This window comes from Nerophis lumbriciformis, linkage group LG31 (genome assembly GCF_033978685.3).
Source record: "Nerophis lumbriciformis linkage group LG31, RoL_Nlum_v2.1, whole genome shotgun sequence".
NCBI classification, from domain to species: Eukaryota; Metazoa; Chordata; class Actinopteri; order Syngnathiformes; family Syngnathidae; genus Nerophis; species Nerophis lumbriciformis.
Genome location: NC_084578.2, coordinates 28,588,210 through 28,660,298, shown reverse-complemented (window position 1 = coordinate 28,660,298; position 72,089 = coordinate 28,588,210).

Here is a 72,089-nt window from a genome sequence, read left to right as displayed (position 1 = left end):
CCGTGACGTCAAGCGCTGACATCATCATACCGAGACGTTTTCAGCAGGATATTTCGGCGCAAAATTTTAAATTGCACTTTAGTAAGCTAACCCGGCCGTATTGGCATGTGTTGCAATGTTAAGATTTCATTATTGATATATAAACTATCAGACTGCGTGGTCTGTAGTAGTGGGTTTCAGTAGGCCTTTAAGCCTCAACCAGGATATGATTAATCATCATTCATAATTAACGCAATAATTTATTTTTATTAATCACATGCGTTAAAATACCAATGATTGTCACACACACACTAGGTGTGGTGAAATTATCCTCTGCATTTGACCCATCACCCTTGTTCACCCACTAGGTGGTGAGGGGAGCAGTGAGCAGCAGTGGTGGCCGCGCCCGGGAATCATTTTTGATGATTTAACCCCCAATTCCAACCCTTGAGGCTGGGTGTCAATCAGGGTGGTAATGGGCCCCATTTTTATAGTCTTTGGTATGACTCGGCCAGGGTTTGAACTCACAACCTACCGAGCTCAGGGTGGACACTCTAACCACAACGCCACTGAGTGACTCTTTGCATCTTGGCATTATTTTTGACCCAACTCTGTCGTTTGGGCTGCACATTAAGTGTGTTACTAAAACAGCATTCTTTCATCTCCAAAAAAAAGGTAAAATCCGCCCCATTTTGTCCACCAGGGACGCGAAGATTATTATACATGCGTTCGTTACATTTAATCTCGATTACTGTGATATATTATTTCCAGGTCTCCCCGTGATTAAAATATTACAGTTGGTACAAAATGCGACTGCGAGACTCTTGACTTGGATAAGAAAGTCTGGTCCTATTCGCCTATACGGGCCCAACTGCACTGGCTCCCGGTACACTTAAGATGTTATGGTTTTATTACTTACATACAAAATACTAAATTATCTAGCACCCTCTTATCTTGCTGACTGTATTGTACCTTATGTTCTGTCCAGAAATCTGCATTCCAGGAACGGCAGATTATCAGTGATTCGCAGAGCCCAAAAAAGTCTGCCGGCTCTATAGCATTTTCTATTGAGACTCGAGTACTCTGGAATGCCCGACCAGCAACAGTTATAGATGCTATCTCTGTAAATCTCAGGGCATTCAATCGTACTGTTTGGTTTGTTTTAGAAGACAATTCGCCTCTCATCCAAGTAGGCTTCATCAGACTAGATCTGACCAATCTAAGTCTAAGACTAGATCTGACCAATCTAAGTCTAAGACTAGATCTGACCAATCTAAGTCTAACACTAGATCTGACCAATCTAAGTCTATGAGCATGAAATGATGAAGCCTACTCGGATGAAAGCGAAACGTCTTATAAGACAAACCAAACAGTCCAGTTGCGATCGATTGAATGCCCTGAGATTAAAATGACCTGGCTGAATGAGAACATTCATAGACATACTACAGTAAAAATCCCACCTCAAAACTCATTGATATAATAGTCCCCTTTTAAAACAGTTGACCTGCCGCTTTTCTTTTCTGCTCTGCCCCCCTCTCCTCAACAGAGAAGTTACTAGGTGGCGTCTCCACATTGTTGACTTGTCTACACGGAAGATGACCTCCTACGACCCTCTGTTGGCTTCCCGATAGACTGGGCTCTAACTGTACTCACTTTGCATCAATTGCAGCCTGTCACCCAGGAAGAGGGTACCCATATCTGCAGCCCCTTCCTGTGATTTCTTTTTCCAATCTCTGGCTTTTGGAGTTTTTCTTTGTTTAGATCAGGGGTTATTGTTGTGGTTTGAAAAGCCCTTTGAAGCACTTTCGATCAAGGGCTATACAAATAAACTTTGATGGGTTAGTGTGTCTGCCTCGCAATACGAAGGTGCTGAGTAGTCTGGGGTTCAATCCCAGGCTCGGGATCTTTCTGTGTGGAGTTTGCATGTTCTTCCCGTGACTGCGTGGCTTCCCTCCGGGTACTCCGGCTTCCTCCCACCTCCAAAGACATGCACCTGGGGATAAGTTGATTGGCAACACTAAATTGGCCCTAGTGTGTGAATGTGAGTGTGAATGTTGTCTGTCTATCTGTGTTGGCCCTGCGATGAGGTGGCGACTTGTCCAGGGTGTACCCCGCCTTCCGCCCGATTGTAGCTGAGATAGGCTCCAGCGCCCCCCGCGACCCCGAAGGGAATAAGCGGTAGAAAATGGATGGATGGATGATTGAGCTTCCTCAAAAAGATGATGACGTATTTAGAAAGATGCACAAAGGTATATAACAAACAAAGTTTACCAGGCGGACTTAAGCTGAAGTGATTGTTAAATCTATTTCCATACAACTTTGTCTCTGTTTTGTTCTTGTTGTTGTTAGTGCACATTTGTTTTTGTTCACTGAAATACAGACGATGATGTCACTGACAATTACCTGCAAAATAATTTGTCGGTGACAAATCTTATTGTCAATTTTGGTCTACAGTTTCGACGAATCGTTCCATCCCTCGTGTTGTTTGTTTATAATTGATTTGGTTGTAGTTTGAATTGATTTATTTGAGCTTTAAGCATAGTTTCCTCCAGTTACGTGGATGTACTGTATAGCATGTGTATCTTGATACACAACCATGCTGCCCCCTGTACTGGGATCGGGCAGTTTTAAAAAAAGCTTACGTACAAAAAATAGTGTGTGGAAGCTACTGTTTGGACTGTGACATACACTTACGGTTTCAAGGACGTGACTGAACACGCATCTTATTGTTGTTTTACAAACCTCAGGTTTAGGGTTTTATTATAGAATGGTTACCCCTGATTGTGGCGGTCCGCTCCCTGTATGATCAGTGTCAGAGCTTGGTTCGCATTGCCGGCAGTAAGTCGGACACGTTTCCGGTGAGGGTTGGACTCCGCCAAGGCTGCCCTTTGTCACCGATTCTGTTCATAACTTTTATGGACAGAATTTCTAGGCGCAGTCAAGGCGTTGAGGGGATCCGGTTTGGTGGCTGCAGGATTAGGTCTCTGCTTTTTGCAGATGATTTGGTCCTGATGGCTTCATCTGGCCAGGATCTTCAGCTCTCACTGGATCGGTTCGCAGCTGAGTGTGAAGCGACTGGGATGAGAATCAGCACCTCCAAGTCCGAGTCCATGGTTCTCGCCCGGAAAAGGGTGGAGTGCCATCTCCGGGTTGGGGAGGAGATCTTGCCCCAAGTGGAGGAGTTCAAGTACCTCGGAGTCTTGTTCACGAGTGAGGGAAGAGTGGATCGTGAGATCGACAGGCGGATCGGTGCGGCGTCTTCAGTAATGCGGACGCTGTATCGATCCGTTGTGGTGAAGAAGGAGCTGAGCCGGAAGGCAAAGCTCTCAATTTACCGGTCGATCTACGTTCCCATCCTCACCTATGGTCATGAGCTTTGGGTTATGACCGAAAGGACAAGATCACGGGTACAAGCGGCCGAAATGAGTTTCCTCCGCCGGGTGGCGGGGCTCTCCCTTAGAGATAGGGTGAGAAGCTCTGTCATCCGGGGGGAGCTCAAAGTAAAGCCGCTGCTCCTCCGCATCGAGAGGAGCCAGATGAGGTGGTTCGGGCATCTGGTCAGGATGCCACCCGAGCGCCTCCCTAAGGAGGTGTTTAGGGCATGTCCGACCGGTAGGAGGCCACGAGGAAGACCCAGGACACGTTGGGAAGACTATGTCTCCCGGCTGGCCTGGGAACGCCTCGGGATCCCCCGGGAGGAGCTGGACGAAGTGGCTGGGGAGAGGGAAGTCTGGGCTTCCCTGCTTAGGCTGCTGCCCCCGCGACCCGACCTCGGATAAGCGGAAGAAGATGGATGGATGGATGGATGGTTACCCCCGCTTTTTCAAAAGATTACACACAATTTTGCATTTCACGTTGTGAAGCCAAAACAACACATACTGTATTTTATCCTCATCGACATCATGGTCTTCAAACACACGAATTGTACATCCATAAGAGAGAAGACAATTGTTGGCCAGTTGTTACCTGCCTTGAGCAACGACCGTGCTGCTGGCCGGCTGACATAACCATCCCGGGGGGATCGTGAGATATGTGATGTTTTCATGCCCAGCAGATGTTCACACTAACGCTTCAAACAGACATATCATTCAGTTTGACTGCAGCAAGTCAGTAGCACAGAGTTAGTCCAAAATAATAAAGAGTTTGATGACATGACAAACATCTGCAGAGGTACATGGCGCCTGTCTGGTAACCGATATGAACCGCCAATTTGTGTGACGGCAACGCAGCTGGGGGTAACTCGTGGAGGAGACCTCCACATATGTAAGTGATTCAGTTGAATCAAGTGGAATCATTACAACCAAATAGTATTTAAAGAAGAAAAACCTTCAAGCAGGGTGGTTAACTACATCTCATTTAGATTAGAAAGACACACAATCTTCTAATTTCCTTGTTATTCAAGTTGTGTCTGCTTTAAACCATACAAAGCCATGGTGACACACGTGCCAGCAACACTTTAAATGTGCTTGATTGGAACTCATCAAGTCCCTAAGTGACAAATATAATTGTCCCTTGTTCTGCCAAAAGTCGGTCAACTTGACAGTCGCAGCGGCGTTCATTAGTAGAGCTGGGTATCATGGCCAATTTCCCAAATCGATAGGATTTTGTTTCTTAAGATTTAGAATAATTTAATCGTGATTTGATTCAATTCAATCTGCACTTAAATATTGAAAATGTCTCAAATCTACATACAAACACCGTTTCCATATGAGTTGGAAAATTGTGTTGGATGTAAATATAAACGGAATACAATGATTTGCAAATCCTTTTCAACCCATATTTAATTGAATGCACTACAAAGACAAGATATTTGATGTTCAAACTCATAAACTTTATTTTTTTTTTGCAAATAATAATTAACTTAGAATTTCATGGCTGTAACAGCCAAAGTAGTTGGGAAAGGGCATGTTCACCACTGTGTTACATGGCCTTTCCTTTTAACAACACTCAGTAAACATTTGGGAACTGAGGAAACACATTTTTTAAGCTTCTCGGGTGGAATTCTTTCCCATTCTCGCTTGATGTACAGCTTAAGTTGTTCAACAGTCCGGGGGTCTCCGTTGTGGTATTTTAGGCTTCAAAATGCGCCACACATTTTCAATGGGACACAGGTCTAAAATACAGGCAGGCCAGTCTAGTACCCGCACTCTTTTACTATGAAGCCACGTTGATGTAACACGTGGCTTGGCATTGTCTTGCTGAAATAAGCAGGGGCGTCCATGGTAACGTTGCTTGAATGGCAACATACTGTATGTTGCTCCAAAACCTGCATGTACCTTTCAGCATTAATGGCGCCTTCACAGATGTGTAAGTTACCCATGTCTTGGGCACTAATACACCCCCATACATCACAGATGCTGGTTTTTCAACTTTGCGCCAATAACAATCCGGATGGTTCTTTTCCTCTTTGGTCCGGAGGACACGACGTCCACAGTTTCCAAAAACAATTTGAAATGTGGACTCGTCAGACCACAGAACACTTTTCTACTTTGTATCAGTCCATCTTAGATGAGCTCCGGCCTAGCGAAGCTGACGGCGTTTCTGGGTGTTGCTGATAAATGGTTTTCGCCTTGCATAGGAGAGTTTTAACTTGCACTTACAGATGAAGCGACCAACTGTAGTTACTAACAGTGGGTTTCTGAAGTGTTCCTGAGCCCATGTGGTGATATTCTTTACACACTGATGTCGCTTGTTGATGCAGTACAGCCTGAGAGATCGAAGGTCACGGGCTTAGCTGCTTACGTGCAGTGATTTCTCCAGCTTCTCTGAACCCTTTGATGATGTTACGGGCCGTAGATTGTGAAATCCCTAGATTCCTTGCAATAGCTGGTTGAGAAAGTTTTTTTTTAAACTGTTCAACAATTTGCTCACGCATTTGTTGACAAAGAGATGACCCTCGCCCCATCCTTGTTTGTGAATGACTGAGCATTTCATGGAATCTACTTTTATACCCAATCATGGCACCCACCAGTTCCCAATTTGCCTGTTCACTTGTGGGATGTTCCAAATAAGTGTTTGATGAGCATTCCTCAACTTTATCAGTATTTATTGCCACCTTTCCCAACTTCTTTGTCACGTGTTGCTGGCATCAAATTCTAAAGTTAATGATTATTTGCAAAAAAAAATGTTCATCAGTTTGAACATCAAATATGTTGTCTTTGTAGCATATTCAACTGAATATGGGTTGAAAAGGATTTGCAAATCATTGTATTCAGTTTATATTTACATCTAACACAATTTCCCAACTCATATGGAAACGGGGTTTGTACATACATGCAGATACAAATGAACCTTGTTTTTTCTCTTAACCAAAAACAACATCGGACAGGTTAAACTTTCTTAAAAATCTCCAAAGGGCAATAAAAAAAAATAAAAGTATACGTGTACTTGTATTGAAACATTCCCTTACAACAAATTGCAGGAAGGCAGTGATTCTCAAACCGTGGTACGGGCACAACTGCTGGTACGCAGGCTGTATCTCGTGGTTGACCAAGTAATCACTTAATTAAATACCATAACATATCAGTTTTATTTTCCTATATTCAGACACAGTGTTACTGTTCAAAATGTGTGTAGTTACAATATATTTGCTAAATAAAACCTCTGCTTTATTTTTCATTAATACTTAGGCCTACTACAATACTGTACTTTAACGTTGGTGATTATAGTGGTACTTGGAGAGCCACGTGTTTTCCAAGGTGGTACTTGTTGAAAAAAGTTTGAGAACCACTGCATAAAGGTATTGTTTGTTCAAGTGCTAAATGATGCTAGTAAATATGTAAGCTATTCTTCTTGGACTCACATTTAGCAGTCAAACATGATGAAACGCACAGGTATCTTCTTATGTAGGCCAGAAGTGTGTTTGTTTTTATGGTGCAGTTGCCAACAGTAGGCATGTGTACAGTGACGCAATTAATCTGATTAAAAACCTAACCGGAATAAAAATGTTTCATGTAAACACTCCTTTCCAAATTTTTTGACCTAATCACACGCGTTAGGACCTACATTTCCTTCCGATCAAGACGGATGGTCATGCCGATAGTCATTCAGATTGGAGCACATGTAAACACTTCTTCTAAAGTTTGGGTCGAAATTATACTTATTGCGTATGTCTGTTACGTCAGCTATACGTCCGCGTACTCTACGTCTGCATTTACGGAAGCAGGTGGAAGCCATGGCAGACGGCTTAAAGCAGAACTGGTCTGTATCTAACACAAATGTTTGCCATCCTTCCATCTGCTTTCATCCAGTGGCTACTTGTCTTTGGTGGTGGAGGGGTGACTAATTGTAATGTTCTCGGAATTAAGCGATTGTCTTGCTGCTATCTCCCCCCATTCAACATCTGCAGAAGTACTGTTGAGTTTGTTGCTCTAAACCAAGACTAAAAATACAAAAGTATAGTTGAGAGTGTTGTTTCTTAACTATAGGTCAAGCCCATTGTTAGGCTATTAGACCGCCAAAAAATATCTGCAGCCCATACAGACCACAGCTGTATTCAGTTATGATAGACTTTTTGACCACTAGTGGCAGTAATGACAATCTCAAACAAACAGGAGAAGTCAGGAGCTAAAGACGTTTCTTAAGCGCAAAAATTATGACTAAAGTGGTGAAGCTTTATTTGTATTCGCACTCAAATTGTATTGACAGTGTACTTAGGAATCATATATTATTCATTAATAATTCATTAGAATGTATTCATTTTAGCACTGCATAATTGTATGTACATTTATGTTTCATAAGTTTTTATGAATCCCTTTTGCTTTTTATTTGATTACCGTATTTTCCGCACTATAAGGCGCACCTAAAAACCACAAATTTTCTCAAAAGCTGACAGTGCGCCTTATAACCCGGTGCGCTTTATATATGGATAAATATTAAGATTCATTTTCATAAAGTTTAGGTCTCGCAACTACGGTAAACAGCCGCCATCTTTTTTCCCCGTAGAAGAAGCGCGCGGTGCATGCTGGGATATGTGACGTTTCATTTCCATTTGTGTGTTTATGTAAAGACCCCAAAATGGCTCCTATTAAGTGTGTTGTCTGTCTAATTATAAATAATGCAGACGAGGCGTGTTAACTGAGTTCTCAACGTTTACTCACAGCGTGCTCATAACCACATTCTAACTCCCAGCATACAACAACGCTTCTCAGGGCTACCGCGCATGCTCGTAACTATCGTTGCATGCTGGGTAGTGTAGTTGTTATATTTGCTAGCTCATAACAGCACATTGAGAGACACGCTTACGCGCTTAATTCAATACTCGCCGTCATTCCGGGTGGATTGACAAAAGACCTCCAGCCGCTAGATATTGGTGTCAACAGGGCATTCGAAGCTAGACTGCTAACTGCGTGGGAACAATGGAAGACAGAAGGCGAACACACCTTCACTAAGACGAGGAGGCAGCGCCAGACGACGCCAACATCTGCCAGTGGATCGTAAATTTGCCCAACTTTTCACTTCGGACACCGAAGACGAAGGATTTACGAATGAAGAATAACTTCAGAAAGTGAGCGCTATATTTATTTTGTGTGTTGTGACATTAACGTTCGAGCAACATTATGTTGCTATTGCTCTGCACTATTTTGAATTTTACTATGTTTGTGATTGCACATTTGCGTACATTTTGGGAGTGAACAGAGTTGTTAGAACGCTGGTTTTTAATATATTATTAAAGTTTGACTGACCTATCTGACTGTTTTTTTGACATTCCCTTTAGCGCAGCGTAGGCGCGGCTTATAGTCCGGGGCGGCTTATTGGTGGACAAAGTTATGAAATATGCCATTCATTGAAGGTGCGGCTAATAATCCGGTGCGCCTTATAGTGCGGAAAATACGGTAGTATTTATTTTTGTAATCAGCCTGACCTAAGCTTTGATAATAATCTTTGTAATTAACACATTCTTTCATATCGTTTAACAAGGTTGTAAACTGTAAGTAGGTTCAATATCATTATTAAATACAAATAAAATCAAGAGTAAGATTACCAATTCAGTGTTAATACTTGAATTTGGCCCGAGCCCCTCTGTAACGGAAAAGTTGGGCCCCGAGGTCAAAAAGGTTTAGAACCCCTGGTTTGTCTATCAAAATAGTCGTTATTTGCAGCCCCTACTGTAATATATTTTATACATTAAAGTTACTAAAACTAGCATATCCTATGTATTTTTGTCCTAAATGAAGTCTGGTTTATGTTTTGTATGTATTAAAGTGCAGTAGTTGTCTTATATTTTATTAATATGTAGTGGTGATCGATAAAGATATTCACCAAGCCGGACTTCAGGCTTTGGAGAAGCACTGATAACAACATGGCAGCTAACCTTGGCGCTATCCTCACCACAACAATCAAGTTGACCAACTACAGGTAAAAGCCAGTAAATTAGAATATTTTGAAAAACTTGATTTATTTCAGTAATTGCATTCAAAAGGTGTAACTTGTACATTATATTTATTCATTGCACACAGACTGATGCATTCAAATGTTTATTTCATTTAATTTTGATGATTTGAAGTGGCAACAAATGAAAATCCAAAATTCCGTGTGTCACAAAATTAGAATATTACTTAAGGCTAATACAAAAAAGGGATTTTTAGAAATGTTGGCCAACTGAAAAGTATGAAAATGAAAAATATGAGCATGTACAATACTCAATACTTGGTTGGAGCTCCTTTTGCCTCAATTACTGCGTTAATGCGGCGTGGCATGGAGTCGATGAGTTTCTGGCACTGCTCAGGTGTTATGAGAGCCCAGGTTGCTCTGATAGTGGCCTTCAACTCTTCTGCGTTTTTGGGTCTGGCATTCTGCATCTTCCTTTTCACAATACCCCACAGATTTTCTATGGGGCTAAGGTCAGGGGAGTTGGCGGGCCAATTTAGAACAGAAATACCATGGTCCGTAAACCAGGCACGGGTAGATTTTGCGCTGTGTGCAGGCGCCAAGTCCTGTTGGAACTTGAAATCTCCATCTCCATAGAGCAGGTCAGCAGCAGGAAGCATGAAGTGCTCTAAAACTTGCTGGTAGACGGCTGCGTTGACCCTGGATCTCAGGAAACAGAGTGGACCGACACCAGCAGATGACATGGCACCCCAAACCATCACCCAACCATGCAAATTTTGCATTTCCTTTGGAAATCGAGGTCCCAGAGTCTGGAGGAAGACAGGAGAGGCACAGGATCCACGTTGCCTGAAGTCTAGTGTAAAATTTCCACCATCAGTGATGGTTTGGGGTGCCATGTCATCTGCTGGTGTCGGTCCACTCTGTTTCCTGAGATCCAGGGTCAACGCAGCCGTCTACCAGCAAGTTTTAGAGCACTTCATGCTTCCTGCTGCTGACCTGCTCTATGGAGATGGAGATTTCAAGTTCCAACAGGACTTGGCGCCTGCACACAGCGCAAAATCTACCCGTGCCTGGTTTACGGACCATGTTATTTCTGTTCTAAATTGACCCGCCAACTCCCCTGACCTTAGCCCCATAGAAAATCTGTGGGGTATTGTGAAAAGGAATATGCAGAATGCCAGACCCAAAAACGCAGAAGAGTTGAAGGCCACTACCAGAGCAACCTGGGCTCTCATAACACCTGAGCAGTGCCAGAAACTCATCGACTCCATGCCACGCCGCATTAACGCAGTAATTGAGGCAAAAGGAGCTCCAACCAAGTATTGAGTATTGTACATGCTCATATTTTTCATTTTCATACTTTTCAGTTGGCCAACATTTCTAAAAATCCCTGTTTTGTATTAGCCTTAAGTAATATTCTAATTTTGTGACACACGGAATTTTGGATTTTCATTTGTTGCCACTTCAAATCATCAAAATTAAATGAAATAAACATTTGAATGCATCAGTCTGTGTGCAATGAATAAATATAATGTACAAGTTACACCTTTTGAATGCAATTACTGAAATAAATCAAGTTTTTCAAAATATTCTAATTTACTGGCTTTTACCTGTATTGGCAAAACAATGTTTTGATGCACTTCTTCTCCAACTGCTACCTCATCAATAACACATCTCCACTTTAGTGAGCCTTTATGAGAGCAATGTCAAAATACAGCAAAGGGACATAGCAGGACTCGGCGTGCCATCTAATTCTAAGGACTGCTGTCAGCTATCAGCAGCTGTCCGGGCAATGCTAAGTGGAGCTGAACTCTGTTGATGCACTTCATCTTTGACATCATCAGCTTTACATGACATTGGTGAGTCTTGGCGATGTGATGAAGTATTTCTACGTCATAGCTGTGTTTTAGTGGCCTGGTGACAGCCACAGCAGTGATGCTCCTCCGGGATCCTCAGGGATTCTAAAGAGTACTGTAACCTGGACATGGCTAAAGTGCATCTGACAGTGGAGGCTCCTCTATGGGGTCTTGGGACACTAGGAGGTTAACCCATTTACTACTGTTACCCCAGGTGGCCCTTGGCAAAGGCCTAGTACCTGACTGCCCCCTAGCCAGGGATACGGTGAAGACCTCAACGGCGGAGCAGGCGGAAGATGGTAGATTTAAGAACTACCACAACGGTTGCAATGGCGGAAGAAGGCTGCAGCAGAAAAGGGTCCCCATTCGTCTTGGACTCCATGCCACTGGACCCTGACCCGATTCGGTCAAGGATCGTGTGGTGACTGTCTGTGTACCAGTCTCCCCCTGTTAAACAAAGTCATGCACAGGCATCCTCCATAACGGGATACACCCCTACCAGGAGGATCGTCATACTCGTTCGAGTGACCGCCGATGACGACAGTTGAACACACTCAAAACTACTATATTGGGTGAACCAAGTGACTAGTAAAGGTGACTATATGGGTGTTATTTTATGTTTGGAGGGCTTTAATTATATTTAAAATACATATATTTAGAAGGTCTTTAACAAGTTTTTATGTAGTAACTGGGAAAATATTAGATGTATTAATAGTAATCCGATTTTGCAGATTTGTGTTTGCTACAGTCAGGCCTGGAACCAATTAACTGCGATAAACAAAGGAGGACTGTACATGTTACAGAAGGAAGGGGGTTCATATTGCCCTATCTGTGGCGGTTTACCTGACACATGAAACGTTACAAATTCGGGTGTTGTACTATCCACTTTCATTGCCGAATGACAGAAAAGTGATGAATATATTAAAGGGAATTTTGCCTATCGTTCACAATCAATATGAGGTATGGATTTTTTTTATTGCATCCTAAATTTTAGGTAAATGTTAATAAAAGTTTGCTTACAGCGGAACTAATGGGAACTCCACTATTTTGCCCATAAAATTCACTATTTCACCAATAACATCCAATATACCCCAATAAAATCAAAATACACTCCATTTACAATTTGTGACTTGAATATTAACCAAGTAATACTGATATTGTTATTATCAGCGCTAACACAGATACATTATTTATAGCGGTGCCGTAATCACTCCTGTGTGTGCCTATGTTTACATAATCTTGTGGTCTGCTGCTTCCTTGCTTCCTTGCTCCTTGTAAGTTTATTGTAGATCATATGGTAATGGTAAATGGTAAATGAGTCGTACTTGTATAGCGCTTTTCTACCTTTTTAAGGAACTCAAAGCGCTTTGACACTATTTCCCACATTCACCCAATATAATCATGCATCTCACCTGGACAGAACAAGTCTGAGTAGGTGTTCCGACAAGTTGGTACACTTTGACAGCCATTTAGAACCCGAATCTGGCGAGGACAACACGAAAAGACGCTCGTTTCTTTGTGAGGATTATGAGACATTCTTCAACTAAAATGGAATATATGACAATCCCAGCAGTCTGCATCCGATGACAGCAGACATTGTACATAAGTGATGTTTTAAAATGTTTGTTGGCTCCCATAAAGCAGTGAGTACAAATCAGTGATGAAGAAAAAAAAGCAAACCTTTTGATGCATTTTTTAAATTAATGCGCTGCGTAAGCGTAAAATGATCAAACTTCGTAAGTATTTAATGTGTATAATAAATGTGCCTGTTACTACATTGCATATATACTTACAACATGTATATAGAGAGACTCAGAGATGGTCCACATGAACTCAGGGATGTCCTGAATTTCAAACATGACATTGTAAATTCCACATTCAAGGCTCAAATGTTATATGTAGCGGGTGTGAAACTGTGGGACAATGTAAGCAGATAAATTAAGCTGTCTTCTCGCCTAAGAGTGTTCAACCTTGCGGTAAAAAATGTGTTGTTGGGAAACCTTTAAAAACACGACTAGTTTGGTCTATCTCAACTGTGGGACACAGGTGCAAAATAACTCACTGTGGAACAAGGGACATAACATATCAGACAAGGCTTCAGAAGACGAAAGATACCCAGGCAAGATGGAGCTAATCTCATGGTCGCTCAATGCTGTTATATCCATATTGCTGTATGTATACTGACTTGTCATTATCATCCATTATCATATGTTATATACTTGTTCTGAAATTGTCATGTATCCACATACTTGCCAACTCTCCTGGATTTTCCGGGAGACTCCCGAAATTCAGTGCCTCCCCCGAAAACCTCCCGGGACAAATTTTCTCCCGAAATTCAGGCGGAGCTGGAGGCCACGCCCCCTCCAGCTCCATGCGGACCTGAGTGACGTGTTGACAGCCTGTTCACACGTCAGCTTTCCCACAATATAAACAGCTAATGATCGAGTGCGAGTTCTTGGTTTCTTATGTGGGTTTATTGTTAGGCAGTTTCATTAACGTCCTCCAAGCGCGGTAACAACACACAACAACAGCAGTCAAGTTTTCATCTACCGTAAAGTAGTTTGTCTGCTGTAAACAGCAATGTTGTGACACTTTTAAACAGGACAATACTGCCATCTACTGTACATGCATATGTGACCCACCCATAATGTGTCACATTTTTGTGTTGATTTATTTATTTTATTTTGTGGTTTGAATTCGTTTTTGGAGCTGTCATTACACATTTAGCAGTATTCACATTGGTCAGTAGGGGGCAGTAGGGCGTTTCTTCCCAATTGAATGCTATCACCTGCAGACCGGAAGTGTCTTGTCATTCTGATGAGCGCGACCAGTCTGTGAACAATTGAAACGTCCTGTGTGCTTTTTCCTCCTGTATAACAGGTTAGTTTTGGTGAATCAACTCACTGAATAATATCTATGTGATCTTCATAAGTTTAAGTACACATTCTGATGGTGGAGCCTAACTCTAAAGTGTTTGTGAGTTGTAGATTGTATTTGTGAATGAATCCAGTGCACAACTGCAGTAATCAATACAAAAAGGCGACGTGAGTACGCAATGTTTATATAGGAACTTCTGATCCTAATTCAGACTCCCAAATTAGAGCTCCCGTTTTCTTATTGATTTTATAATGTATATTTGTATAATGTGTGTGTTCTGAAATAGTGACAGAGAATAGAACAAGGATGGACAATTCAACCCTTAACTCAACAATGAGTAGATGAGTGTTATGTGTGTGTATATGTGTAAATAAATGAACACTGAAATTCAAGTATTTCTTTTATTTATTTATTTATATATATATATATATATATATATACACAGTATATATATATATATATATATATATATATATACATATATGTATATATATATATATACAGTATATATATATATATATATATATACATATATATACATATATATATATATATATATATATATATATATATGTAATAAAATATATATATATATATAGCTAGAATTCACTGAAAGTTAAGTATTTCTTATATATATATATCTTAACCACGCTCCCAACCACGCCCCCCGCCTCACCCCCGACCTCCCGAAATCGGAGGTCTCAAGGTTGGCAAGTATGTGTATCCATCAAATCTGCTGTTGAAACTGGGTGCCATTGCATGTCTGTCAAATTGCAAAGAGTGATGGAGTGTTGCTTTATATGTCTATCTGCCGCAATAAATCAATTCATTCATAGAACTTTAATGGAAGTGTTTGGGTGTTTTTTTTAAGGGCTTTTTAGTCAAAATTGTGCGGCTCCCATAGGCTCCATTGTAAGTAGACTTTTGATTACATGTATCTAATATTTAGAATGCAAAAACATAACATCCGTTCACAATGATTGTGAACGAGAAGATTTAAAAACAAAAGTGCAGTTCCCCTTTAAAATGTGTTTTGTGGCAATCTCGTCTTCAAGCAGTGTCTGAGTGCACTATGTTAGCATCCCCAATCATTTTTCTTGAAGCACAAATGGTGCTGGGTTAATTTGGGTTAAAATATGAGGATTTGTCAAATGATATGCATGCAAAAGCACAGATATTAAAGTAAATACACAAATAAATGTGTATATTTGCAGAAACGGAAGTAATGTATTGATCTTTCAATGGTAAATCAAGTCTTTATACATTATTAAAGACATGCCAATGCTACGCAAGGAAGTCAGTAATAAATAACCAAAGAAAAGCAAGCAGATGAAGACAAGCTGCTAGACCTCAAGAATTTAAGTAAGACACACAAGCAGGCATGTATGTGTATTCCTGCCATATCTTACTGCAAAGTTGTGCTGCATAATTATGATACATGAGAGTATATTCTGGTATAATGATCGCTGGGTACAGAGTTTGACCTGTGGATTACAATAATACTCAGAGTGCCAAATCCTTGCATGTAAATGCTCTTATCAAAAGTGATTATGCAGTGCAATCTTTCAAAACAATGCATACTGATACCATGCATTGTGTCAGGATGTAACTCGTAAAACATTGAACAACAATTTATTTGAAAGGTATACCAAACTTTCAAAGTTGTCCCACACCACTTACTGCTTCTAATGTTTTGGCTTCAATCTGTCACAGTTTTAATTTCTTGATATCTTGTCCAGGGTGTACCCCGCCTTCCGCCCGATTGTAGCTGAGATAGGCTCCAGCGCCCCCCGCGACCCCAAAAGGGAATAAGCGGTAGAAAATGGATGGATGGATATCGATTCTCAAATCAAAATAACAATACTTTTGATACTTGAGATAATGTATATCATGAACAGTGTAAAGTAACAAAACCATTGAGGTCTTATCTAAATGAAACGCAATTTGTGGGAAATATTTTTCCTTACGCCCAAGTAAGTAAGTAATGCAATTACTGGCAGTTAAAATAAGTCACTCAGTATTATAAAACAGCAGGTGAATGCATGTTTTTATTGTAGGCTATTAGAAGAGACTACATACAGAGCTGAATATAAATACGATGCATTCAGTGCAGAATTACACCATAATTTGTTTCTTGACGTGATTTTACATCATTTCAAGATTATTCCGCAAGAACGACACTTGAAATACACAATTTTTTAAATTTCACCAGGCAAATTAGATATATATGCACAAAAAATCTATATCTGATCGGTATCGCCGATACCAGCCTGAATTTTTCTCATGAACGGATCGGAAAGAAAATCAGTGTTATCGCACATCACGAGCCAGCACTAATCAATAGATTAGAAATAAATATATTTGATATAAATAAATGTAGCGATCAGAAGTGAACTCAATGTAACAAAGTAAATGTCGCGCGCTACTACTCACCTCTGGTTGTGGTAAACATAATAGACACTTACCCAAAGGGACTTCCATTACCATGCTGATAGAGTCATTGATTACCAATACTTTTTACTTGAAATGTTTCAAAATCTATAAATGATTTGGTGATGATAAAAAATAGTGATGTGCAGATCTATACTGAAATACCGATACCGCTGATGCCAGATATTTATTCTATTTGAGATGTTGTACTGTGTATCATCAACAAAAACACAGTGTAAAAAAAGTAACCAAACTAGTGGATGAGGTAATGTGTAAATTTGGATGATTTTGTTAAGTTTTATTTCCATGTTCAGTATTTTCTCGTCACCATCACGTTAACACGTTCATATAACTGAAATGTGATTTTTTTTCAAATGATAATCGTAGTTATTGATAATACATTTATTTTAATGCTTTTATTATTTTACTCATTTCCTTTTTTTATGGTTTGAAACACAATTTTAGTGTACTTTGTATGATTTTGTTCTGTTTTAGCTTGACTATATTGTTATTCATGTTACTACCTCAATCTACTTCAGCATTTGAAATAAAGGTCTTGTATTCTCTGTGCTATAGACATGTTAATATTTGAAATACACAACTTTTTAAATTTTAGCAGACGTATTAGGTATATTTGCACAAAGCCTGAATTTTACCCGGTGTCGGATCAGAAAGAAAATCAGTGGTATCGTTTATCACTGTAATAATCTGAATAAAACAAAAGGCAGATATTCCAAGTAGACACTCAAAAATAATACCATCAAATACATTTATGAAAAATGTAACAATATTAGTGCTTTTTGTAAATTCACACATGACATTTTATAATAATTGCAATTAATCGCGGTTGATTATATGCTTGCATTATTTAAAATAACTTTGAAAAAACAGTGCAATGTTTTTGACACAAAGCCATTTTATTGTCAGAATGTCACACAAGAACTCTTAAAAAAAATGTTCTACTTGAACGCCCGTCGCTTATTTGCTCACAACTTTTTTTTATCTTTTTTTTATACTATTGGAGTTTATTTGAGAGCAAAAATTTACCAGTCTTCTCACTCATCTGCACTGACGTATGCATTGACCTGATCACTCACTGCAACCTGATCACTGAACTTCAGGTAACCGTTTGCAGTTAAGGTAAAGGAGCATTTACGCTCAAAATAAATTGCGTGGTTAATCTGTGTTTATATATTATAATGTGATAATTGTTTGTTCATGGCTGGCATTTTTTATTTTTTTTATTTAGCCTTTATTTGTCTGCGATGAGGTGGCGACTTGTCCAGGGTGTACCCCGCCTTCCGCCCGATTGTAGCTGAGATAGGCTCCAGCGCCCCCCGCGACCCCAAAGGGAATAAGCGGTAGAAAATGGATGGATGGATGGATTATTTAACCAGGTAAAATCCCATTGAGATCTCTTTTCCAAGGGAGACCTGGCCAAGAGGGCAGCAGCAAGGTTACATTAAAAACAGTAAACAAATACATAAAACATCACATTTACAACATTAAAACTTGCTCACATGACACATGTGCATACAGACAAGGCAATGACGTGCAGTCACTAGAGGCAGGTGAGGCCCAGCCTCACCTGCCATCATGGAAAGAAACAAAATGTAAAAATATTTTTTTATTATTAAATTGTTTTATGTATCCAGTGATTATACTATAAAGTTATTTTCCATTTAACTTCACCCGTTTTAGATTATTTTTATTTAAAATCGCTGAATTTTCACATTTGCCGTTCAAATACTGAGAAGAGACGGTGCGGTGAACAGCAGCCAGTCGAGGCACGTCACTGCGTTGTGCCTCACCATGGATTGCGGACTCGGCTAACTGCTGGCCTGCTGTGCAGTGAGACCGTATTGCTATATGAATTATATTATACATTTCCATAGTTTAGTTAGCTGAGGTATATAATGTACAGTGTATTTTGTCAACAACTGTATGTGTGTAAAGTATTTCTTGTGCTGAGCGATCATAAAAGGGCTGCAAAAGACGCACTGGCTGAGGCTCGCCTCCTGCACCCCCGCCGTAGAATGCACGGCAACCCCTGACGGGAGTGTTATATCAACTGAAGCCCACACTTAAACTTTCCACGTGCAAGATTGAATCTATTTAAAAAAGTTATTTCATAAGAAGCCAAAAAGTGCAAAAACAATAATGTTGGTGTTGGAGGAGTTCTGAATGACTGCAGGGCCACAACATTAGGTACACCTTTAGACTGCAGGTGTACCTAATTCACAACTCCTCCAACACGAACATTATTGTTTTTGCACTTTTTGGCTTCTTATTAAATAACTTTTGTAACCTATTTTTATGGGCTTTCCTCTTTGTGATGTTAAGTTCCTGTTATGCGCTGTTATACAGTATATGCCTTGAGCTCTTATTTTGAAGGCGCTAAGAGCGGAAGTGACGACACGTTGGAGTGGAGCGGAAGTTTTTGAAAGAAGGTAAATAAAGTGGTCCTCGTGTAAACTGGAGCCTCCGTGTTTGTTATTTTGTAGTTTCATACAGTATAGGCGACATTTATAAACCCTCGGTTACACTTTTTTAAATAGTTTCAATCTTGCACGTGGAAAGTTTAAGTGAGGGTTTTAGTTATAAATAAATGATAAATGGTTTATACTTGTACAGCGCTTTTCTACCTTCAAGGTACTCAAAGCGCTTTGACAGTATTTCCACATTTACCCATTCACACACACATTCACACACTGATGGCGGGAGCTGCAAGGCGCTAACCAGCAGCCATCAGGAGCAAGGGGTGAAGTGTCTTGCCCAAGGACACAATAAGTAAAGGTAAGACCATAATAACGTTTTTTTTTATTAAATGTGCTTTTTTGTGTGCTACAGTTTGTATGTGTAAAGTTAAAGTTAAGTTAAAGTACCAATGATTGTCACACACACACTAGGTGTAATGAAATGTGTCCTCTACATTTGAACCATCCCCTTGATCACCCCCTGGGAGGTGAGGGGAGCAGTGGGCAGCAGCGGCGCCGCGCCTGGGAATAATTTTTGGTGATTTAATAACCCCCAATTCCAACCCTTGATGTTGAGTGCCAAGCAGGGAAGAATGCTGATATGAGCTTTTAAACATAACCCGTTAACTGCTGCCAATCAAATGGTGAATAAGATACTCTTTAGGGTTCATATGTTTGTAAATCTGACTGTGATGAAGTCGGTGTCTCACCAGCCATGAACCTCACCGCACGTCTCTGAGACAAGGTAGACTGCAGTCCTTTCACAGAAGCTTTAAACTCATTCAACGTAACAAGGGTTCAGGCCCGGCCCTAACCAATCTGGCGCCCTAGGCAAGATTTTAGGTGGCGCCCCCCCACATCGGCAGTGAAGTGTATATACTCACAAGAAACTGAATAGCTTTGTCTTTGACCTTTTTTTTTTTTTTACATACAACTATACCTAATATATAAAGGGGTGGAAAAGTGACTATTACCTGCAGGGCAAACATTAGCTAACCAGAAGGCAATAACAATATAAACAAAAAACACCTGCTTAAAAGATCTAATACAAATGTCCCTGAGGAATGTAAGGTGGGAGTACTGTAATTACCTAACGTTACATTATTATTTTCCATAACAATTTAGCCCCCTCCACAATATTAACCCGACGTTAAAACAGAACAAGCTATTTATTGATTAGCAATTGCCGAATCATGTAACATTAGCTTAATGCTAAAAAGCCAGCTACTATCACATTCTGTAACAGACAAATAATTTCATGTAGGCTAACGTTACCTACCTGCTACCTCTGTCTTTTCTCGTTTCTCCTCCTCTTCTTTTCTCTTTTTTCTTCCCTGGGCACCTGACAGTTTTGGCCGTTTTGACATCTTGTGTTGATTTTTTGATGTGGTGACGTCCAAAAAGAGTCGTGATACCGGAAGGGAGGGGGCGCACCGTGCGGGGGGGAGGGGGCGTAATGTTGTAACAAATAATATTTCTAATAAATAGGCTTTACTTTGCATTTTAATTAACGTGGGATTATTTTTTGTATTTAGAAATCATAGTACCAACTTTTTTTTTTTTTTTTTTTCTCCAACATTTGTGGCACTGGCGTGGCGCCCCCTGATGGACGGCGCCCTTAGCATTTGCCTATACGGCCTATGCCACGGGCCGGCACTGCAAGGGTTTGAAGTTTAATATTCGATGGTAGGTTATTCCAAGCCTTCGGTGCTGAAAACCTAAATGCTTTCTTGCCCAGTTCAGTTCTTACTTTGGGGACGACAAATTACAGAACATTCATTGAACGAAGATTGTGACTTCCTTGTTTCTTTGTTAAAAGACAAGACAGATAAGACGCATTAATGCGTTCAAATTGACAGCTCTAATTCAAATACAACAACAGGAGTCAAAGTAACAATACAACAAAAATAATTAGCTCTAAGTTAAAAGGGTCATATTATGATACATAACATGGTGTTTTTTTGTCCAAATTTAGCATATATTATGTTTTGCAGACCATCTTCAAGCTGCTTTCTAACTGTCTCTTCAGAATGCTCTGTTTTGTGGGTGGTCTCATTTCCATGCCAAAGCCCTTCCATGCCCCCTTTGACTGATGCTGCGTTCCATTAACCTCGAAAGTTGGAAGCCAGAGCTGGGAATGACGTCACAGCAGTTACGAGGTCGGATATCAAGATGGCCACATCCACAAAAACTATTCTTGTGGGAAATACAACTTATGGGAAAATATGGACTCTTTCTGCAACATTCAAACACGGTGGGTGAAGACGAACCACAGACGATATTGCTACCACATGAAAAAAAATGTACTGAAACAAAACCACTTATAAGCGTCAAATAATACATTGCATATGGCTGATTTACCTAATCGGAAGTGCTAATAACGGATATTATAGAAGCTTATGTTATTGTTTACATTCAGAGCAGCCATCTTTGAAGCTAACTCGGGGGTGGTGAGAATGCTTTGACTTTTTCTAGCAGAATGTCCAACCTCAAAGGGCATATCAATTGAACTTTCCGAATAGGAACTCGAAACTTGCGACTTCCTAGTCAGGTATGGCACTACACCGGGGCCAGGGGGGGCTATAGCCCAGTCAGAAATCTGTTTAGCCCCAGTTGAGCCACCCCCTTCCAGCATTGTATGGCCCAATTATTGCAAAACTAACTTATTTTATCTATTCTGAGTAGATCTGACCAATCTAAGTCTATGAGCACGAACTGATGAAGCCTACTCGGATGAGAGCCAAAACGTCTTCGAAGACAAACCAAACAGTCCAGATTATAGATTGAATGCCCTGAGATAACAATGGCCTGGATGAATGAGAACACTTATAGACCAACTTGTCTTATCTATTGGTACCTGCTATTGTGTATTTGGGATCTGCATAAGTCCCGAAAATTTGAAATCAAACCGTGGAGTCATGGTGGACATATTTATAAAGCAATCTTGCCTTCATTCTTACTTCTTCCAAAAGAGCCGTTTTGAATTTGTCCTATCTGTCATTTAGCTGGGAACACCCTACAACTACCTCTAGGGGTCCCTTCACCCCACTATGTATTTATTTTAGTTTGCCTTTTCTTTGACCCACTCCTATAATTCTTATTAATTCTCTCTTCCTACAGTAAAAAAACAAAAAATAGCATCGATCTATATCTTGACCAAAAAAAACAATGACTTGTGTGTTGTTTGGGAACTGTTGGTAATGGTTATGTGCAGTAAAACTTTTTATGAACTCCACTCACCTTAATGTGTGTTCCTAAATTTTTGTTTGACGTCTTAGATAAAAGAGAGCAGTTATGAACTAAGGTTTGGGGCGTTTTTTTCTCCAATTGCATACATTTGTCTAAGAGGGACAAGCGTTAGAAAATGTATGGGTGAATGGATGGCTAAGGACACGCATTATTGTGGGTTTCCTGGACGTCGTCTTCATCACTAAAGGAAAAATCTAATCTGCGGGAGAGAATTCCTCTGTCATTTTCAAGTATGTTTCTTTTTTTTGAGTCGTCAGTTTGAAGCGTCCCTCTGTCTCGACTCTCTCGTCGTCATGGGACAAGAGTGCGTGTCTGTTCAGATTTTGCTTCCTATTTTTGGATGACCCGCCTTATCTTCCCTCTGATTGGCGAGTTCGTAATGTTTCGCCGTAACCTTAGCCAATTGTGACTCATACGAACACCAACCAACCATCATTCTCATCCATCCATATTTTCGGGGCATAAATTAGCAGTCCTTTTTTTCTCTTTGTAGCTTGTAGCTTTGCTGTAAGCTACCTCGCAACATGGGTCTAAAAATAATTACGCTACAGGAATTACTACTCGTTCAAAAAGTAGTTGTGGAGGGGGACGTGGCCTGCAGGCCTGCCGCGGAACGGGGTGTGCCAGGACCGGCCTCGAAGACAGTGACAGGTGGCCCAGGTGGTCCTTGTTATCTAATCACCTGTCGCCTTTATTAGCAGCAGCCCACATGAGACACTTTGATGGAGCTGGAGAGAGACACGGACACGAAATGACAGATTGCTGGAAAGCAAAAACCCTGCACTAATTTATGCAAATAAAACAGTGTTGTAACCCTGCTCTACTGGCAGTGTGTGGTGGTCTGCAGAACCCACTAGAGGGCATCCTCTACAGTAGTAAATGTAGTTAAGCTACCGAGCTTCGCTACATGCCAATCACTGATGATAGCTTTCCTCCAAATTAGGCTACGCTATCTTATAAATCCTGATCCAGATATGCCCAGGTGCAACCCAAACAGTAATTTAGAGTACTGCTTATTTTGAGCTGACCTGATCTTTTCAGTGCTGTGGAGGGAGCAGAGTGCACAAGGGTCTCCCTTTCCTCCAAACATCATTATTTGCTGTGGGTTGATGTGCACAGCAATGTATTGTGCTAGGCTGGACAGCTAGGTTAGCAGTCCAATGCAGCTCGGGTTGCCAACGGGAGATCGTTTATGTCCGACATGGAAGCTACATATATGGCTAGAATATCTGCGAGGTATGTGCTGTTGATAGAAACTCTGCTCTCTTGTTGTCATAATAATAATGTCTTACCTTCTAAACCAGTGGTAGGGAACCTATGGTTCTAGAGCATACTTGCCAACCTTGAGACCTCCGATTTTAGGAGGTGGGGGAGGAGGGGGCGTGGTTAAGAGGGGAGGAGTCAAGTATTTCATATATATATATATATATATATATATATATATATATAAGAAATACTTGACTTTCAGTGAATTCTAGCTATATATATAATTGTATTTTATTTTATATATATATATATATATATATATATATATATATATATATATATATATATATATATATATATATATATATATATATAAGAGAAATACTTGAATTTCAGTGTTCATTTATTTACACATATACACACACATAACACTCATCTACTCATTGTTGAGTTAAGGGTTGAATTGTCCATCCTTGTTTTATTCTCTGTCACTATTTTTCTAACCATGCTGAACACCCTCTCTGATGATGCATTCTGCTTCGTCTCCTTGTTGTGTGCGCAGTTGTGCACTGCACTCTCTAAAAGCCGTAGACGTTATTGTCACATATGCATGTACAGTAGATGACAGTATTGTCCTGTTTAAGAGTGTCACAACATTGCTGTTTACGGCAGACGAACTGCTTTACAGTAGACGAAAACGTGACTGCTGTTGTTGTGTGTTGTTACCGCGCTGGGAGGACGTTAATGAAACTGCCTAACAATAAACCCACATAAGAAACCAAGAACTCGCCCTTGATCATTCTACAGTTATAACGTGATTGGGCAGGCACGCTGTTTATATTGTGGGAAAGCGGACGTGAAAACAGGCTGTCGACACGTCACTCAGGTCCGCCTGGATTTCGGGAGATTTTCGGGAGAAAATTTGTCCCGGGAGGTTTTCGGGAGAGGCGCTGAATTTCGGGAGTCTCCAGGAAAATCCGGGAGGGTTGGCAAGTATGCTCTAGAGCCAAATGTGGCTCTTTTGATGACTGCATCTGGCTCTCAGATAAATCTTAGCTGACATTGCTTAACACGATAAGTCATGAATAATTTTCTGGTAATCACAGTGTTAAAAATAACGTTCAAAATATTAAACATTCTCATGCATTTTAATCCATCCATCCATTTTTTACCGCACCTGTTCAAGAAGTCACATTAATGGTAAGAAGTATTTTATTTATTATTGGCTAGCTTCAGAATAACAATAACAGAATAAGAGACTTACTATACTCGAAAAATCTTGGTCTTACTTAAAAATGCACGCATTTAGTTGTATTCAGTGTTAAAATAATATTATATGGCTCTCACCGAAATACCATTTGAAAATATTTGGCTTTCATGGCTCTCTCAGCCAAAAAGGTTCCCGACCCCTGCTCTAAACACTAGTTACAGAGTAACATACTAATGCAGGCAGGGGTGCCCACACTTTTGCTGCACGCCAGCTACTTTTTAAATGACCAAGTCGAGGTGATTCCCCTTATATATACAGTCGTGGTCAAAAGTTTACATACACTTGTAAAGAACATAATGTCATGGCTGTCTTGAATTTCCAATAATTTCTACAACTCTTATTTTTTTGTGATAGAGTGATTGGAGCACATACTTGTTGGTCACAAAAAAACATTCATGAAGTTTGGTTCTTTTATGAATTTATTATGGGTCTACTGAAAATGTGACCAAATCTGCTGAGTCAAAAGTATACATACAGCATACTTGGCAAGTTTCACTGCAATAAGGCACTTTTTCTTCATGAACTTATTTTGTGACAAACAAGTATGTGCTCCAATCACTCTGTCACAAAAAAATAAGAGTTGTACAAATAATTGGAAACTCAAGACAGCCATGACATTATGTTCTTTACAAGTGTATGTACACTTTTGACCACGACTGTACATATACATATATATGTTTATATATATATATATATATATATATATATATATAATAATGTGACCTCGGACTATGTTAAGGTAACGTGCGGAGTTCCTCAGGGTTCGGTTCTTGGCCCTGCACTCTTTAGTATTTACATGCTGCCGCTAGGCGACATCATACGCAAATACGGTGTTAGCTTTCATTGTTATGCTGATGACACCCAACTCTACATGCCCCTAAAGCTGACCAACACGCCGGATTGTAGTCACCTGGAGGCGTGTCTTAATGAAATTAAACAATGGATGTCCGCTAACTTCTTGCAACTCAACGCCAAGAAAACGGAAATGCTGATTATCGGTCCTGCTAAACACCGACATTTATTTGATAATACCACCTTAACATTTGACAACCAAACAATTACACAAGGCGAATCAGTAAAGAATCTGGGTATTATCTTCCACCCAACTCTCTCGTTTGAGTCACACATTAAGAGTGTTACTAAAACGGCCTTCTTTCATCTCCGTAATATCGCTAAAATTCGTTCTATTTTATCCACTAGCGACGCTGAGATCATTATTCATGCGTTCGTTACGTCTCGTCTCGACTATTGTAACGTATTATTTTCGGGGCTCCCTATGTCTAGCATTAAAAAATTACAGTTGGTACAAAATGCGGCTGCTAGACTTTTGACAAGAACAAGAAAGTTTGATCATATTACGCCTATACTGGCTCACCTGCACTGGCTTCCTGTGCACTTAAGATGTGACTTTAAGGTTTTGCTACTTACATATAAAATACTACACGGTCTAGCTCCGTCCTATCTTGTCGATTGCATTGTACCATATGTCCCGGCAAGAAATCTGCGTTCAAAGAACTCCGGCTTATTAGTGATTCCCAGAGCCCAAAAAAAGTCTGCGGGCTATAGAGCGTTTTCTATTCGGGCTCCAGTACTATGGAATGCCCTCCCGGTAACAACTAGAGATGCTACCTCAGTAGAAGCATTTAAGTCCCATCTTAAAACTCATTTGTATACTCTAGCCTTTAAATAGCCCCCCTGTTAGACCAGTTGATCTGCCGTTTCTTTTCTTTTCTCCTCTGCTCCCCTTTTCCTTGAGGGGGGGGGGGCACAGGTCCGGTGGCCATGGATGAAGTGCTGGCTGTCCAGAGTCGGGACCCGGGGTGGACCGCTCGCCTGTGCATCGGCAGGGAACATCTCTGCGCTGCTGACCCGTCTCCGCTCGGGATGGTGTCCTGCTGGCCCCACTATGGACTGGACTCTTACTATTATGTTGGATCCACTATGGACTGGACTCTCACAATATTATGTCAGACCCACTCGACATCCATTGCTTTCGGTCTCCCCTAGAGGGGGGGGGTTACCCACATATGCGGTCCTCTCCAAGGTTTCTCATAGTCATTCACATCGACGTCCCACTGGGGTGAGTTTTTCCTTGCCCGTATGTGGGCTTTGTACCGAGGATGTCGTTGTGGCTTGTGCAGCCCTTTGAGACACTTGTGATTTAGGGCTATATAAATAAAGATTGATTGATTGATTGATTGATTGATATATATATATATATATATATATATATATATCATTTATATATCATTTATATTTATTTATTTATTCTGCCATTTGTGTTCACATGTTAAAGGTGTACAAAATACATACATGTTTAACATAAAGATTCCCTTCTTTCATGAAGACAAGAATATAAGTTGGTGTATTACCTGATTCTGATGACTTGCATTGATTGGAATCAGACAGTTTCCAAATTTTTGGTTTTACATTGTGGAGGAGGAAACAAGTCCTCTTTTCTGTCCAATACCACGTTGAAGTGTTTGGTTTTGGCATATTATTTGTCCAGCTTCCATGCTCGTTTTTATACACTTTACAAGAAATACATTGACGGCAAACTCCGTGGCTTGCTAACTTGTTTGTGCAAGCTTACGGAGACTCTTATTTAGTTAGCGCAGGCAGGATGAAGCAGCACTTTTATTGTGAATACAGGAACTGTGCGGTCAGTCTTTAGGTTTTTGACGGGAGGTACGGTTGAAATAAAAACTGTTTCTCGCCTTCCTGACTGTCTTTTTTCCCTTCACACTGAGCTTGCAGCAGCCAGCATCATTTCACAAGCTCCTCGGGTGCCGCAAATGTCAATCAAGTGACGTCATAGTGAAGATTTATGATAGCTAATTTGTAGGTCTATTTTTTCAATGCCCGGCTGGCGGTCGACTGACACACCCTCTGTGATCGATCAGGCTCAGGATGGACGTGACGAGCACCCCTGTACTAATGGGTTAGGGTTGTTCTGTATACTGCTACTAATAAAGTACCGCGATACTAATTGATTGAAATCGGTACTATACTTCCTTTGAAAAGTACAGGTACCGTTTTTTCATCTAAGTGCCGCTGTGTGGCGGTGACTACAGAGCCGAGGTGCATGATGTTTACTGTGTCAAAACGCACACACAAAGTGCATACAATCAATAACATCGTGGTGGGGAAGAATGGCAAAATCGACAATTCTACCGGTTAATAAAGAGTGTGGTGAAGTACAATGTGGAGGTATTTTTTTTCAAAACTAACAATAAATCCCACTGGGTTGTGAGTTTTTCCTTGCCCTTATGTGGGCGCTGAACCGAGGATGTCGTTTTGGCTTGTGCAGCCCTTTGAGATACTTGTGATTTAGGGCTATATAAATAAAAATTGATTGATTGATTGAATAAATGTGACGCTTTAAACAAGGAAGCACCGCGCTTCAAGTGTTGCTTTGAAACACGCCTCGCCAAATGTGGCGAATAGTAATACCACCTTTGCTTCAAACTTAGGTAAACATTTAAATAATAAGCATTCAGATCTGCACAAGCAGTTATAAAGAGTGACAGGTAATAATGTAGTTGTTACACCTGTCCTGCTGTTTGGCTCCCATGCAGACCATAGTAGAGGAGCGCAGGGAAGACGTTTCTTTCAGTTCCCATTACCCCGCAATGGGTCTGCTAAGATCCGCTTTCAGGTCAGAATTCGAGGCCGCCGATTTGTGACAATCTGGTTGTTTTATTCTCAGTTTTGCAGGATACAACCGGACCCATTCATGACTTTACTGCGCAGTGCGCGTGCTCCCTCTCTCTTTCTGTATTCGCCCATTCACTCACTGACGTCACTTAGCCAACACATTGACATTCTCACAAACACACATACTGTACGCTACTTTTTTAAGTTAACAGCTCCTCTGTTGTGCACATGTATGTACAAACGTTTGTACAAAATATGTAGATAGATAGATGCCAAATATTAGCGGAGTTAAGACCGCCCATCTAACGTCAACTAATGCAAGTAAAATGACTGAATTTGGTAACAAATTGCTACAATCAGTGTTTTATCTTTAACAATGTGTGTTTTACCTGTTACATGGCTTATCTGTGTACATTTATCCACAGTTTTGTTTTTAGTAATTACTAATATTTGTATTTTCCTCAGCCTTCCCGGAAAGGTCTATTCAGGTGTACTGGAGAGGAGGCTACGCCGGATAGTCGAACCTCGGATTCAGGAGGAACAGTGTGGTTTTCGTCCTGGTCGTGGAACTGTGGACCAGCTCTATACTCTCGGCAGGGTCCTTGAGGGTGCATGGGAGTTTGCCCAACCAGTCTACATGTGCTTTGTGGACTTGGAGAAGGCATTCGACCGTGTACCCCGGGAAGTCCTGTGGGGAGTGCTCAGAGAGTATGGGGTAACGGACTGTCTTATTGTGGCAGTTCGCTCCCTGTATAATCAGTGTCAGAGCTTGGTCCGCATTGCCGGCAGTAAGTCGGACACGTTTCCAGTGAGGGTTGGACTCCGCCAAGGCTGCCCTTTGTCACCGATTCTGTTCATAACCTTTATGGACAGAATTTCTAGGCGCAGTCAGGGCGTTGAGGGGATCTGGTTTGGTGGCTGCAGGATTAGGTCACTGCTATTTGCAGATGATGTGGTCCTGATGGCTTCCTCCGGCCAAGATCTTCAGCTCTCACTGGATCGGTTCGCAGCCGAGTGTGAAGCGACTGGGATGGGAATCAGCACCTCCAAGTCCGAGTCCATGGTTCTCTCCCGGAAAAGGGTGGAGTGCCATCTCCGGGTTGGGGAGGAGATCTTGCCCCAAGTGGAGGAGTTCAAGTACCTCGGAGTCTTGTTCACGAGTGGGGGAAGAGTTGATCGTGAGATCGACAGGCGGATCGGTGCGGCGTCTTCAGTAATGCGGACGCTGTATCGATCCGTTGTGGTGAAGAAGGAGCTGAGCCGGAAGGCAAAGCTCTCGATTTACCGGTCGATCTACGTTCCCATCCTCACCTATGGTCAAGAGCTTTGGGTCATGACCGAAAGGACAAGATCACGGGTACAAGCGGCCGAAATGAGTTTCCTCCGCCGAGTGGCGGGGCTCTCCCTTAGAGATAGGGTGAGAAGCTCTGTCATTCGGAGGGAGCTCAAAGTAAAGCCGCTGCTCCTCCACATCGAGAGGAGCCAGATGAGGTGGTTCGGGCATCTGGTCAGGATGCCACCCGAACGCCTCCCTAGGAAGGTGTTTCGGGCACGTCCGACCGGTAGGAGGCCACGGGGAAGACCCAGGACACGCTGGGAAGACTATCTCTCCCGGCTGGCCTGGGAACGCCTCGGGATCCCCCGGGAGGAGCTGGACGAAGTGGCTGGGGAGAGGGAAGTCTGGGCTTCCCTGCTTAGGCTGCTGCCCCCGCGACCCGACCTCGGATAAGCGGAAGAAGATGGATGGATGGATGGATGGATGTATTTTTCTTAAAGCACAGACCAGGAGTGGCAACCATAAATCATGAAGCGTTTAATATAATGTCAATAAAGCTTTTTATTATATTATAACCTAATCCTTGATTATGGCAGAATATATGTAATATGGAAAATTGTAAATTGTTCTTTGAGTGCAACAACAAAGACACAATGTGTTTAATGCCCTTTAATTTATATTTTAACCTTCAACAATTGTTCTTTGAGTGCAATAGGAAACATATGTTTATTGTATTGCAAGATTTTCTGTTAAAATAAAGTCAAAATTGACACTTTTTCGTAGTTCCCTTTATTTGGAAAAGTATCGATTAAGGTTGTACGGTATACCGGTATTAGAATAGTACCGGGATACTAATGAATCATATTCGGTTCTATACAGCCTCTGAAAAGTACCGGTCTCCTACCCCACCGTCGTCGTCACGTCGTGTCATTGCTGATTTACGAGCAGACAGGCATGTTCGGCAGCGCACAATCACAGAGTACTTACAAGCAGAAAAGACAGAAAAGGGAGAACGGACGCATTTTGGCTTAAAAACTCATTCACCTACCCAGTGGCCTAGTGGTTAGAGTGTCCGCCCTGAGATCGGTAGGTTGTGAGTTCAAACCCCGGCCGAGTCATACCAAAGACTATAAAAATGGGACCAATTACCTCCCTGCTTGGCACTCAGCATCAAGGGTTGGAATTGGGGGTTAAATCACCAAAATGATTCCCGGGCGTGGCCACCGCTGCTGTTCACTGCTCCCCTCACCTCCCAGAGGGTGAACAAAGGGATGGGTCAAATGCGGAGGACAAATTTCAACACACCTAGTGTGTGTGTGACAATCATTGGTACTTTAACTTTAACTTAACTTAAACTAACGATAAAGGTGAAGTTAACACTGAAACACCCTCAGGAAGAGGTGCTTTAAGACATGGCGAGCTAGCTAGCGGCTAAAGTCCAGCCGCAGTCGGCAGTGTTTTAGCTGCTTCTAAATCACAAATCTTCGCCTCCATGGCGACAAATAAAGTACGTTTCTTACAACTATCATCCCCGAAGGACGAGGAATGGCTAAACATGCTTCACTACACACCGTAGCTCACCGGCGTCAAAATGTTGACAAACGCCATTGGTGGATCTACACCTAACATCCACTGTAATGATACCAGGTAGGAGCATACCTAGTCATTACTACTATGATTACGTCGATATTTTTTGGCATCACAACATCTTCCTTCATTTTTAAAAAATTATATTATGTTTATAAACTCAGGAAATATGTCCCTGGACACATGAGGACTTTGAATATGACCAATGTATGATCCTGTAACTACTTGGTATCGGATTGATACCCACATTTGTGGTATCATCCAAAACTAATGTAAAGCATCCAAACAACAGAAGAATAAATTATTATTACATTTTAACAGAAGTGTAGATAGAACATGTTAAAAGAGAAAGTAAGCAAATATTAAGTAGATTAATAATTCATTTTCTACCACTTGTCCTTAATAATTTTGACAAAATAATAGAATGATAAATGACACAATATGTTACTGCATATGTCAGCAGAATAAATTAGGAGCCTTTGTTTATTTACTTACTACTAAAAGACAAGTTGTCTAGTATGTTCACTATTTTATTCAAGGACAAACTTGCAATAAGAAAACATATGTTTAATGTACCCTAAGAATTTTTGTTAAGACAAAGCCAATAATGCAATTTTTTGTTGTACCCTTTATTTAGAAAAGTATTGAAAAGTACCGAAAAGTATCGAAATAATTTTAGTACCACTAGTATCGATATAAATTTGGGTACCGGCACCAAATTATTGGTATCGGGACAACCATATAATGGATCAAACAATATTTGCTTCAACTGTTGACATTTTATAAGTGTTAAGGTCAGGCCTTATTCTTCTATTTATTGGCATATTATTACAATATAGCATAAAGACAATGACCGCACTGTTTGAGTGGAGAGGTCTGCCAAATATATATAGCACAAAGGAAATGTTGCCAGTCATACTGATAAAAGAAAAACGTCTAATCTCTTTTTTGTTTTTGTCAAAGTAATTCTCACAGTCATAATGTTGCTCTATCATGAAGCTGCATCCGGAATTTAATCTGTTTTAAATTAAGCAGGACAGACTTCTGTCACAGAAATATATTTATTTTTATTATAAATTAGGCAGAAAAGGTCTGTAAGAATAATATATATTTTATTCTGCTAATTTTGCACTAAAAATAATTATTGAACCATTTGTGTCCCATGTATTCATCTGACTCCCAAAACCTGTGCATCTATATAAATTATGCTTAAATATGTAAATATGTGTGTGCAGCTTGTCAGTCATCCTGTGATATAATCCACAAAGGCTGAAGGAATTCAACTCTGAAACATCTTTAACATACAAGGAGAGTACAGTTGCCTCCATTCAACCTTTATGGATAGTGTAAAACTCCCCTTGATATTAGTGTAATAAATGCACAGCAGGACGTGTACTGTATTTCTGTTTGCAGTAGAAATATAATCCCTGTGATTGGGATGAGCCAGTTCCTTTTACGCTCTTTAAAGGGGAACATTATCACAATTTCAGAAGGGTTAAAACCATTAAAAATCAGTTCCCAGTGGCTTATTTTATTTTTCGAAGTTTTTTTCAAAATGTTACCCATCACGCAATATCCCTAAAAAAAGCTTCAAAGTGCCTGATTTTAACCATCGTTATATACACCCGTCCATTTTCCTGTGACGTCACATAGTGATGCCGATACAAACAAACATAGAACAGCAAGGTAGAGCGACATTAGCTCGGATTCAGACTCGGATTTCAGCGGCTTAAGCGATTCAACAGATTACGCATGTATTGAAACGGATGGTTGTAGTGTGGAGGCAGGTAGCGAAAACGAAATTGAAGAAGAAACTGAAGCTATTGAGCCATATCGGTTTGAACCGTATGCAAGAGAAACCGACGAAAACGACACGACAGCCAGCGACACGGTGGAAAGCGAGGACGAATTTGGCGATCGCCTTCTAACCAACGATTGGTATGTGTTTGTTTGGCATTAAAGGAAACTAACAACTATGAACTAGGTTTACAGCATATGAAATACATTTGGCAACAACATGCACTTTGAGAGTGCAGACAGCCCAGTTTTCATCAATTAATATATTCTCTTTTCCTGGGGGTCTGGCGGCAGATTTCTTTGACTTTATCGTTGGAAATGCATCTGCTTTGAGTGTCGCAGGATATCCACACATTCTTGCCATCTCTGTCGTAGCATAGCTTTCGTCGGTAAAGTGTGCGGAAGAAACGTCCAATTTCTTGCCACTTTCGCATCTTTGGGCCACTGGTGCAACTTGAATCCGTCCCTGTTCGTGTTGTTGCACCCTCCGACAAAACACCGACGAGGCATGATGTCTCCAAGGTACGAAAAACAGTCAAAAAACCGGAAAATAACAGAGCTGATTTGACTCGGTGTTTGTAATGTGTTTGAGAAAATGGCGGATTGCTTCCCAATGTGACGTCACGTTGTGACGTCATCCCTCCGAGAGCGAATAATAGAAAAGCGTTTAATTCGCCAAAATTCACCCATTTAGAGTTCGGAAATCGGTTAAAAAATATATGGTCTTTTTTCTGCAACATCAAGGTATATATTGACGCTTACATAGGTCTGGTGATAATGTTCCCCTTTAAGTGTGTGCCCAATCGGCACGTAGGTTTGTTGAACGCTGTGGATATTGTATATTATTAATTCCTGATGGTCTTCTGATCCGAACCATTAGTGTGTGTACACTACAGCCTATGTTGTTAGTGTAATTATTGAACATTTTCTTAAGTTATGAAGAATGATGCCTGTTTTCATTTATTATGCATATGGATATAAAGACACTTGCTGTCGTATTTTAGATGTACTCTCTGGTTATTACCAGGCGCATGAGCGCTGTCCATTGCTGTAACCATGGCCGCCTTATTCGCAGGTTTATCTGCGCTAAAGCCCTGGAGCCCCTACCCAATAAGGGACTCCCGATTTTGACGGCGCAGTGCAAGGATTTATAACTGTTGATCAAAGTCAGTTCTGCTTCAAGTACCGTATTTTTCGGAGTATAAGTCGCACCGGAGTATAAGTCGCACCTGCCAAAAATGCATAATAAAGAAGGAAAAAAACATTTATAAGTCGCACTTGAGAATAAGTCGCATTTTTGGGGGAAATTTATTTAAAAAAACCCAACACCAAGAATAGACATTTGAAAGGCAATTTAAAATGAATAAAGAATAGTGAACAACAGGCGCAGTCAAGGCGTTGAGGGGATCCGGTTTGGTGGCTGCAGGATTAGGTCTCTGCTTTTTGCAGATGATTTGGTCCTGATGGCTTCATCTGGCCAGGATCTTCAGCTCTCACTGGATCGGTTTGCAGCTGAGTGTGAAGCGACTGGGATGAGAATCAGCACCTCCAAGTCCGAGTCCATGGTTCTCGCCCGGAAAAGGGTGGAGTGCCATCTCCGGGTTGGGGAGGAGATCTTGCCCCAAGTGGAGGAGTTCAAGTACCTCGGAGTCTTGTTCACGAGTGAGGAAAGAGTGGATCGTGAGATCGACAGGCGGATCGGTGCGGCGTCTTCAGTAATGCGGACGCTGTATCGATCCGTTGTGGTGAAGAAGGAGCTGAGCCGGAAGGCAAAGCTCTCAATTTACCGGTCGATCTACGTTCCCATCCTCACCTATGGTCATGAGCTTTGGGTTATGACCGAAAGGACAAGATCACGGGTACAAGCGGCCGAAATGAGTTTCCTCCGCCGGGTGGCGGGGCTCTCCCTTAGAGATAGGGTGAGAAGCTCTGTCATCCGGGGGGAGCTCAAAGTAAAGCCGCTGCTCCTCCGCATCGAGAGGAGCCAGATGAGGTGGTTCGGGCATCTGGTCAGGATGCCACCCGAGCGCCTCCCTAAGGAGGTGTTTAGGGCATGTCCGACCGGTAGGAGGCCACGAGGAAGACCCAGGACACGTTGGGAAGACTATGTCTCCCGGCTGGCCTGGGAACGCCTCGGGATCCCCCGGGAGGAGCTGGACGAAGTGGCTGGGGAGAGGGAAGTCTGGGCTTCCCTGCTTAGGCTGCTGCCCCCGCGACCCGACCTCGGATAAGCGGAAGAAGATGGATGGATGGATGGAACAACAGGCTGAATAAGTGTACGTTATATGAGGCATAAATAACCAACTGAGAACGTGCCTGGTATGTTAACGTAACATATTATGGTTAGGGTCATTCAAATAACTATAACATATAGAACATGCTATACGTTTACCAAACAATCTGTCACTCCTAATCGCTAAAGCCCATGAAATCTTATACGTCTAGTCTCTTACGTGAATGAGCTAAATAATATTATTTGATTTTTTACGGTAATGTGTTAATAATTTCACACATAAGTCGCTCCTGAGTATAAGTCGCACCCCCGGCCAAACTATGAAAAAAACTGCGACTTATAGTCCGAAAAATACGGTACTCTATCTCCGCTGCCTTGTTTTTTTTCTGCTGCTCCAAGAACATGAACACAAGTTTCTGGTGTGAGAGGCGAGCGTCCTGACTACTGAGCTAAAAGAACGGGCAATCACCCAGGCCACCAGGACTATTCTTGAAGTTGTCTGTATTCATGAACAAAATATATGTTTAAATTTATATTTTTGCATTGTTGCTGTTCTGTTAGGTAATGTCATGTTTATTGTTTGTTTCCAAAGTGTGTTTTTAGGGGGGGTGGGTGTTTAGGTTTTTTTTTTTTTTTTTTTAAGTTAATCTTAAATAATGCATGCAAGTAATGATTAAGTAGTGATTAATCAAAATGTAAAGTTGTAATTAATCTGAGCAAAGAATGTAATCACTTATTAGCATCTATTCTATTTTATGACATGCAATTGTTCAAGCAAAATAATATCACATGTGCAAAATAATAAACGCATTTCCGGACTATAGAGCGCACCATTATATAAGCCGCACCCACAAAATTTGGGAAGAAAAAAATATGTTTCCATATATCAACCGCAACGGACTATGAGCCGCCTATATACAATGTGAAGTGAGTTATTTACACAGAAAGATGTTGTAAATGTTTATTTACATTCCTTAACTGTTTCCAAACGATGTCTCCAACACGCCAAAAACGGCTGATCAAACAAAACAAAAGTCAGCTCTCCAATCAGCTTAACAGACTCAATAAGTTTACAATATTTTGGTGAATTTACGAACTACAACAATACAAACAGAATGCCATTTTAAGTTAATAATACTAACAAAGACACCTGTAAATGGGTTAGCATATTACGCAATGCTAACGATGCTAGCTTCATTACATTACGATTGCACAGACAAAAATGCATGAAAACACTCCTACAGACATCACACATGGGACGGTTTTGTAAGTAAGTATTGTTTTAGTTAAAATGTAAAATGTACAGACTTTGCCTGAAATGGTAAATGATGAGTCCATACACGTAGAAATGCTATGCACGGCTAGAAAACCGAACGGCTATTGTACTTCCGGTTGAAAGCAGTCTAGTCTAAACAGAAGAGCAATGCAGCGCTGCAGTACCTACAATGAGCGAACTTGTACAAAAGCCGGCGCCATAGCACAAACAATAACACAACTATTCGGTGTAATATTTTATTTTACTTTTTGCAATATGGCCGTCAGCAAAGATAGATTAGCCGCACCATTTTTTCAGCTACAGGGTTTAAAGCAGGAAAAAAGTAGCGGCTTATAGTAGGGAATTTACGCTCACAAAAAGCCAAAAATGTTATTGAAACTGATTTAAATCTGTGTCCAAGAACTCATTCTCGAGAAAATACTGATACTATCCTTAAAATCGATACTATGGATATTTGAAACAATCTTCCCAGCCCAAGTAGCCATGGACATATTCTCACACACATTGCTTTTATCATGATCTGAACTTGATAACTCTAAGCGTGTTGTTGGTTCACCATTTGCTTGTCATATTCTTCATTAATGGGGGTCCAATTATGCAATCCAAAGCTGCTTCTTTAAATATTTCACTCGTTTGCTGCTGGCAGGGGGCTACATTAGATTCAATAACAGGCCCATGTCAGGCAAATTTAGGGCAGTCATGTAGACACCTCATGAATGCACAAACTGAAAGGCTACCGGACTCTATGTGTGTGCGTGTGTAAGTGAGTCTGTAGCGTGCCTTTGCAAAGGATTGTGTATGCCCCTGCCCAAAGGCCTGACTGAGCCAGCCTGCCTGCTGAAAGCCCGTTTGCATCATTTTCATTAGTGCCGTCTTGCAAGAGATTGTTGGGTCTGATTCAGAATTAATTGCATGTTTTTTTCTGGTAATTCAAAAGATCAGGGATCTCGTATGATATCATGGACAGTCATGTAAATCTGAACCTCTCTGTTTTTCTTGCGTATATTTGCTGCGTTTTTAGTTTAGGCAAAGTAGCTTGGTCAGTAAAACAAAGCCCGATAACTTAGAGCATGGGTGTCAAACTCTGGCCCGCGGGCCAAATTTGGCTCGTCGTGTAATTTTACTTGGCCCGTGAGGAGATATCAAATTAACACTAGAGCTGGCCCGCCGATTATACAGGTAAAAGCCAGTAAATTAGAATATTTTGAAAAACTTGATTTATTTCAGTAATTGCATTCAAAAGGTGTAACTTGTACATTATATTTATTCATTGCACAGGAAACAGAGTGGACCGACACCAGCTGGACTGCTGCTGAGTGGTCCAAAGTCATGTTTTCTGACGAAAGCAAATTTTGCATTTCCTTTGGAAATCGAGGTCCCAGAGTCTGGAGGAAGACAGGAGAGGCACAGGATCCACGTTGCCTGAAGTCTAGTGTAAAGTTTCCACCATCAGTGATGGTTTGGGGTGCCATGTCATCTGCTGGTGTCGGTCCACTCTGTTTCCTGAGATCCAGGGTCAACGCAGCCGTCTACCAGCAAGTTTTAGAGCACTTCATGCTTCCTGCTGCTGACCTGCTCTATGGAGATGGAGATTTCAAGTTCCAACAGGACTTGGCGCCTGCACACAGCGCAAAATCTACCCGTGCCTGGTTTACGGACCATGGTATTTCTGTTCTAAATTGGCCCGCCAACTCCCCTGACCTTAGCCCCATAGAAAATCTGTGGGGTATTGTGAAAAGGAAGATGCAGAATGCCAGACCCAAAAACGCAGAAGAGTTGAAGGCCACTATCAGAGCAACCTGGGCTCTCATAACACCTGAGCAGTGCCAGAAACTCTTCGACTCCATGCCACGCCGCATTAACGCAGTAATTGAGGCAAAAGGAGCTCCAACCAAGTATTGAGTATTGTACATGCTCATATTTTTCATTTTCATACTTTTCAGTTGGCCAACATTTCTAAAAATCCCTTTTTTGTATTAGCCTTAAGTAATATTCTAATTTTGTGACACACGGAATTTTGGATTTTCATTTGTTGCCACTTCAAATCATCAAAATGAAATGAAATAAACATTTGAATGCATCAGTCTGTGTGCAATGAATAAATATAATGTACAAGTTACACCTTTTGAATGCAATTACTGAAATAAATCAAGTTTTTCAAAATATTCTAATTTACTGGCTTTTACCTGTATACAGTGTCAGTGCCGCGGTACACCGCTAATTCTCATACTTGCCAAACCTCCCGGGAGACTCACAAATTTCAGTGCCCCTCCCGAGAAATGTAATGTCCTCTTCTCATCCAGTCCAACGAGTTTTGGCCCAGTTTCATAACATGTGCGGCTCTGGCACACACACCTAAGTGAATGCAACGCATACTTGATCTTCAGCGATACAGGTTACACTGAAGGTGTCCGTATAAACAACTTTAACATTGTTAGAAATATACGCCACACTGTGAATCCACACCAAACAAGAATGACAAACACATTTCGGGAGAACATCCGCACAGTAACACAACATAAACACAACAGAACAAATACCCAGAACCCTTTGCAGCACTAACTCTTCCGGGACGCTACAAGGTGTGTGTGTGTGTGTGTGTGTGTGTGTGTGTGTGTGTGTGTGTGTGTGTGTGTGTGGGGGCGGGGGGTTGGCAGAGGTAGCAGGGGTTCACATTAATGAACTAGCATCCAAGAAAAGATGGCAGGTATCTGGCTTGGGCACATCAGATTAGATCAGTGTGTTGCAAACTGAGCAGTTTAAAGTCCTGAATGGTTGGTTTATTCATTATTTTATTTTAAAATGTATTAGCCTGTGGAAAAAGTTAATGTTGATATTTACCTCAGAAGGCTGCAAATAGAAAAGAGGCATTCAATGTTTATTTAAATTGTATTTGATATTTTTTAATTATTATTATTATTATTTGAAACTCGATTTTGCATGTCACTATAAAGTTATATAAACCTTGCTTGTTTAATATTTAATGCAAAACTTGTTTGGGTCTCTATCAAAAAGGTTAATTTGTTCAACCTTGGCCCGCGGCTTTGTTCAGTTTTAAATTTTGGCCCACTCTGTATTTGAGTTTGACACCCCTGACTTAGAGTGTTAACGAGTTCCAAGTCAAGCACAAAGCTGTAGAGCAGGGGTGTCAAACGTACGACCCGAGGGCCAGATCAGGCCTGCGAACAGATTTTATCCGGCCCGCGGGATGAGTTTCCTAAGTATAAAAATTAACCTGAAATTTTTGAATGAAAGAAACAGCTGTTCTAAATGTGTCCACTGGATGTTGAAATAGCAATTCGTTGTATCTTTGTAGATGATGCTACATATGTACAAAATAAACCCCATACATCAGTCGAGGAAAATGATCAAACTACATAAACAACATACTGTAATTAGATTTTTAATATACTTTTTTTCATCTTAATTGAAAATTAACACCAATGACTTGACTGATGAACATTATCACATAATTTATTCAGAAAATATCAATAACGACAAATATAGATAGAATACCGTATTTTCCGCACTATAAGGCGCACCGGATTATTAGCCGCACCTTCAATGAATGGCATATTTCATAACTTTGTCCACCAATAAGCCGCCCCGGACTATAAGCCGCGCCTACGCTGCGCTAAAGGGAATGTCAAAAAAACAGTCAGCTAGGTCAGTCAAACTTTAATAATATATTAAAAACCAGCGTTCTAACAACTCTGTTCACTCCCAAAATGTACGCAAATGTGCAATCACAAACATAGTAAAATTCAAAATAGTGCAGAGCAATAGCAACATAATGTTGCTCGAACGTTAATGTCACAACACACAAAATAAACATAGCGCTCACTTTCTGAAGTTATTCTTCATTCGTAAATCCTTCGTCTTCGGTGTCCGAAGTGAAAAGTTGGGCAAATTTACGATCCACTGGCAGATGTTGGCGTCGTCTGGCGCTGCCTCCTCGTCTTAGTGAAGGTGTGTTCGCCTTCTGTCATCCATTGTTCCCACGCAGTTAGCAGTCTAGCTTCGAATGCCCTGTTGACACCAATATCTAGCGGCTGGAGGTCTTTTGTCAATCCACCCGGAATGACGGCGAGTATTGAATTAAGCGCGTAAGCGTGTCTCTCAATGTGCTGTTATGAGCTAGCAAATATAACAACTACACTACCCAGCATGCAACGATAGTTACGAGCATGCGCGGTAGCCCTGAGAAGCGTTGTTGTATGCTGGGAGTTAGAATGTGGTTATGAGCACGCTGTAAGTAAACGTTGAGAACTCAGTTAACACGCCTCGTCTGCATTATTTATAATTAGACAGACAACACACTTAATAGGAGCCATTTTGGGGTCTTTACATAAACACACAAATGGAAATGAAACGTCACATATCCCAGCATGCACCGCGCGCTTCTTCTACGGGGAAAAAAGATGGCGGCTGTTTACCGTAGTTGCGAGACCTAAACTTTATGAAAATGAATCTTAATATTTATCCATATATAAAGCGCACCGGGTTATAAGGCGCACTGTCAGCTTTTGAGAAAATTTGTGGTTTTTAGGTGCGCCTTATAGTGCGGAAAATACGGATAACCGCAACATGTAAGTGTAAAACACAAAACAACAACTTTATGATTTGTACAATTTCAGAATGTGCTTGTTCTATTTTTAAACAAAGAAAACAATCTGAAGTTGTATTTATTTTTAAGTTATCGTGATTTTTCTCCATGTGGCCCCCGATCTAAAATTAGTTTGAGGACACATTTGTATGTACAACGTTTTAATACTGTGATGGTTCTTCCACAATCAATCCGCCAAACAATATATATAGCTATACATACAGTATACAGGTATAAATGACATAAAAGATGCTTTCCGGGCTAAGAAAAAGACCGGAATAGCTTTCCCTTGATGACGTTTTGCATTCTCTTGTGTATCGTAAATCCTGCTGGTGCTGACCAGTATATTAGCTCTTTAAGTTGTTTTTTCACAAGCATGGACAAATCAGTTAGTTCACTGGATTATTTATAGCTGCTCCTTGACAGGCTCTCTCTGCTTCAATGGTGCTTAAGTTCACTGCCGGACGGGCTGATTGTCAAAGCACAACTGAACTGGACCAGCCCTGACTGACCTCCCCCGCAAACACACACCCTTCCATTTTATTTACGGTGTGAGTGTACAGGCCGCCTTCCATCCAATTAAAGCTGAGTACTGGCTTTGTGCAAGCCCCTGTTAATCATTTCTATCGCAGAATTGATGGTGTAGGAGGGGTGAATGTTGTAATGCCATCCTCTTACGTTCCTGCGTGGGGGGGAGGGACACTAAAATTCTCCTCACTCTTTCCATAGAATTGCTTCCCTGTAAGGCAGGTAAGGACTTTGAAAATTGGTATTGATGTTTAACCCACACTTGCAGAGGGAAAGCTTTATTTTTATTTGGTTTGGCATGGATTAGGATCGATTACTAGAAGGGGAGGAAGGTTGTTTGATTAACATCTGCCCGAGAAACTGTTTTCTCTTTCAAATTACCCCCTGTAAGATGTGGTGATACCAAGCAGGTGATGTACTGTCCATGGCAGCAGCAGAGATCCTGGAGATGCTTAAGTAACTACAAGATGAGCAACACAAGCCAACATAGGGGCAGTGTCCGACATTGGAGAAGGTGTCGAGTTAGCCAGCTATCAGAACAGTCTCCTGTAAAAGTAAGGTAAATAAACAGGATTTTTGCCAAACAAACCCGTTTGCTCTGAGTGGCAGGGCAACATAAAAATAATGTTACTCCCAAGAACGAGAAAACAGTACTGCAAAAAACAGTGGGAGAAGGAGGCAACACAGTATACCAATACTTACTGATTAAAGGGGAACATTATCACAATTTCATTAAAAAACCATTAAAAATCAGTTCCCAGTGGCTTATTTTATTTTTCGAAGTTTTTTTTCAAAATTTTACCCATCACGCAATATCCCTAAAAAAAGCTTCGAAGTGCCTGATTTTAACCATCGTTATATACACCCGTCCATTTTCCTGTGACGTCACATAGTGATGCCAACACAAACAAACATGGCGCATAGAACAGCAAGCTATAGCAACATTAGCTCGGATTCAGACTCGGATTTCAGCAGCATAAGCGATTCAACAGATTACGCATGTATTGAAACGGATGGTTGTAGTGTGGAGGCAGGTAGCGAAAACGAAATTGAAGAAGAAACTGAAGCTATTGAGCCATATCGGTTTGAACCCTATGCAAGCGAAACCGACGAAAACGACACGACAGCCAGCGACACGGGAGAAAGCGAGGACGAATTCGGCGATCACCTTCTAACCAACGATTGGTATGTGTTTGTTTGGCATTAAAGGCAACTAACAACTATGAACTAGGTTTACAGCATATGAAATACATTTGGCAACAACATGCACTTTTAGAGTGCAGACAGCCCAATTTTCATCAATTAATATATTCTGAAGACATACCCTCATGTCAGCAGGCCAGGGAAGCTAGGGTCGAAAATCTTCTCTTGATCATCTTCGGTGGCATAAGGGACGGTGTGAGCCAAGACATCCAGGGGGTTTAGCTCGCTCGTCTGCGGGAACAAACTGCTGCCATTGCTTGCCGTGCTACCGAGGTCCTTTGTCCCTGAATAGCTCACACACTCCGGCAGATTCAAAGGGGGTCTGGCGGCAGATTTCTTTGACTTTATCGTTGGAAATGCATCTGCTTTGAGTGTCGCAGGATATCCACACATTCTTGCCATCTCTGTCGTAGCATAGCTTTCGTCGGTAAAGTGTGCGGAACAAACGTCCAATTTCTTGCCACTTTCGCATCTTTGGGCCACTGGTGCAACTTGAATCCGTCCCTGTTCGTGTTGTTACACCCTCCGACAACACACCGACGAGGCATGATGTCTCCAAGGTACGGAAAACAGTCGAAAAAACGGAAAATAACAGAGCTGATTTGACTCGGTGTTTGTAATGTGTTTGAGAAAATGGCGGATTGCTTCCCAATGTGACATCACGAGAGCGAATAATAGAAAGGCGTTTAATTCGCCAAAATTCACCCATTTAGAGTTCGGAAATCGGTTAAAAAAATATATGGTCTTTTTTCTGCAACATCAAGGTATATATTGACGCTTACATAGGTCTGGTGATAATGTTCCCCCTTTAAGGCCATGTCTACACTAAGTCGTTTAATCCCTTAAACCAATAATTATTTAGCCTAAGCCCCGTTTCAGCCACACTAAACCAGCGTTTAAGGTCCCCTTCCTCGGACAAATTTTTACACGGCTAAGTGCGCCGTGTATTTCTTGAATCTCCGGCACTTAGCTTTGTATAGACTCATTGATCGTTTACAAAGTGAGTTTGGAGAGGAAGTGACGCCAGAAAGACCACGCCCCACACAGGAAGTGACGTCAGGAAGAACACGCCACAGCCAGCTTCATAATAAAGTGGTGTCGTAACTTTTATTTACAATCATTATGATAGACATGACGGCAGATGGATTTTGTTTAAATATTAAAAGCCTATTTCAGCTGCATTCGGGCGGAAGGCGGGGTACATCCTGGACAAGTCGCCACCTCATCGCAGGGCCAACACAGATAGACAGACAACATTCACACTCACATTCACACACTAGGGCCAATTTAGTGTTGCCAATCAACCTATCCCCAGGTGCATGTCTTTGGAGGTGGGAGGAAGCCGGAGTACCCGGAGGGAACCCACGCAGTCACGGGGAGAACATGCAAACTCCACACAGAAAGAACCCGAGCCCGGGATTGAACTCAGGACTACTCAGGACCTTCGTATTGACCAAATCCATAAAAGTCCAATAAAAGAGCAAATGGGAGCTCCACTATCCCGCCCTTAAAATGTTATAAATAACCATTCAAAAGTGCCAACAATACTCAATTTACATTTCGTGACTTGAATATTACCCAAATATTAGTGATATTGCTAGTATAAGCGCTAACGCAGACAAACTATTTATGACGGCACTGTTATCACTGCCGTGTGTTAAATCATCGAGTGGTCTGCTGTTTCCTCGCTTTCTTGTTCCCTGTAAGTTTATTGAAGATCTTAAATCATCCATCTCCCCTGGACAGAAGAAGTCTGAGTAGGTAATCCGACAAGCTGGAACACTTTGACAGCCAATTTAGGACCTGGAACTGGCGAGAACGACACAAACATTGCTTGTCTTTACCCACATAAAACTCTTTTTGGGGGTTTAAGTTGATCCTTGTATAGTTGTGCAAGTCTTTTGTGGTGTTTCAGCACCTTTTTGACATGGACTTATCCCCATTTTTACATCATCATTCCATTCACATCACCGCCATGTTTACACACGCTTCCCTCCTCGGTGGTTCCACATGCGGGTCCTAACTACTTAATACATTTCCATTCACTGGCTTCAAACATGAATTGATTGTTCTGGAGCCACAAAAGCGTGGAACTTTCACTTACCCATCTATTGCAATTAATTCGGCTTTGCTGTGGGCTTTCGTTAAGTTTTCTCCGCTGCTATGTTAAGCTGTAACAACACACCGCTGCGCACACAGAACACTAACTGGTCGTGCATGATAAATTCTGACCTGGTAGCACAGGTGGTCAACCTTAGTTCCGTTTTGTAGTTACGTTATAGCATCCTCAAAAATCCAAACATTAAAAGCAAGACTGAAGTTTATGCATGTTTTATATAAAAGTTACCAAAATAGATTTTTAAGCCCTTTCAAAATTGTATTTTAGACCTTTATCGAATTTTTAAGAGAATTTCTGACATTTTGAGGGCTTAACCTACTCAGTGGCCTAGTGGTTAGAGTGTCCGCCCTGAGATCGGTAGGTTGTGAGTTCAAACCAAAGACTACAAAAATGGGACCCATTACCTCCCGCTTGGCACTCAGCTTCAAGGGTTGGAATTGGGGGTTAAATCACCAAAAATGATTCCCGGGCACGGCCACCGCTACTGCTCACTACTCCCTTCACCTCCCAGGGGGTGAGCAAGGGGATGGGTCAAATGCAGAGGACACATTTCACCACACTTAGTGTGTATGTGACAATCATTGGTACTTTAACTTTAGTTTAACTTAAATTCAAATTATTGGACTTAAGACTTTGAAAACCCAGCGCATACCCTTTGTTAAAGATGCCACATATGTTTTATGGTTGTTCTCATTCATCAGGTCACTGTAGTCTCAGGGCATTCAATCGATCGCAAATAGACTGTTCAGTTTGTCTTAGGGCTGGTACACTTAGAGATTTTCTCAATTTTAAGAGATGTTTTACTGTTACAGACCCAACACATAAAGACACAAAAACTAGGCATTGAGCTGTCTGATCTTTGATTGTGGTGTGCTACGATATTATCAACATAGCACAGCACACACATAACGAATCGGTCCCACCACGGAGTCAGATTATAGTCCTTCAAACCCAAACGTGACCTAAAGGTGTGGGCGAATGGATCTAAATATAGATAGTATCGATATCAAGGTGGGTATTGGTATCAGAATTATAGTAGCGTGGTGGGATATCATACTTTTGTTGTAGTTTATCTTATATAGGATCATAGTAAGTCGGACACGTTTCCAGTGAGGGTTGGACTACGCCAAGGCTGCCCTTTGTCACCGATTCTGTTCATAACTTTTATGGACATAATTTTTAGGCGCAGTCAGGGCGTTGAGGGTATCTGGTTTGGTGGCTGCAGGATTAGGTCTCTGCTTTTTGCAGATGATGTGGTCCTTATGGCTTCATCTGGCCAGGATCTTCAGTTCTCACTGGATCGGTTCGCAGCCGAGTGTGAAGCGACTGGGATGAGAATTAGCACCTCTAAGTCCGAGTCCATGGTTCTCGCCCGGAAAAGGGTGGAGTGCCATCTCCGGGTTGGGGAGGAGACCCTGTCCCAAGTGGAGGAGTTGAAGTACCTCGGAGTCTTGTTCACGAGTGAGGGAAGAGTGGATCGTGAGATCGACAGGCGGATCGGTGCGGCGTCTTCAGTAATGCGGACGCTGTATCGATCCGTTGTGGTGAAGAAGGAGCTGAGCCGTAAGGGAAAGCTCTCAATTTACCGGTCGATCTACGTTCCCATCCTCACCTATGGTCATGAGCTTTGGGTTATGACCGAAAGGACAAGATCGCGGTTACAAGCGGCCGAAATGAGCTTCCTCCGCTGGGTGGCTGGGCTCTCCCTTAGAGATAGAATGAGAAGCTCTGCCATCCGGGGGGAGCTCAAAGTAAAGCCGCTGCTCCTCCACATCGAGAGGAGCCAGATGAGGTGGTTTGGGCATCTGGTTAGGATGCCACCCGAACGCCTCCCGAGGGAGTTGTTTAGGGCACGTCCGACCGGTAGGAGGCCACGGGGAAGACCCAGGACATGTTGGGAAGACTATGTCTCCCGGCTGGCCTGGGAACGCCTCGGGATCCCCCGGGAAGAGCTGGACGAAGTGGCTGGGGAGAGGAAAGTCTGGGCTTCCCTAATTAGGCTGCTGCCCCCGCGACTTGACCTCGGATAAGCGGAAGAAGATGGATAGATGGATGGATGGACCATTATTTGCAGAACATGTTTTTTAAAGGCAAACTTACTCAATTCTGCAATAATCTTGACGTTTCAAACCCAAAAATGTCTGTATCTGTATCAGTTTCGGCAATACTTGCCCTGTATTTACAGTACTTGGTATCTGATCGATACCGAAATTCACAGTATGACTCACCGCTAGTGAGTTATCAAAATCAAAGAAGAGGAAGCTTCATAAAAACCAACCACCGCAGCAACGAGTGGAAAAACAGGCAATATTGAAGAGGACAGAGGAGAGGAGAGAGTTATTGTAATTTTAGGACTATTTTTGAAACAAAAAAAAGGCTGGAATAAGTCATGGAGACAGTGTGAACACGGAAGTATGTTTTCAACAAAGTAACTGCAATGTTTTTTTGTAGCTTCCTGATTGGTTACTTACTGTAACATGTCACAATTCACATAGCGATGACGTGTTCCCCACAGACGTGAAGAGTTTTGGTCGACCCTGACTCGTTTTGCAGTCGATTATAGGGATACATTCACTCTTAACACACCTCAGACCAAAGGACAATGTTATCAAGAAATTTTATAAGACATGATATAATTGGGCGTTTACGTCTTTGGTCAGAAGGGATAAATCGGGTCAAAAACAGCCCGCTTGTCTTTATGTGTGTACCCCGCTTTAGAAAACAGCATGCTTCATCAGTTCATGCTCATATAATTGAATTGGGCAGATGAATCTGTTATACTGGGCACTGACTAGTTTTGTTTCTTTATGTGTGTGGTGTGCTACAATAATTCAGCTCAGGGGCCGCATGGAGGAAAATATGTGCACACGCGGGCCGGACTTTTAAAATCATGGCATTAAAACTAAAAAAATAAAGACAACTTCAGATTGTTTTCTTTGTCTTACTTTGGCCATAAATAGAACAAACACATTCTGTAAATATTACAATAAAAATATAGAAAAAAATAAAGGCAGCAATAAAGTTTAGATCCATGAAGGAAAGAAGAAAGTGAATGAATGTTTATAACTGAATAAAATTACATATGCATAAACATTTGTTTTCTTTTGTATTATTTTTTTATGAATTAAGTAACGTTTATGACAACCTTTTTCCAAAAGACAATATAGAATGTGAGATATATGTCATGGCGTGGTCACATCTTTATGCGGGGTCGTTCTCCCAGGAATGCAGAACGGACAACTCCGGACGACAGCGTGAGGTAGGAGAGGATTTATTAATCATAAATCATAGCCAAACAGAAAACAAGCAAAAAGGATGCGTGCCAATTGCACGCGGAAGTTACGGCAAAAACTTAGCACAGAAAACACAGAAGCAAGAACCAGGAATATCCAAACGTAACAGTTGCATGGAGCAAACAAGGAAGCCAGGACGAGTGACCGGCAAAGGCAGGTTTATATAGTGTCTCTGATTGGAAACAGGTGAGCGTCTCGAACACATGAGGCAGGCGAAAATAATACGTAAACAAGGTGACTAAACAAACTCAAGGGTGCACAACAACAGGAACTAAGGGAGTCCAAAACAAACCGAAAACACAAAACATGATCCAGACCACGGATCATGACAGTATAACAGGATAATGCATACATTTATCATTTGTTTTCAAAACGGTTACAAAAAAGTGGGACCCCATTTTTATGACTTGATGGGGTCCCTGGGATGGAGTATTGGTGCGTGCAAGACAGCAGCAGGCAACTGTGGCCTGTGGGCCGGTTCTAATACTAATCAAATATCATTCCGGGGGCCATAGATCATTAATTCGCGGGCCGAATCCGGCCCGCAGGCCTTGACTTTGACACCCCTGATGTAAACACAGCACACCACACACATTCTGTGCCGTGGCTGAGCCAGACTGAGCCCAAAATCTTGCGTGAACAAACTACCAAAATCTAACTAAATTTAAGGAAAAGAAACACATAGCAATCAACCACTGTTGCAACCCCGAAAAACTGGCGCTATAGAATTGGACATACGAGAGGAGGAAATAAAGATGATCCTCTGACTATTTTTTAAAGAAAGATCCCCAAACTAAAAAAAAAGGAAATACTGTGGGAAAAATTCATAGGGATGGTGTGAACACAGACTTTGTAATCTAATGGGCAAGCTGTAGGTGGGTACGTTCTCAAAAAAAGTAGCCGCTATTCTTTTTTGCTTCTTGATTGGCGGATTTCTGTACCTCGTCACAATTCAGGGAGCAATGACTTGGGAGGCGTTAGGATTCCCCACAAACATGACGAATTGGCCAATATTTACGATTGTCAGCGCAGATCGTTTTGCAGCCAATTATAAGGATAAATTCACTCTTCACACATCTCAGCCCACAGAACAATCTGATAAGACATAAGATAATCAAGCGTTTACTGTCTTTGGCTGGAGGGGGAGAAATTAGGGGGAAAAAAGTCTGATTTTCTGTATCTGTATACCCCGTTCTAACCCTTTTATGGCTGGCATCAACCTTGGGAATGGGTGCGGAGAGTCAAATTTGCAAATGCCAGAATGGATGCAATCGACAATCTCCCTTTGAACTCCTGGAAATGTTTTCCTTGGGAGTCTGCCTAAAGTCTGCTCAGTGCCTTCATTCGGCCCTCCTGGGTCTTTGTCTCAGCCAGTTGAGCTATCACACAATGTAATGGGGTAGACGGTTTCCAAATACCGTCTGAAATAGCTTGCAAAAACCCAAGAAACAAGAACACATGTTTTGGGGTTTTTTTGCATTTTATTTTGTAATAATCGGCTCATTCTAGGTAGCTGGCAATGGAGCTACAATACTTCATTTACGTTCCGCAACCTGTATAATAACCAAAATGGAGCGACATTGTGATTGTCGCTACTCTCTTTTTAGCGTAGTAACACATCGTCTTGCGACGGCATGCTATGGCATTAGCCGTAAGCTAACTTTTGAGTCAGCAGCTGAATGGCTTTTGAGTTTGTATTGCACAACACGATGCTATCGGACACTAATCTGTACCAACTGAAAAAGATGAACAATCATTTTACAGCATCTGTGAAGTATTAACCCAGATTTCATGTTATATTTGTACACAACTAGCTTAGCAGTGTATATACTGTAGTTGTACTAACAAGCAAGATGTGTTTGTATGTATCATGATTAATATTATAGCGACTAACTCAATACAGTTGTCTTTTTAGTCTAGCTGGCCAAAAAAGTTTTTTCCAGTTGATTTTGGGTAATCACACCATTTACGTCGGCATAGTTTGGCGCCAAATTCCACATTTACAACGTCAAGTCATGCGGACCTCACTCTCTCGTCTGCTCCAACGTTTCACCCTTTCTTCGTGCTCGCTTTTATAACCAGCAGTTTATCTTCCATATATTCAGCTTCAAAAACATGATGTTGTGAATCGTCATTTGTCTACAAATAGTCGTCTTTGTTGTCTTTTACCAAGTCTGCCATAATTAGAACACACTGGCGTTTATTTCCGGAAGTAAGAACACACATTTGTTGCTGGAAGTCGAAAGTGTGTTGCGAAGGGAGCAAAAATAAATGTGCTGAGGAAATGAGTTCCGATATTGCCTAAAATGATCATAAACGCTAAACATTGTACACTTTATTTATTGGTATGAATGTGTATGTTACTACATTATATTAGTAAGTGTATAGTGTCCTGAGCATGACGTTAAAGTGGAGGTTCCTCTATGGGTCTTGGGTCACTAGGAGGTTAACCCCTTTACTACTGTTACCCCTGGTGGCCCTTGGCAAAGGCCTAGTACCTGACTGCCCCCTAGCCAGGGATACGGTGAAGCCTTCAACGGCGGAGCAGGCGGGAAGACTGTAGATTTAAGAACTACCACAACGGCTGCGATGGCAGAAGAAGGCTGCAGCAGAAAAGGGTTTCCAGTTGTCTTGGACTCCATGCCACTAGACCCTGACCCGATTATGTCAAGGATCGTGTGATGACTGTCTGTGCACCAGTCTCCCCATGTAAAATAAAGTCACGCACAGGCATCCTCCATAAAGGGATACACCCCTACCAGGAGGATCGTCATACTCGTTCGAGTAACCGCCAATGATGATGATGACATTATATATCAGTGGTTCTTAAAGGCCTACTGAAACCCACTACTACCGACCACGCAGTCTGATAGTTTATATATCAATGATGAAATCTTAACATTGCAACACATGCCAATACGGCCGGGTTAGCTTACTAAAGTGCAATTTTAAATTTCGCACGAAATATCCTGCTGAAAATGTCTCGGTATGATGACGTCAGCGCGTGACGTCACGGAGTGTAGAGGACATTTTGGGACAGCATGGTGGCCAGCTATTAAGTCGTCTGTTTTCATCGCAAAATTCCACAGTATTCTGGACATCTGTGTTGGTGAATCTTTTGCAATTTGTTCAATGAACAATGGAGACAGCAAAGAAGAAAGCTGTAGGTGGGAAGCGGTGTATTGCGGCCGACTGCAGCAACACAAACACAGCCGGTGTTTCATTGTTTACATTCCCGGAAGATGACAGTCAAGCTTTACCATTGGCATGTGGAGAACTGGGACAACAGAGACTCTTTCCAGGAGGACTTTCAGTTGGATGCGCAGACGCGTTACCGTGAGTAGGCATGCAGCTGCAGCTTCCAAACATTTGATCGCTTGCCCGTACGTGCGTGCCGCTATGTGCATGTCATGTACGTAACTTTGGGGACTTTGGGGAAATATATGTGCTGTATGAACTTTGGGGAGGTGAACGGTACTTTGGGCTGTGGGATTGAGTGTATTGTGCAGGTGTTTGAGTTGTATTGGCGGGTTATATGGACGGGAGGGGGTAGGTGTTTGTTATGCGGGATTAATTTGTGGCATATTAAATATAAGTCTGGTTGTGTTGTGGCTAATAGAGTATATATATATGTCTTGTGTTTATTTACTGTTTTAGTCATTCCCAGCTGAATATCAGGTCCCACCCGCCTCTCACAGCATCTTCCCTATCTGAATCGCTCCCACTGCCCTCTAGTCCTTCACTCTCACTTTCCTCATCCACAAATCTTTCATCCTCGCTCAAATTAATGGGGAAATCGTCGCTTTCTCGGTTCGAATCGCTCTCGCTGCTGGTGGCCATGATTGTAAACAATGTGCAGATGTGAGGAGCTCCACAACCTGTGACGTCACGCTACTCGTCTGCTACTTCCGGTACAGGCAAGGCGTTTTTATCAGCGACCAAAAGTTGCAAACTTTATCGTCGATGTTCTCTACTAAATCCTTTCAGCAAAAATATGGCAATATCGCGAAATGATCAAGTATGACACAAAGAATGGACCTGCTATCCCCGTTTAGATAAGAAAATCACATTTCAGTAGGCCTTTAACTTTGTTGGAGGTACCGAACCCCACCAGTTTCATATGCGCATTCACCGAACCCTTCTTTAGTGAAAAAAATACATATATATTTTTTTCAAATTCAAGAAAAAGTCGGTGCATGAACTCACAACAAATTACACACCTTACACACATTACCATGAATTGATTAACGTGGACCCCGACTTAAACAAGTTGAAAAACGTATTCGGGTGTTACCATTTAGTGGTCAATTGTACGGAATATGTACTGTACTGTGTATTCTCTTCCTTTGCAATCTGCTAGTAAAAGTTTCAATCAATCAAACAAAAAACCTGCAAATCAGATGGAAAATTAGAGGGAACATTGTTTGGGGGTATCCATAATACGCTGATAGGGAGAAGTTTTAATTTACACGATAAGTCCTCCATGGCGGAGGCTCTGCGGAACCCCTGAGGCCGACTCACCGAACCCCTAGGGTTCGATCGAACTCAGGTTAACAACCACTGTTATATATAGACTTGCAGTGTGAATATATAAAACGTTAATGGAGGGTTTTGAAGTGGTTTTGAGGGCTTTAAAGGCTACAATGATGACCATTAGCCGCATCTTTCAAGTGTTTATCATCTTTACAATCCTAAAAAAAACAAACAAAAAAAAAACGTGTGTTCTTGTCCCTCATAAGGATTGTGAACAAAAGACAACATTCCAAAAAAAGTGCAGTTGCCCTTTAAAATGGAATATTGTTATCAGCCAAATGCTGGTGCCTAGAGTCAGGACCAAACATGGTGAAACTGTGTTTCAGTTTTATACTCTTAAAATCTGAAATAGTCTTCCTGAAGATGTGAGACGGGCCTCAACGTTGGCAGTGTTCAAATCCAGCCAGAAAACGTTTTTGTTTAATTGTGCATATGACAACTGTTTTATCTATAGTAGGGTTGTACGATATACTGGTACTGGTATAGTATCGCTGTACTAATGAATCAAAAACGGTACTATACTCTGTTTGAAAAGTACCAGTTCCCGGTGACATCATAACATTGCTGGTTCACGAGCAGACGAGCATGTTCGGCAGCGCACAATCATGGAGTACTTACAAGCAGACACAGTGTGTAGACAGAAAAGGGAGAACGGATGCGTTTTGGCCTAAAAACTAACGATAAAGGTGAAGTTATAACACTGAAACGCCCTCAGGAAGAGGTGCTTTAAGACATGGCTAGCTAACTTGCGTCGAACGTCCATTCGCAGTGTTTTAGCTACTTCTAAATCACTAATCCTCGCCTCCATGACGACGAATAAAGTACATTTCTTTCAAGTATCTTCCCTGCAGGACGAGGAATAGCTAAACATGCTTCACTACACACCGTAGGAGGATATGATAGCTAACTGCTAACAGCAAGCTAGCACCCTGAATGTACACAAATGCCATGGGTGGATCTACACCTAACATCCTCTGTAATGATACCAAGTCCAAAAGCGTATCTAGTCGATACTACTATGACTACAGTGATATTTTTTATCGCCACAAAAACTTTTTTCCTAAATTTGTGGTATCATCCAAAACTTATGTTAAGTGTCCAGACAACAGAAGAATACGTGATTATTACATTTTAACAGAAGTGTAGATAGAACATGTTAAAACAGAAAGTAAGCAGGTATTAACAGTAAATGAACAAGTGGATTATTAATCCATCTTTACAGCTTGTCCCCCATAATTTTGACAAAATAGAATGATAAATGGCACAATATGTTACTGCATATGTCAGCAGACTAAATTAGGAGCCTTTGTTTGTTTACTTTCTACTAAAAGACAGGTTGTCTAGTATGTTCACTATTTTATTTAGGGACAAAATAGTTTTCCGATTGCAATAAGAAACATATGTTTAATGTACCCTAAGATTTTTTGTTAAAAATAAAGCCAATAATACCATTTTTTTGTGGTCCCCCTTATTTAGAAAAGTATTGAAATACATTTTGGTACCGGTACTGGTACTAACAAATTGGTATCGGGACAACACTAATCTACAGTATTTGATTGATTTTCATATAAAATTAATTATAATTTTTTTAGTGATGATTTCATTCTGTGATTTTAATTTGAAATAAGATTTTATGTTTTTATTTGTGCTTTTATGACGGAGTCTTTTTAAAGCGTCATCGTGGGGAGCATGTCAGTGACGTCACCGTCACTCAGAACTATTTTTTTTAGTATTTTAAAAATAGTATTTCACAGGATGACATTTGGTCACTGTACATTACATATTTAGTTTTGCTATAATTTTAATCGTTTTCATTAATTCTGAAAGAAGCAGATTAATAGTTTATTTAGCCTATATTTTGCTTAATTGATGATTGTATTTTTTTATGATCCGGGGGAGGGCCCTAAAATAGAAAGAGAGGTCTTTGCCTGGCATTGAGGTGTGTTGGGTAGGAGCTAGTGGCTGTCAGCACAGGAGGAGAATTATTTTGTATTTTGTCTACTTTTGCAAAGAAGGTAATAAACTTTAAGCGTCACACAGTAAAGAAAGTACTGTTTATTTGTCAGTACGTGGACTATGGCGGCGCAAATTACTGCGCGGATTGCTTTCCCAGGATGCAAAACAACTAGACTGTACTTGGCTTGAAGGTAAATACATCTTTTATTTTTACACTAACAAAAGAAACAAAAGGTGCAAGTACAAACTTGGCTAAGAAAACAAAACTAGCACTTGGGCAAAAACTATGGACGTGAAACAAATAAACACTTACTGTGACATGAGCAGAACAAAAACTTACGTGGCATGGCAAGAAGCATAAACAATGGAATAAGCAGGGCATGAAAATGACAGAGGTAAACAGAGTTAATGTCGCCAGACAGACTGCCTGGCAACTGAAAGCTTAAATAATACCGACATGATTAGTGACAGGTGTGCAAGTGCAAAACGTGAGACAGGTGAAACTAATGGGTCGCTATGGTGACAAAACAAACAAGAGTCCAAAAACCAAACCGAACATAACCAAAACAAAACATGATCACAGAGACATGACATTATTTTTGTAAATGTTTCTGCTAAATACTTTGGGGATTTTCTGTTGTGTTTTATTGTTCTCAGATCAGGCCCTCGAACAGGTTTTATCCAGTTTGCTAAGTGTAAGAATTAACCTAAATGTGTCCACTAGATGTCGCAATAGCAATTATTTGTATCTTTGTAGATGATGCTACATATGTACAAATAAACCACATGATGTTAGTACATCAGTCGAGGAAAATGATCAAACTACATAAATAACATACTGTAACTTGATTTTGATATAATTTGTTTATCTTGATAGATTGCAAATTAACACCAATGAGTTGACTGATGAACATTATCACATAATTTATTCAGAAAATATAAATAACAACAAATAAAGATAGAAAACTATTAACCGCAACATGTAAGTGTAAAAAAAAACCAACAACATTATGATTTGTACAATTTCAGAATGTGCTTGTTCTATTTTTAAACAAAGAAAACAATCTGAAGTTGTCTTTATTTGTAAGTTAGGGTTAGGGCAACCAGCGTCTCACTAACCGCCACCGCAGCACAGCACCAGAATACAAGCCCGGTCAGAGGGTGTGGCTGTCATATCGCGACCTACCTCTTCAGATGGACTCCAAGAAACTGCAGCCACGGTTTATAGGTCCTTATCCCATTGAGCGAGTAATCAATTCCTCCGCTGTTTGACTACGTCTTCCAGACTCTCTCAGGATACATCCCTCTTTCCATGTCTCTCTGCTCAAGCCTGTTACCTCCAGCCCCTTGAGTCCTCCGGAAGTGCCTCCTCCACCTCCCAGGCTTATTGATGGTCATGCCGCATTTACAATCAAGGCCATTCTCGACGTGAAGAGAAGGGGAAGGGGTTTCCAGTATCTGGTCGACTGGGAAGGTTAACGGCCCCGAGGACATCCTGGGTTCCTCGTTCCCTTATTCTAGACCCAACACTATTAGCTGGTTATTGTTTGCTGTTTCTTCCACGTCCCATGCACTTGCGTGACCTCCAAGTCCGGGTACGTTTTTTTGCCCTCATTATTCATCTAACCTCCGTGTGTTTTTTTTCTGTCCTCCCTGAGGTAGAGAATATATCTATTGTGGACTTTTCCTTTACTCAGCCCTTCCCCTTGCCGACCTCTGAGGTTCCTGCTTATTGACAATGTTTTATGGTGTGCGTTTCTACCCCATCACCTTTGTTAACCTTTTTGGACTCAATTAAAGACTCTCCTTTTCTTGATTCCATATTGCCTCCCGTCTCTGCACTCTGGGGTCAACAACTTGACCAAGTCCTTAACACTTTCTCTGTACACTATCACCATTTTTGTATTTTTCCACCTACTTTTTCACGCTGTACGAGAGAAAAAATAAACACTTTTAAAGTTACTTCTTCTACAAGGCCTGCTCAGTGGCCTTGTTGTTAGAGTGTCCGCCCTGAGACTGGTAGGCCGTGAGTTCAAACCCTGGCCGAGTCATACCAAAGACTATAAAAATGGGACCCATTACTTCCCTGCTTGGCACTCAGCATCAAGGGTTGGAATTCAATCAATCAATCAATGTTTATTTATATAGCCCTAAATCACAAGTGTCTCAAAGGGCTGCACAAGCCACAACGACATCCTCGGTACAGAGCCCACATAAGGGCAAGGAAAAACTCACCCCAGTGGGACGTCGATGGGAATGACTATGAGAAACCTTGGAGAGGACCGCATATGTGGGTAACCCCCCACCCCCCTCTCTAGGGGAGACCGAATGCAATGGATGTCGAGTGGGTCTGACATAATATTGTGAGAGTCCAGTCCATAGTGGATCCAACATAATAGAGAGAGTCCAGTCCATAGTGGGTCAGCAGGAAACCATCCCGAGCGGAGATGGGTCAGCAGCGCAGAGATGTTCCCAACCGATGCACAGGCGAGCGGTCCACCCCGGGTCCCGACTCTGGACAGCCAGCACTTCATCCATGGCCACCGGACCTGTGTGTCTCCCCCTCCACAAAGGATAGGGGGGAGCAGAGGAGAAAAGAAAAGAAACGGCAGATCAACTGGTCTAAAAAAGGGGGGCTATATAAAGGCTAGAGTATACAAATTAGTTTTATTGGGGGTTATATCACCAAATTATTCCCGAGCGCGGCCACTGCTGCTGCTCACTGCTCCCCTCACCTCCCAGGGGGTGAACAAGGGGATGGGTCAAATGCAGAGGTTAATTTCACTACACCTAGTGTGTGTGACTATCATTGGTACTTTTAATTTAACTTGCCATTTTCCACCCTAATTGTGGGGACCGAAGAAGAACCCCATGACAGCCTTCTTTTAAACTTCTGTAAAGCACTTTGAATTGCCTTTTGTACAAATTATGCTCTATAAATAAACTTGCCTTGCCAAATATAGCAAAAAGTGCATCAAACTATGGAGCATAGCACCATTCAAAGAGTATATGGTTAAATCAAGTTATTTACAGGGTGTGGTAAATGCATACTTGCCAACCTTGAAACCTCCGATTTCGGGAGGTGTGTGTGTGTGTGTGTGTGGGGGGGGGGTATATTTACAGCTAGAATTCACCAAGTCAAGTATTTCATGTATATATATATATATATATATATATATATATATATATATATATATATATATATATATATATATATATATATATATATATATATATATATGTATGTATATATATATAAGAAATACTTGACTTTCAGTGAATTCTAGCTATAAATATATATTTATTTTATTTTATATATAAATAAAATAAATACTTGAATTTCAGTGTTCATTTATTTACACATATACTTGTTGAGTTAAGGGTTGAATTGTCCATCCTTGTTCTATTCTCTGTCACTATTTTTCTAACCATGCTGAACACCCTCTCTGATGATGCATTGCTGTGTGGCACGCACAAAAGTGCTTTCATCAAATGCACTAGATGGCAGTATCGTCCTGTTTAAGAGTGTCACAACATTGCTGTTTACGGCAGACGAACTGCTTTACGGTAGACGAAAACGTGACTGCTGTTGTTGTGTGTTGTTACCGCGCTGGGAGGACGTTAATGAAACTGCCTAACAATAAATCCACATAAGAAACCAAGAACTCGCCCTCGATCATTCTACAGTTATAACGTCACTGGGCAGGCACGCCGTTTATATTGTGGGAAAGCGGACTCAGGTCCGCATGGATCTGAGTCCGCCTGAATTTTGGGAGATTTTCGGGAGATAATTTGTCCCGGGAGGTTTTCGGGAGAGGCGCCGAATTTCGGGAGTCTCCTGGAAAATCCGGGAGGGTTGGCAAATATGGGTAAATGGAATCATTGCACTGATCATTGGTACCGAGTGGTATTTACTTGCCAAATCCAACACGTTTGATAAAACAGAGACACCACTTCCAAGCACAGCCTGTGCTAGAACATAGCCGAAAGACCTAAGCATTCAATGCAAAGTAATCATGGTCAGACTGGCGAGGCGAAATACACGCAGGAAATGCAATACCCATTAGTGTTGTCCCGATACCAATATTTTAGTAGCGGTACCAAAATTATTTTGATATTTTTCGGTACTTTTCGATACTTTTCTAAATAAAGGGGACCACAACAAATTGCATTGTTTGCTTTATTTTAACAAAAAATCTTAGGGTAGTGTGGAGGAGGGCGTGGTCGGCGTGCCTCCTGCAGGAATGGAGTGTGTATGGCCCGGCCTCGAAGCCAGCGGCAGGTGAGTAGATTGCCCAGCTGGGACTGATTATCTAATCACCTCTCGCCATTATTAGCAGCAGGCGGGAAAGCAATTCAAACCTGTTTATGTCAATAAAAACTGGCTCAACCCTGTACACCGGGCTCAAGGAAGATTTATCGGACTCAGGAGAACCCTCCACGGGCAAAGACTCTCACAGGTAGATTAAACATGTTTCTTATTGCAAGTTTGTCCTTGAATAAAATAGTGAACATACAAGACAACTTGTCTTTTAGTAGTAAGTAAGCAAACAAAGGCTGGTAATTTAGCTGATGACATATGCAGTAACATATTGTGTAATTTTCCAATCTATTATTTTATCAAAATTGTTAAGGACAAATGGTAAAAAATGTATTATTAATCTACTTGTTCATTTACTGTTCATTTCTGCTTACTTTCTCTTTTAACATGTTTTATATACACTTATGTTAAAATGTAATAATCATTTATTCTTTTGTTGTTTGGATGCTTTACATTAGTTTTAGATGACACCACAAATTTGGGTATCAATCCGATACCAAGTAGTTACAGGATCATACATTGGTCCTCATGTGTCCAGGGACATATTTCCTGAGTTTATAAACATAATATACATTTAAAAAAACGAAAGAAGATGTTGTGATGCCAAAAAATATCAATGGAATCATATTAATATCGACTAGATACGCACCTGTACTTGGTATCATTACAGTGGATGTTAGGTGTAGATCCACCAATGGCGTTTGCTTACATTGTGACGGCGGTGAGCTACGGTGTGTAGTGAAACATGTTTAGCTATTCCTCGTCCTGCAGGGATGATATTTGTAAGAAACTTATATTATTTGTCACCATGGAGGCGAGGATTAGTGATTTAAAAGTAGCTAAGCCACTGCCGACAGCGATTGGACGTTCGCCGCTAGCGAGCAAGCCATGTCTTAAAGCACCACTTCCTGAGGGTGTTTCAGTGTTATAACTTCACCTTTATCGTTAGTTTTTAAGCCAAAATGCGTCCGTCCTCCATTTTCTGTCTACACACTGTGTCTGTTTCTAAGTACTCTGTGATCGTGCGCTGGCGAACATGCTCGCCTGCTCGTAAACCAGCAATGACACGACATGACGATGACGGGGGCGCGGGGTGATGGTGGACCGGTACTTTTCAGGCGGTATAGTACCAAATATAATTCATTAGTATCGCGGTACTATACTAATACCGGTATACCGTAACACCATAATACCCATACCAATCACAGAAGTAGCATGCAGCAACAACAAGAAACGGCAATCCTCGGGACCTGACACTTTCCGAATACACCGCCCAGAAGTCCCTGGGGGTGTGCCAAGGGCAGAGCGTAAACTGCAGTAGACTGGATGTAGAGATATTTACTCCCCACCAGTTACCCACGCACACTTGAAAAATGCTATCTCACGGTCACAAGATTACAGCCTGCAGTTTTCTACACATACCGTATTTTCCGCACTATAAGGCGCACCTAAAAACCACACATTTTCTCAAAAGCTGACAGTGCGCCTTATAACCCGGTGCGCTTTATTACGATTCATTTTTATAAAGTTTCGATCTCGCAACTTCGGTAAACAGCCGCCATCTTTTTTCCCGGTAGAACAGGAAGCGCTTCTTCTTCTACGCAAGCAACCGCCAAGGAAAGCACCCGCCCCCATAGAACAGGAAGCGCTTCTTCTTCTACTGTAAGCAACCACCCGCCCCCGGAAGAAGAAGAAAAAACGCGCGGATATCACCGTACGTTTCATTTCCTGTTTACATCTGTAAAGACCACAAAATGGCTCCTACTAAGCGACAAGGATCCGGTTCATAAAAAGACGCAATCTCTCCATCCGCACACGGATTACTACCGTATTTCACAGCAACTGATATTCCTGTGAACCGCACTGTGGAACGGGAGCACGTACGGTGAATATTCGCACCACAGGGAATGAGAAGTCATCCTTCACTGTGGTTCTAGCTTGCCATGCTAACTTCCACCCATGGTGATATTCAAAAGGAAGACCTTGCCAAAAGAGACCTTTCCAGCCGGCGTCATCATAAAAGCTAACTCGAAGGGATGGATGGATGAAGAAAAGATGAGCGAGTGGTTAAGGGAAGTTTACGCGAAGAGGCCGGGTGGCTTTTTTCACACAGCTCCGAAGGCGAACACACCTTCACTAAGACGGGCAGACAGCGCCGGACGACATACGCCAACATTTGCCAGTGGATCGTAAATGCCTGGGCAGATATTTCGGTCACAACTGTGGTCCGAGCTTTCCGGAAGGCAGGATTCACAGAACAACAGCGACACTGACTCCGATGACTTCGACGAGACGGAACCGGCCATTTTGGATACCACGCTTGCGCAACTTTTCAATTCGGACACCGAAGACGAAGAATTCGAAGGATTTACGAATGAAGAATAACTTCAGAAGGTGAGCGCTATGTTTATTTTGTGTGTTGTGACATTAACGTTCGAGCAACATTATGTTGCTATTGCTCTACACCATTTTGAATTTTACTATGTTTGTGATTGCACATTTGCGTACATTTTGGGACAGAGTTGTTAGAACGCTGGTTTTCAATATATTATTAAAGTTTGACTGAACTATCTGACTGTTTTTTTGACATTCCCTTTAGCGCAGCGTAGGCGCGGCTTATAATCCGGGGCGGCTTATTGGTGGACAAAGTTATGAAATATGCAATTCATTGAAGGTGCGGCTAATAATCCGGTGCGCCTTATAGTGCGGAAAATACGGTAATTGATGAAAACTGGGCTGTCTGCACTCTCAAAGTGCATGTTGTTGCCAAATGTATTTCATATGCTGTAAACCTAGTTCATAGTTGTTAGTTTCCTTTAATGCCAAACAAACACATACCAATCGTTGGTTAGAAGGCGATCGCCAAATTCGTCCTCGCTTTCCACCGTGTCGCTGGCTGTCGTGTCGTTTTCGTCGGTTTCTCTTGCATACGGTTCAAACCGATATGGCTCAATAGCTTCAGTTTCTTCTTCAATTTCGTTTTCGCTACCTGCCTCCACACTACAACCATCCGTTTCAATACATGCGTAATCTGTTGAATCGCTTAAGCCGCTGAAATCCGAGTCTGAATCCGAGCTAATGTCGCTATACCTTGCTGTTCTATGTTTGTTTGTATCGGCATCACTATGTGACGTCACAGGAAAATGGACGGGTGTATATAACGATGGTTAAAATCAGGCACTTTGAAGCTTTTTTTAGGGATATTGCGTGATGGGTAACATTTTGAAAAAAACTTCGAAAAATAAAATAAGCCACTGGGAACTGATTTTTAATGGTTTTAACCCTTCTGAAATTGTGATAATGTTCCCCTTTAAAGAGCGTAAAAGGAACTGGCTCATCCCAATCACAGGGATTATATTTCTACTGCAAACAGAAATACAGTACACGTCCTGCTGTGCATTTATTACACTAACATCAAGGGGAGTTTTACACTATCCATAAAGGTTGAATGGAGGCAACTGTACTCTCCTTGTATGTTAAAGATGTTTCAGAGTTGAATTCATTCAGCCTTTGTGGATTATATCACAGGATGACTGACAAGCTGCACACACATATTTACATATTTAAGCATAATTTATATAGATGCACAGGTTTTGGGAGTCAGATGAATACATGGGAAACAAATGGTTCAATAATTATTTTTAGTGCAAAATTAGCAGAATAAAATATATATTATTCTTACAGACCTTTTCTGCCTAATTTATAATAAAAATAAATATATTTCTGTGACAGAAGTCTGTCCTGCTTAATTTAAAACAGATGAAATTCAGGATGCAGCTTCATGATAGAGCAACATTATGACTGCGAGAATTACTTTGACAAAAACAAAAAAGAGATTAGACGTTTTTCTTTTATCAGTATGACTGGCAACATTTCCTTTGTGCTATATATATTTGGCAGACCTCTCCACTCAAACAGTGCGGTCATTGTCTTTATGCTATATTGTAATAATATGCCAATAAATAGAAGAATAAGGCCTGACCTTAACACTTATAAAATGTCAACAGTTGAAGCAAATATTGTTTGATCCATTATATGGTTGTCCCGATACCAATAATTTGGTTTTTTTGACATTCCCTTTAGCGCAGCGTAGGCGCGGCTTATAATCCGGGGCGGCTTATTGGTGGACAAAGTTATGAAATATGTAATTCATTGAAGGTGCGGCTAATAATCCGGTGCGCCTTATAGTGCGGAAAATACGGTACACCTTTCTCTTGATCTCATCCTTCGCTTGCTGCCACTGATTTGCATCTTGCGCAAAAAGTCAAACTGTTAAACAAGGTCGCACATGACTTACGAGTCAAGGTGGACTGGACAGCGAATGCTGTCACCCAGACATTGCATTCACCTATTTGAAAGTGTTAGCATGAAAGTGGGTAAAAGCTGTGACACAGCCATCCAAATGCGAGAGCAGAATATTGCCTCAGCCACAGCTGATGATTAGATCACCTCGACTCACTCACAACGTGGCGCTTGCCTTTTGCTGCACGAGAAATGCTTTTGCCTCTCCTGCATACCCTACAAAACTCAATGGGATTGGATTATACAGAGAGAAAGGGGGGCCGACAGTTAATTGAGGGAGTTGATATAGCGAATCGGTGGGAGGATTACGACCAAATGTCATTGATAATTAATTTTCCTTTGCACAAAGGCAGAAAATTGAAGAAAGTATAATCTGTTGAAGTCAATCAGATCTAAAATCTCTGTGACATGCACATTTTATAATTGAGTGGCTGGTGGTTAATTACTCTATTTTACTTTCATATTCATTTTTTTTCCCTGTAAATTGAGATCATAAAACCTCTAATTTTGAATTTTAGTCAGCATAAACATCAGAAACTGAGAACCAATTAAGCTATGTTCAGTTAAAAAAAACGTTTATTTTTTATATGAAAGTCAATATATTAATTGCTTGTTGAGGACTTGAATCACATCATAGACCAAACTTCCTCATGGACATTACAGAAGGGGAAATAATCAAAATTGTGAATACAATTAAATCCAACCCTTAACTCAGGGGTCGGCAACCCAAAATGTTGAAAGAGCCATATTGGACCAAAAATACAAAAAACAAAACTGTCGGAGCCGCAAAAAATTAAAAGTTGTACCGTATTTTCCGCACTATAAGGCGCACCTAAAAACCACAAATGTTCTCAAAAGCTGACAGTGCGCCTTATAACCCGGTGCGCTTTATATATGGATAAATATTAAGATTCATTTTCATAAAGTTTAGGTCTCGCAACTACGGTAAACAGCCGCCATCTTTTTTCCCCGTAGAAGAAGCGCGCGGTGCATGCTGGGATATGTGACGTTTCATTTCCATTTGTGTGTTTATGTAAAGACCCCAAAATGGCTCCTATTAAGTGTGTTGTCTGTCTAATTATAAATAATGCAGACGAGGCGTGTTAACTGAGTTCTCAACGTTTACTCACAGCGTGCTCATAACCACATTCTAACTCCCAGCATACAACGCTTCTCAGGGCTACCGCGCATGCTCGTAACTATCGTTGCATGCTGGGTAGTGTAGTTGTTATATTTGCTAGCTCATAACAGCACATTGAGAGACACGCTTACGCGCTTAATTCAATACTCGCCGTCATTCCGGGTGGATTGACAAAAGACCTCCAGCCGCTAGATATTGGTGTCAACAGGGCATTCGAAGCTAGACTGCTAACTGCGTGGGAACAATGGATGACAGAAGGCGAACACACCTTCACTAAGACGAGGAGGCAGCGCCAGACGACGCCAACATCTGCCAGTGGATCGTAAATTTGCCCAACTTTTCACTTCGGACACCGAAGACGAAGGATTTACGAATGAAGAATAACTTCAGAAAGTGAGCGCTATGTTTATTTTGTGTGTTGTGACATTAACGTTCGAGCAACATTATGTTGCTATTGCTCTGCACTATTTTGAATTTTACTATGTTTGTGATTGCACATTTGCGTACATTTTGGGAGTGAACAGAGTTGTTAGAATGCTGGTTTTTAATATTTTATTAAAGTTTGACTGACCTATCTGACTGTTTTTTTGACATTCCCTTTAGCGCAGCGTAGGCGCGGCTTATAGTCCGGGGCGGCTTATTGGTGGACAAAGTTATGAAATATGCCATTCATTGAAGGTGCGGCTAATAATCCGGTGCGCCTTATAGTGCGGAAAATACGGTATATAACTCTTCTGATGAAGGCAACATATGACATAAGAGTCTATATTAGCTATTATAGCCTACTATCAAAATGACTATGAGTCGCAGGCTGAAACAAATCTTCGTTGACAGAAATGTTCCATCCATCCATCCATTTTCTACCGCTTAGTCCCTTCGGGGTCGCGGTGGGCGCTGGAGCCTATCTCAGCTACAATCGGGCGGAAGGCGGTGTACACCCTGGACAAGTCGCCATCTCATCACAGGGCCGACAGAAATGTTGAAATTTAATATTCATTCTACACATTTTTACAACATTAGAACCATTAGTAAATCAGAGGCTACTCAGAAGGTGAGATAACTCCTGGAAATTACTGACTTTTAATGGCCAAAGTTATAGATATGTGTGTCCAAGTTAAGGCATATTTGCCAACCTTGAGACCTCCGATTTCAGGAGGTGGGGGCTTGGTCGGGCAGGGCGTGGTTGAGGGCGTGGTTAAGAGGGGAGGAGTATATTGACAGCTAGAATTCACCAAGTCAATTATTTCATACATATATATATATATATATATATATATACAACCTATGCTTGAAAGAGAAACTGTTTATTATCTACCGTCCAGACCTGTCATCCCTCAACAAGCGCAGCGAAATTGTAACAACATGCCGCCATAGACGGAAACACCTCCTAGGTAACACATGAACCAATCACCACGCCCCTAGGCCAGCCTGCACCCACCCACTCTGTGCCCTATATAAACCATGGTATGCGAATGCTCCCATTAAAATCTCCTGACGATTGAGGGTACCCCCCTCATGAAACAGGCCTGTAGAGATGAAATAGTCTTGTGATTTTTTTTCCCCACACATACATATATTGCGCTCTACTACGGTATCGAGCACTATTTTTTGGATAACCTTATTAAGACATATATATATATATATATATATATATATATATATCTACATCCTGAAAATATGCAAACAAAACTGTGTTTAGATAATTGATACTTCAAACTTGCATAAATAAATATTAAGGAATATAACATAACTTGGCTTCTGAGAGCTTCAAAATGTAATGAATAAAATGCTAAAGTTGTTGATAAACAAGCAATTATTTTAATAATTAAATATGGTCATTTTAAATGAATTACTTTGATAATTTAAAATTAATTATTTAAAATATGTTTATTTTAATGTATAATTCTAATGCCTGGATGTAATAAGGAGTCAGAAAAAATACAATTAATTTTAATGTTTTTAGCAAAATATAGTAAAAATTTATTTCGTTTTTGTTTTTTTTAATTAATAAATATATTTATTTGTAGGCAAAATAAACATAATAATACAATTTATCTCTAGTCTGGATGATTTATTTCTTGTCACCCAGTTGTCCTCCCATCATGAAAAAAGGTTGTCCTCACTCAGGTCGCATGGAGCTGGAGGGGGCGTGGCGTCCAGCTCCGGCTGAAAATCGGGAGATTTTCGGGAGAATATTTGTCCCGGGAGGTTTTCGGGAGAGGCGCTGAATTTCGTGAGTCTACCGGAAAATTCAGGAGGGTTGGCAAGTATGAGTTAAGGCTGTCTTCTTTTAATAGATTTATTACAATCTTTGGCAAGTTAGGTAATATTTGCTGTGGTCTGGAACAACATGGCACACAAACAACTATCAGAAATGCAGCCAATATTACATACAGATAATGTGTCGTGAGACATGCAAAACTAAATTATATACAAAGAGGATAAAAGTAAAGGATAGTAAATGAGCTCAAATATAGCTACAAATGGGGCATAATGATGCCATATGTACATACAGCTAGCCTAAATAGCATGTTAGCATTGATTAACTTGTGCATTCACCCACATCATGAAACTTTTCATGGACAAAATGAGACAAAGAAGGAGTGGAAGATTTTACATGTAAACAAACTGTTGCGTCACAGTCCACACTATGGTGAGTTCAAGAACCGCCGAAATTAGTAGGACAAAACGATGTTCACCAAAGATTTTCATCAGTGAAGCATACACACAACAATTTTTTTTAACAATTGGGAAGGTTTGTGTCATGTTTGTCCTCAAACTAAAACATACTAAAACAAAACAAAAAAAATTTCCCCCATCTTTTTCCATTTTCAATCCTTTTTTTAAAATTGCTCCAGGGAACCACCAGGGTGGCACTAAAGAGCCGCATGCGGCCTTAACTGATTGAAACGCAATTGATATGGTAAAGACAAAAAAAATGTTAAGGAGGTTTCAAAACCATGAATGTGCATCAGCAACCTGCAACCAGTGTTTATAGACTTAAAAGCATTTGATAAAATTAATTACAATATCTTATTTAACCAATTACAATGGTATGGAATCAGAGGGTTGGTGTTGAACTTTGTGAGAAGCTACTTAACCAACAGGAAGCAAGATGTAAAGCTCGGTGAACACGTCTACAGCGCTAAATATATCTTGGGGCGTAGCCCAGGGATCAATACTGGTCCCAAAATTGTTCAATCTCCATAAAAACATTTGTAAGGTTAGAAAGGACTTGACGTTAGTATGTTTGCAGATGACACAACTGTGTTTTGTTCACGAGAGACTAAACAGAAGCATGCAACAGTGTGGACGGATGGTGATGCTTCTTCCAAGATTGCAGCAGGAACTCCAGAGGCAAAAGTGCAGGTAAGACAGTAATGTATCTTATAAATTAGGCAAGAACAAGCAAATAAAACAAAGAGAGCTAACGGGATAGCTAACAAGAAAAACATAAGGCAAAGCTTAGCTCAGGAAAACAAAGGGTAGATGACGTCACTTGTTGCGTGTAAGCAAATAAAAGCGCCAGGCTGAGTAAGGCAGGACTAAATAGCTCTCTGATTAGTGCCCAGGAACAGGTGAGCGTCCCAAACACTAATCAGAGGCAGGTGAACACAATGAATAACCATAGTAACCACGGAGACACAAAACAGGGGTGCTGAAACAGAACTTAAACAACAAGTGAATCAAAACGTAAAGAAACTATGATCCGGGCAACGGATCATAACAGTACCCCCCTCCTAAGGGACAGATTCCAGAAGTCCCCAGAACAAAATCCATCCATCCATCCATTTTCTACCGCTTGTCCCGTTCGGGGTCGCGGGGGGTGCTGGAGCCTATCTCAGCTACAATCGGGCGGAAGGCGGGGTACACCCTGGACAAGTCACCAACTCATCGCAGGGCCAACACAGATAGACAGATAAATTCATATTCACACACTAGGGCCAATTTTGTGTTGCCAATCAACCTATCCCCAGGTGCATGTCATTGGCGGTGGAAGGAAGCCGGAGTACCCGGAGGGAATCCACGCAGTCACGGGGAGAACATGCACACTCCACACAGAAAGATCCCGAGCCCGGGATTGAACCCAGGACTGCTCAAGACCTTCGTATTGTGAGGCACATGCACTAACCCCTGTTCCACCGTGCTGCCCAACAAAATCATAACAAATCGAAATACAAATAATAAAAGAAGAAATGAACAAATTAAAGAGGTGATTTGACAAAAACAGGTTATCTTTGAATCTTAAAACTAAAACATTGCTACTCGGTAACAGTAGTAGAGAAAGTTGAACCCAAATACAAATAGACAGAGAAGACATTGACAGGGTGAAATAAATCTAATTTCTCGGTGTAATAATAGATAATAAAATGAACTGGAAATCTCATAAAATTACAACATAGGATGGCAATAAATAATTCAACAATGAATAAAACTAATCATATTCTAGACCAAAAATTCCTCAATATTCTCTACTGCTCACTCGTGTTACCATATCAAAGTTATTGTGTAGAAATACTGAGAAATAATTACAAAAGGGATCCAAGACGGCAATGAGTCTGCCGACAGACGGAAGGTGGAACCCGCTTAAGACAGTGGAGATGACAGTGGACTTCAGGAAAAGCCCCCACTTCTGAAAAGCACAGTGTCCACTGTGGACTCTTTCAGGTTCCTGGGATCCACAATCTTAAGGGACCTGAAGTGGACCTCCCACATAGACACAATCAGAAAAAAGGCACAGCAGAGGATGTACTTCCTGCATGAGCTCAAGAAGTTCAACCTTCCCCAGGAGCTGCTGATCATGTTTTACGCCTCGATCACTCAGTCATTGAATCATCACTGTCTGGTTTGGATCTACAACTAAGCTGTACAGACAGACTGCAACAGACAATCAGGACTGCAGAAAAGATCATCGGTGTTGACCTCTCCCCCCATCCAGGATATACTGGTCCAGGGTCAGGAAACCTTGTTCCTTGTTATAAAAAAGGTCAGTTATAACAAAATAGGAAAGAAAGCTTGCCATCAAACATGATAGAAGACAAAGTTACGGGTGGCTACTGTGTTAGACCATGTGTCCTTGTGACTTCTCATCAAAGGGGAACTGCACTTTTTGGGGGGAATTTTGCCTATCGTTTACAATCATTACGAAAGATATGATAATGGATGGTATTTTTTTTTAATGCATTCTAAATATGAAATACATTTGATCAAAAGTCTGCTTACAATGGCTATGGTAGCCGTTACATTCTGTCAATAGAGCCCCAAAAAAACCATCCAAACACCTCCAATAAGGTTTTATATTCATGATGTAAGTATATATGTAATGTAGCAACGGCCACATTTATATTAACATTTAATATTTACGTATTTTGATCATTTTAAGCATCACGTTTGCTTTTTTTTTCTTCATCACTGATTTCTGCTCAGTGCAGATTTTATGAGAGCCAATAAATATAATAAAACATAATTTACTGTACAAGGTATGCTGTCATTAGGATGCCAACAGTTAGGGTGTTCATATATTCCCATTGATATGAAAAATGTCTCATATTCCTAGTGAAAAAAAGGGAAAAAAAGGGGGAGTCTTTCTCGCCAGTTCCAGGTTCTAAATGGCTGTCAAAGTGTCCCAACTTGTCGGATTATATCCTCAGCCATCTACTTTTCAGGTGAGAGACATGATATATTATCGAGAATAAACTTGCAGGGAACAAGGAAGCAAGGAAACAGTAAACCACTCGATGTTAATGTTAAAATAGGGACACACCGAAGTGATCACGGTGCTGCTATAAATAGTTCATCTGCTTATAATAACAATATCACTAATACTTGGTTAATATTCAAGGGACAAACATATAAATTGAGTATTGTTTTTTGGATGGTAAATCAGATTTTATGTGCGATATAGTGGAGCTCCTACTGGCTCTGCTCTAAGCAGACTTGTATTCACGTTTATTTAATATTTAGAATATTTTTTTTAAAAACCCATTTGTCGTCAAGTCTTCCATAATTTTAAACGATGGGCAAAATTCCAAAAAAAGTGCAGTCCCCCTTTAAGCCCTCCAAAAAATCTTCAAAAACCTCCATCAATGTTGGAGATACACGCTCTAAGTACATATATATATATTGTAGTACCAGACATTTCACAACAACTTGTAATATGTACAATGCATGCACCTCCTGGTACCCTAGCACCTCCAAAACCCTCAAATCTAAACTCCAAACATCCCAGAACAAGCTAGTCAGATTACTTCTAGACCTCCACCCCAGATCACACCTCACTCCTACCCACTTGGCTGGCTCAGAGTGGAGGACAGAGTAAAAGAACTTGCACTGAGCCTAGTCTATAAAATCCGCGACACCTCCCTGATACCGAAGTACATGTCAAACTACTTCCTTAACCGCGTAAATGACCGCCATAACCACAACACCAGGGGGAGCTCCACTAACCACGTTAAACCTAGATTCCGATCTAACAAAGGTCTTAACTCATTCTCTTTCTATGCCACATCAATGTGGAATGCGCTCCCAACAGGTATAAAAGAAAGGGCATCTCTATCCTCCTTCAAAAACGCAATAAAAGTACATCTCCAGGCAACTTCAACCCTAAACTAACACCCTCCCCGGATTGTTAATAATCAAATGTAAACAATCAAATGTAGATACTTTTCTTATGCCTTCTGATCTCTCTCTCTCTCTCTCTATGTCCACTACTTGCTGTACATATCCTACCAAGTCAGACCTGCACTGTTTCAATATCCATTTCTCTGTTCTCAATTGTTGATGACTGATGATAACAACCAAACCTAACCCCCCCCACCCCCCTCCACACCCCAATCTGTAAATAATGTAAATAATTCAATGTATACACCCTGATGATTCTCTTGTATGATGACTGTATTATGATGATAGTATATATCTGATAGTATATATCTGTATCATGAATCAATTTAAGTGGACCTCGACTTAAACAAGTTTAAAAACTTATTCGGGTGTTACCATTTAGTGGTCAATTGTATAGAATATGTACTTCACTGTGCAAACTACTAATAAAAGTCTCAATCAATCAATCAATCAATCAATCAATATTAACCGTATTTTGGTATTTTAAGCACTATTTTCCTAGGGCAACTTCCTGCTTCTCATAGCTACGTACTCCCTACTTCCAGCAACAAAAGCCTGTGTTTTCTAATCATGGCAGACCCTGTAACAGACGACTATTTATGCACAGATGAGGATTCACAACCTTATCTTTTAGAACCGGAATAAACGGAGGACGGACTACTGATTATAGAAGCTGAGCAAGCATGAGGAGAGGGTGAGAAGCTGGAGCAGACGAGCGTCGTCAGTCAAGATAGAGTCAGGACCGGCGTGACTTTGTGGTGTAAATGTGAAGATTGGAGCCAAGCTATGGCTACAAAATGCACTCAGTGGCACAAAATGTTATTATGGCTGGAAAGGCTTCATGTATTTGGCGAGGGGTACACTGCTCAAAGAAACTGCGTCACAACGAAAGACAAACTGGAATAACAACCCACTATTTGGACCTGGCAAATGAGACCATAGATGACATCATACAACACAAAAAAA